Raw genomic sequence first — 72,089 nt, 5'->3', positions numbered from 1 at the left:
AGATGTATATTAACATTGTTATGTCCTTGATTGTAGATTTATACGACTGTATTTTACTGGAAACACTATGTAAACTTAATCTCTTATTGATCGTGCAACTGATTTTTGTATACCTAGATACATAGTTAGTATTAACTTTATTCTTAGAGTTTCTTATTTGTATTATCTGTATGAATTTAATTTCTTGTGTGTATTCTCTGTAAACCAGGAGCTTTTCTCGCTGGGCTTCTGCTGAAAAAGGACATGTGTCCAGACGGACTTTCCCGGTAAACAAATGTAAAATAATAAAATAATAAATAATAATGAAATAAATCTTGACGAGTGGATGGGTAACAGAAAGTTCACTACAAGGATCATTCCAGTTGCCCTACTGGATAGGGGTACTGCGAACTAACATTGATTGGCATGAAGCTTGGGCAATTTTTTTTGGCTAGGCTTGTAAAGGCTCCAGGGCCATTAGCATAGTGCACACTTATGAAAACTCCCAGAACATCGTCTTTCCTCTATGGGAAAATAACCTCTTGGCCACCATGGTGAACTTTGGTCTTTCTCCACTGTAGTGTAATGTCGAAGTTCATATATTTAAGTAGGGGGGGTGGGGGGTGATGGATGGGATTTCCTACCTATTGTTTATTTTTCATTGGTGGCCAAGTGGTTACTTTCCCCGGAGAGAAAATATGATGTTCTGGGAGTTTGTGATTCTGAACTTACAACATTTTGGTCTCACCATCTCCATCTTCAATGATGTGGGCTGCAAGGTTTTGAAGGTAAACCATATGTATGTATATATATATGGGATACGGACACATGCTCAACTAGCATATGTCTGAATCCCAAAACATCGAACACACATACATGAAAGCGCTTAACATCGACAAGCGCTTCTGTGTTGTGTGCCTGTTTCGTAGATCGGACTACAGTGCGGGTAAGGGAAAATTCCTTTTTCCCCACTGTAGTGCAATCTCGAAGTGAAAATAATAAAGTAGGGTTGTGGTAATGGGGTGCAAAAAAGTAGATTTTTTTTTGAATTACACATACATGGACGTGCTTTTTGATGTTAAGTGCTTTCGTGTATGTGTGTTTGATGTTTTGTGATTTGGACATATGCTAGTCGAGCATGTGTCCTAGACCCATGTATATATATATATATATATATATATATATATATATATATATATATATATATATATATATATGTATACACGCACACACACACACACACATACACACACACACACACACACACACACACACACATCTAAATGTTTATACATATATATATATATATATTTATATATATATATATATATATATATACATATACACACACACACACACACACCTATACATACACACACACACACACACACACACACACACATATCTAAATATGTATATATATATATATATATATATATATATATATATATATATATAGATATATATATATATATATATATATATATACACACACACACACACACACACACACACACACACACACACACACACACACACACACACACATATATATATATATATATATATATATATATATAGGTGTGTGTGTGTGTGTGTGTGTGTGTGTGTGTGTGTGTGTGTGTGTGTGTGTGTGTGTTGTCTAGAGGGACTGAGTGATTCTGCTGACTACCAAAGTCATCCACTTCTGAAAAAACAAAAATAAGCGTTAAGTTTTATTTGCACTTTGCTGACTGTGTTTTTTTAAGTACTGTGTTATTTCTGATTCTTTCACTACATTTCTACACTTTTTTAACCTAAAAACTGTACTTTTACTTTAAGGTCCTTAGCTACATTGTATCTGCTAGACTCGAGTTTGCTGAATCTAGACTGTGTGGTTTCTTACATTGGATGCTATACCAGCCATCTTAAATGAGGAGGGCTTTTTTCTGCACATTTGTGGCAGAAGTGTGCAGATCTAGATCTGTCTTAGTTGGGGATTGCTGGAGGAAGGCTAATTGTGTGCTTTCCCAATTGGCAGATAGTTTTATACTTGTTTATTCCAGCTTACTATTTAAGCCTCAGATTTGCACAGTGTTGTTCCCCTTGCATCAGTAGTTATCAATGCCCTGAATAGATGAAAATGCCTGGAAGATAAGTTTTTCCATAATAAAGATCATTGCAACCATTCTCAGCCCCCTGCTGCTTTAACAGCAACTCAGTTGCATGCCGCGCAGTATCGCTTTGTTTGTTAACTTTAGACTATGCAAAGTATAGTTCCCACTCATAGTCTCTGTACTACCAGCACAGTCCAGTCTATTTAACCCACTCTTTTTCCTAAAAAAATACAGTAAGAACCTACTATCATGGGTGGGCAGTTTCCCACCATACATCTGGCCAGCCTGAAGAACATGGGCATCCTTAAGTAATGTAGCAATTGTCTTATGTACACTGACAATCACATACTCGATACAAAATAATACTATATGAGAGATTTAGTTACGGTATGAACCTGGAAGCATGACTTTCACACAGAGATAAAATCAAATGCCAAACAGGTTGGCAGCAAGCACACATCACTTCCCACACTAGATTAGGACTTGGCACATAAACCCACATATGCGGAGGTACTCACTAGTAATTTACCAGAAGCTCATGAGCCTCCCAAATGCTGTCTTCAGAAACCACATATGCACACAACAAAGCAAACAACAGCCACAACAAATAATAATACACACACCATTGTCTCAGCGTACAAGCTCATAAGTTGTAATACCACAAAATGCATAATACTGATCATAGATAACTCCATAGTAAGGCACATGGATGTCCTCCTCATCAGGCTGGATAAGAAGAAGGTGACAGATAGCTGCTTGTAAGTTGCCAAGATCTGTCAGGTCACCAAAGAACTCAAGTCACTCAGCCACAAGTACAAGTATGACTCTGTCATAGTCCATGTGGGTGTGAATGACCTGAGACTTACATCCCTGGACTATATGAAGAAAGACACAATTGAGCTGTCAGATTATATGTCACAGGCAGTTATGAGATTAGCCTTGAGCAGCATTCCACCCTCACCAAGGCTGATGCCACAATGCAAACAAAAATGATTGAGTTTCACAATTGACTTACTTTCTGTTTCTCCAAAGGGATCCAATATCTGTTATCTTGGGAGGATGTGGTCAACAGGTCAGGATGCTTTGTTGAGATGGTCTACACCTATCTGCACTAGACTTTTAGATACTGGAAGAAGCATTAGCCACTCCTACTATGTCATTTTTAGGCAGTGTCACAATAACCAACCCCCAACATAACAAAATCTTATCTAGATAAACTCAAGGTACTACTGATCATTGCTAGAAGTCTAAACAATAAACTGCACTCCCTGGAAGCAGTCCTCACCTTGGAAGATGTTGATGTCTGTGCAGTCACTGAGACATGGTTCTTATCCATAGAAAGCACCCCAGCCATGTAGAACTACAATGCCTTCCATATATTCAGACCACAAACTGACCAGGATTAAACCAAAGGGGTCAGTGTATCCATCTTCATAAAGGATAAGTACACCTTGAGATTGGTCAGACAGTATGATTCTGTCAAGCTACTCCATGTCCAATTATCCATAGGCAAAATCTTCTGTCACATCATTGCTAGCTACAGGTTCCTTACTATGAACCAAGAAAAGCATACCAGATACCTGGACTTAATGGAGTCATGTGTAGTGCAGTCCAACATCTTATTCATAGGTGATTTTTAAGTATTCTACCATTGACTGGGGAACATATATGACCACAAATATTCACGCTCAGAGGTTCTTTGACTTTGTCAATGCTAATGTTCTGGAACAGCTAGCTAGTACACCCATGAGGGGCTCAAATATCCTAGACATAATACTCACTAATATGGGAGAGTATTGCACCCCTCACTTGGGATGTCCTTCTTGGCAAGATTGGACAATTAAGCAATCTCCTTTGAAATAAGTGTAAGACCAGATAACCTATCAAGCTCAAAAATGCTTAAAAATTATTCCAAGATAAATTATCTCCTATTAAGTGATGGCATTAAAAAATGTAAAGCTCCCACCAACCCAAAAATGATGGACTCCTACACAGAGGCATACACCAACACCATTTTGTTGGGAGTGACAGGAAATGAGTTTTTCAAATTGTCAGCATTGATTAATAGTGTTATGATGCTTTTGTTCTTAGTTGGAGTATTGCATAATGATAATGGAATACATACGTACACCCCCACACACACATCTTTCTCTCTCGCTCTCTTTCTGTATGTATATATATATATATATATATATATATATATATATATATATATATATATATATATATAGATAGATATATATAGGGCCTTTTCAGCATTTCTGGCAAAGTAATTAGTGACTATGCAGCCACAAAAAAAAAAAAAAAAAAACATTTGTAATTCCCTGAAGCTATTATGATAGTCATAATCAACCACTATTAATTAAAAAAATAAAGAAATAAACCTGTTCACTTGGATCACTTTATTAAACAGTCACTCTCATTTGCAGTGATTTATAAAGATCAGCCATGAGATAGGTAAAGCCATTCTCTAACCAAATGGGGTAGGTTTCTTTGTGCATAAAAAGGGAAATTAGTTAAGTCTGAAATGGTCCACATGGACAACTAGCCTAGCACTTACTTATGAATCTTTAAAATCATTATAAAGAGTTAGTGTGTTTATTCTCCTCAGAATACTTCATTGGACTTTATTTCTTTATTTTCCTTAGATAATACATTGCTGGTTTTCTATTAAACAATGTAAGAAATTAAAATCTAAGACCAACTTGATTTTCTGTATTTTTGGCAGGGTTATTTATTATTAAACAGTTTAACAGAAAGAGCTATAGGAATAACCTCATCACACCATGCTGCTATTTTCGAACCTTGTATTTAGAACAAGTAATCCTTGGTGATTTCAGATGCTATAACAATGCACCTAATACTGATAGAATATTCATAAAAAGCTTTTTTTATTTGTTATAGTGGGGTATGAATATAAAAAGAAAATATCTTTGGGAATACATTTGTTTGATTATTTGAAATGTATTGGCTGTGGACTTTTTTTTACCATTTTTTTATATCTATATTAATCTCATTCCATGTTGCACATTAAGTTCTTTCTTTGATTTTTTTTTTGTATTGTTCTAGATGAATTTAATAATTAAATAATATTATTATGTTATAGCTTTACTTCCACAAAACATATCAGAATTTAATAAGTTATAAACACTGTCAAACAGAAGAGTAATACATTTATCTGGGTGACTCATTAAGTTTATATTTATTGGAGGCAGAGCCTAAATACCTAACTGAAAGCAGCAAATTTTCTGAGCTCCACATATCCATACTAAAAATAACGGGAAAATCTTATTATTCTCAAATAATCCTTGAAAAATCTTATATGGGAACCTTTTAGTTATAGAACTACCAATTTTGAAGAAAAAATTCAGAAATTGTCCTGTCAAATAAACCTGAAGACTAATTAAGCTGTGTGGAAATGAGCAACTCCAAGAACTCTCACTCAGACTCTACTCTGAAAAGAGAAATCCAACTGATGTCAGCTACCCTTCAGGATCTATCTCTGAAGATGGATCGATTTACTGAAAACTTAGAAAACCTTAATTAAAGAAAATTGCCAAACGCAAACTGATGTCTTTAAGGAAATTCTACAGGAACAGCAATTAAAACTATCAGATATTGAAACATCTCTAAATGATATTGACAAAAGGCTAAAAGAAGAAGAACATCATAGTGAATTTCTACTACAACAGAATACTTGGCTAACAAATAAAATAGATGATATAGAAAATAGGGAAAGAAGAACAAACATAAGAATTTTTGGTATTCCAGGGAAATCTGAGGGAGAGGACATCATCTCATTCTTGAATTCTTGGTTACCTGAAATCTTAGAGCTGAAAGAAGGTTTATCCTATGGAATTGAGAGAGCACATAGGGCTATTGGAAAACCACTTCCTATTTCAACTAATTCTTCTCCAAGATCTGTAGTGGTTAAATTTCTGTCATTTATGGACAAATAACTGGTTCTGAGATCCACATGGAGGAAAAGTCCACTTACTTACAAGCAATCCCAAATAAGTTTTGATAATGACTTTTCATCAAGAGTATTGGAACAAAGAAAGAAAACTTGGCCCTTAGTGAAATTCCTAAAACAAAACAAAATACCCGGCCAAAATCAGAATTTACCATAACAATGACATGAGAACTTTTAATAACATTGAAGAAGCTACTTCCTTAATTAAAAATAACAATATAACCTCACTACCAGAAGAAATGGATTGGTCAAATACTACTTCCTTAAAGAGAACCTCGGGAAAGTATACTTGGACTGATGTGAGAAAGAAAAAACAAAACACTGATATTAAGAATATTGATACTACAAATTAACTCAAAGCATCAACTAAGGTATGACTCTCATAGATAGCCTTTATTTCATGAATTTCTTATTCTATTCACTTTAGACATATAAATAGTTTTTAAAAATATCATAATTTATATGTTAATATAATAACATAGTTGCGGAATTGATAGCGTTATGGTGTCTGAGTTATACATTTTTATTTGCTTGGATAGTTTATTCTGAGGTTTTCTCTAGTTAAACTCTCATTCATAGAGCATTAGTATCTTAAGAAATGTAAATGTTATCTCAAACTTACTAACATGACAATTGCTATTCACTGTGGTAAAATTCTAATAGTTTAAATTCAACTTTTTATAATGCGTCTTTAAAATAAACACTTCTTGAATTTTTTGCCATTTTCCCAGAAGTATGAGAGAAAACGTTAAAAAAATCTGCTTACTAGCGGTTTAAAATTCTAAAGAGCAGTTAGCAGCTAAAACTGCTTTAAAATATAATCTCAAGCTCTCTAGTCATGTTATTGCTTCTTAATCTTTACTAAAATGGTCTGGCATTCTATTTGTTATATCTGAAACATGTTGCAGGTTGAATTCATAGAACATCTTTTTAGTCCGTGAATTGTGTGCTTTGCCCACTCCCACAGTGGTTATCTTGACAGTCAAAATGAAAAAACGAACATTGATCTGAACTGCAGTCTTTTTGTAGATTAATTTCTTCTGCAGCAACAGGATCTCTGAATCATAGACTAGATGATAGTTAAAGAGTGGGATGGAAAATGTATTATATAGTGCAGAAAGCACAGATTGTTCCTGTTTCCTTTCTTCAAAATGTTATTCAGTGCTTGTCTTCTTTGTGAAAATGTTTCGTATCTGACAGCTGATTTTACATGAGGACAGTTTAGTCTCTTTTATGGTATCATGTTTTAGTGTAAGTTATTTTGTGGGAGCTGCTTTGCTTGTGGGATTGGCTGTTAATGTATGTGAAGACTAAATTTAGTTATACTTAAGATCCGTTCTACATACATTTATTAAAAACTCCCTCCTCACTGCCAAAGTAGCTCCATAAACATAAATGTTAACGTCATATGCGTTTATCATTAATCGCTGTTTGCTTTGAGAGGTAAGATTTAAAGAATACTCAGTCAGAAAATTTATATGAACACTAGGGAAATGACAGCTGAACACATGTCAAATACCATTAATAATTGTTACACTGCTGTCTTAATTGAGGAAGAGGCACTGTTCTAATTTAATCTAGCAACTGTGAACTGCTCTCTTATGAAAGGCACTTGATTAATGTTGTTAGTGATGTGCCTAAAAACTGTAATTACACTTCAATTCTACAAGGAAGGTAAAATAATTCTAGTCCTAAAAGAAAAACTATTATTCAACTACTGGTTATTTCTAATGTAAAGGTATGCTCACTCAAAAGCATCTTATCTTGATTATTTTGAAATGGCTAAACCTACAGAAATACATCTAATGGAGGCACTTGGTTCTCTGAAATAATTGCTAGTGCAAGGTATGTTAATATACAAATTCAGGTAGAAAAAAAATATATAAAGGGATTCTCAGAAGAATTCCATAGCTATGTATACAAAATAAATGTGAAGATAGGTAATGTCTAATAGACACAGTACTTCTGTTGTCAGCTGGCATGCAGTAAATATATCAATAACTGGGTCACAGGATGCCCTGTATGCAAGACATAGCTCACCTATTAGCAGTCTGTAGAACTCATAGTAAAGTTATATGGCTCTCAGTCGGTCCATGTAGAACATTTTGATTAGGCACTGCTTTCTTATAGCAAGGTATTTTTTGTGGGCATTTCAGTCTGGACAAATTCACATTAAAAGGGGCATTATAATCAATTACTGGCTAAATGAATGGCTAGGTAATAGTCAGGTCAACTCTTAGAGAGTGTATTGTTAATGTGGCAGCTACTAGGGATACAAACAAGTGTTTCAATACACACTAAAACTGCTGAGGAATGAATGAATTACATTGTAGGTACTTTTGCTTTATTTGGCTCAAAATCTAGATTCAGATCAGGAATGATTACGACCATAAGAGACACAAATGAGTTGCAGCCTTCTTTAAATAAGACTAGAACATAGAGACAAAACAGAGAAAGAACTAGAGAGTGGGAAGGAAATGCTGTCCCAAAAATTAAGACAGGTACTGTAGTACATATTCCATATGTTATCGCACTTGGTAAGAACAGAAATACACATGGTATTAATGTCAACCAAAGGAGTTGCCTTTCGAAAAAGGGAAACAATATTTATAACAGGGTAAACTTCTACTGTGTCAAATGTTTTGGAAGAGAGTAACTACTTACTTAAACCAATGATTAGAAGAATTAAGAGCCTATATTTGAGTGGAATGGCCAAGTAATCAATACTTGAGGCAAAATAACATACAGTTAGTTTATAGTCACACTTGCTTGTATAAATGATGAAAAAAAAAGGGAAAAGAAATGTAAAAGAATAAAATAAATAAAATAATTGATTTGGTCCGACATTACTTAGACTAATAATGCATGTTAGTAGTCTGATATAGGGTTAGAAAGATAGGGGTGGGAAAAAGAAGCAGTGCTCTTTCGTATGGGTTTAGTTTGGAAGTTTAGGTGGGAAAATTAGTAATTATTATTGCCAAGTGAAGGTACAGAAATTTTAATGCTATTGAAAAATGAGCAAACATAGAAAAATAAAAACTGTGCATATAAGTTAAAGCCACTGTCAGAGAAGCAGCAACAGACTGGTACACAGTAATCACATTCTGTTTATGGTGTTCACAGGCATATTTGTTTTTTCCTTAATCTAAATGGCAATAATTATAAGATGCTAACTAGATTCCTGCCATGTCAAATGTTAAGTGAATCGCAAAAAAAAGGGAGGAAAAAAAAATAAAAGAAAAAACACATAAGAGGTGAGAGGCTTTAAATGATTACTAAATCTTAAACATTTCAGAAAAAAATTGAGGACACTTTGGGAAGTTAAACTATATGTAGCAAAAGGTATAGTGATGGACCAACTTGCCTGGCCTATGATACATTCTAAATAGACAATGTAACCTATGGTTTGATAGCTGTGGAAGGGAAAGGTAGAAGACCTTAAACTATTAGATGGTCAAGACAGTCAGTTATTTCTCCTTCTCAATCTTCTAGAAACTTCTAGAATAATATTTATGAAGTGATTTCAATCAGTTTTATCCATTCTGACTTGTATTTCAAGATATAAAAAAGATTTTGTTAATCATAAGTAACCACAGAATCAACTGCTATTGAATATAAGGTATTAGTTAGCCTTTAAGTTGAATGGGTTACATACTTATATATACAATAAACCTGAATATGTTATCTACTAAAGAATAAGTCATGAATTATTTTCAACTGGAAAATGGATATTACTAAAAAAAAAAAAAAAAGAAGAATGTATTGCTATTGCTATCATAAATTTCAGATTATTATTACTTGGACATTTAATTATAACCAGATGATGAAGCAGAAATGTCCTCACAAACAGTGAACTAATCTATGTATCCTAAGTGAAATGTTTTGAATTTGAACATATAAATGTATTTATGTATATGAACTTTACAATTATACTAAATGAGTTTTAAATTGGTAATTTAAATGATATAAAGCTAGTCATTAATACATGAATATTTAAGATAAAGGTTTATGCTCTGCACTCATATTGTAAGATGGTAATAGAGCGAAGTATAAACAAAACATTAAATCATTACTTTTATTGTTTCTACCACAAGAAATGAATGACTCGTTCCTATGTGATTGTTAACATATTGAGCATGACTAAAATCTCTATTATAAATGAAAATAAGCATAAATGTGTTCAGAATTTTAATTCTAGATGTGATATATTAACTGTATAACTGAATTAGAAGATATAAAGGAATAATACATTAGAAAATGTAAGCTGAAACTCATTTTCAATAACAATTTATTCATTTCATTGAACACTCTCTCATCTGTTCAAATAGTAACTTATCTTTCTTTAAACAAATTTATTGTATTATTTATAGTATTATACATTTTCTAAAAATCTGGCTTATACTGTTCCTTATATTGACAAAATATACAAGTACTATGATAGATAAAAGGTTTTGTTAGTCTAAAGAACATTTGTAATAAAGAAACATACTTGAAGTTTGAAGGAAATAAGAACAAATATGATTAAAACTCTAATTTTAACACTTTTTTACTGAGTAAAAGTTGTTATAGATATTCATACCTATAAACATATAATAAGTTACAAATCTTCCCACATGCTTAATACTGTGAAATACTTCTATTATTGCCAACTCTTAAATTCATATAAAATAGAAAGTATTAGAATCTTATATTGGCTTTGAATATTTCATCCCCATAGAATCATTATTAAAAAAGTAATACTAATCCAAATATCACTTTAACTCTAAGTAAAAGATTAATTATTTTGATGAGCTGATTTCTTAAAGAATATATTTTCAGTGTTTGAAATGCTCTTTCGCTACATTTAAATATTTTTAGATAGTTTCAGGATTGCAACAAATGGAGCTCAACCTTGCATATCTTTTTCCATGCTGTTGGCAAACTAGAGGGATAATCTGATTGAACTCACTAGTTCACTCAGATTAGGAGTGCTAATCACTCCATGTTTGTGGAATAGTTTAGTAAAATTATTATTTTTCAAATAAAATGTGTTGTTACTTCATTATTCATTCTCTACTTTTTTATTTGGCCCAAATTGAAATATTTGTTAAATTATCAAAGAAAAAAGGTTGTTCAATTTGTAATACTCTTTAATAAAAGTATATTTTCACAAATCTACAACAATGAAAGAACTTTAGCAATGTCTCTTTCCAAACGTATAATATAATTATCTATAAAAATGACAGACATAACATTGCTTTCTTTAAATATCAATGGTTTAAATAGTCCAATGAAAAGATCAAATTTACTACGATATCTAAAATTATAAAAAGCACAAGTTATATTCCTACAAGAGTCTCATTTTAAAACTGATGATAATTTTACTTAGGTACCTAATAACTACTTAATTCTATCTCATTCTTCATTAAAAAAAAAAAAAAAAACTAGAGGAGTCTTAATTCTTTGGAGAAAAGTGTGGCTATTCCTCACATTATTCACAAATATGAAGATAAAGAGGGGCTATTATCAATTGTAATAATAAGATTTCAGAATAGAATTTGGACACTGGTACATGTATATTGGATTCCTGGAATAGGAATATCCACAGTTAAAAAGCAAATAGAACTAATTAATAAGGTAAATAAGGGTATATTAATAATAGGAGGCGACTTTAACTGTATTCTAGATAACTCAGAGACAACTAATAAAAGAAATCTTTGTCTCACTTCCACAAGAAAATATCTCAAGAAATGGACAGGAAACTTAAAATTAATTGATACATTTAATGTTAAAGAATCTAACTCATTATTGTACTCACATCGTGATTACAGATTTAACACTCAAACAAGAATAGATAAAATATTTATATCGCCAGATTTAAATAGGAAAATAATAAAATGTTCTATTATTCCATGTCCTCTCTCTGATTATAACTCTCTAATCCTTAAATTTCAAATAGATTTTAAAAGACTAAACTTCACTTCAAGAATACCAACTTACATTACTAAATTAAAACAATTTAAGCCATGGTTAGACTCAGAAATTCAATATTTTTTAGAAACAAATCGCACTGATGATACAAATAATATAATATTATGGGATACTTTAAAGGCCTTTTTATATGGTAAAATTATATCCTGGTTCAAAAACAAAACAAAAGAATGGGAATCAGACTTGCACAACATTCAAAAACAAATAACAGAAATTAATACAAACACCTCTGATGTAAGAAGTCCTCAGGCAAAAAATAAATAAATAAATAAATTGAGAAATTAAATAAACAATACAATTAAATCCTAACTAATAAGATGAATTTGGCACTGGAAAAAATAAAATTTAGTTCACACTCAGTATCTGCAAAACACTTACACAACTTAGCAATGAGAATTAAAAGGCAAAATATGGAAAATAATATTACAAATATTGTTCATGAAGGGAAAGGTAATAAAAAGTGTCAGACATAACTGATATTTTAGAAGTTTTTAAAGTTCATTATGCTAACCATTATGGAAATAATAAAAATAAATCTAATGTTGTAGGATTAAAAACAAACACTACCGTAATAAGATATCTGAAAAATTTAAAACTGATATTGAAAAACAAATCTCTCTCAAGGAAATAAATGACACAATTAGAGAGAGGAAAAATAACAAATCACCAGGAATAAATGGTATAATAATGGAATTATATAAGATATTTCCAAATTCAGCAATTTCTTTGCTTCATAGGACTCTAAACGAAGTATAAGTTCAAAACATAAATCCACCATCCTGGAGGTATTCATTAATTACTCCAATAAAAAAAAAGAGAACAAGGATTCTTCCCTCTGTAGTTCATATAGACCAATTTCCTTACTCAGTAATGATTACAAAATATTTATGACTATATCAGTTAATAGAATTAAAAAATCCTTGACTCAAGTCATAAATGAAGACCAAACAGGTTTTGTTTATGGTAGGCATACTTATGACAATATACAAAGAATTCTATCCATTATTGACATATTGAATAGGGATAATCTAGAAGCTTTCATAATTACATTAGATATAGAACAAGCCTTTGATTCAGTGAATTGGGATTATTTATTTCAGATCTTAGAACTTTTTGAGTTTCCTTTAACTTTTATTAATTTGATAAAGAATATATACAAAGATAATTTGTCCTATGTAACATTGGGTCTGTTCACATCAGAAGCCTTCAAAATAACTAAGGGTACTAAACAAGGTTGCCCTATGTCTCCCATCCTATTTGCCTTATCAATAGAATTATTTGCAATAACAATACATAGAGAAAATTAAAGGATTAAATATTTATAATCAATTTAATTCTAAGATTATGTTGTTTGCTGATGATATATTACTCACTTTATCTCCAAATGAAGAATCCATACAGGAGTTAGAAATACAAGTGGAATTTTTTTTTCTTAATTCTGGTCTTTGTTTTAATAAATCCAAATCAAAGCATATCCTACTAAACAGAAAGGGGGACTTTCACCTGAGAGAATGTCATATACTTGGAGAAAGAGTCTCTTTTTTAGAATATATAGGAATTATTATATCTGATAAAATAAATACTACTCTGACTCTAAATTATAATAAAATTTTATGCTCAACACAAACACATATAGAAAATTGGAATAAATTAAATTTAAAATGTGATGATAGATTACAGTTAATAAAAATGATATTACTTCCAAAAATATATATATATAGCTCACAAGCTATACCCATAATTCCAAATAAAAAAAATCTAAAAGAAATGCATAAAATTATTTTAAATTTTCTATGGTATCCAAAAAAAAACAGAATTGCTTTTTCTCATCATATTAGGCCATGGGAATTAGAAGGAATTAACTTACCAGATATAAAGACATACATCAAAGCCTCTATCTTTAAATTAGTTTTGAATTTGATAAAACAAACTTCTTTTCTGCCTGGAAAATTTTGCGTATGGTTATTTTCTTAAATGAAAACAAATTAACAAAAAATGTATCTTTGAATAATCAGAAGAATACATTTTGGCACATATTATGTATTAATTTTCAAAATAATACTTCAAAACCCACCAATCTAACATACTTAAATTATATCTATAATTTATTTAGAACTTTCATAAACTCCAATGTTGACATAAAACTATGGTTTGAATTATTAATTCCATTTAATATCTCAAAAAAAATTATAAATAAAATTAATGATAACACACTTATTAATTGTGAATCTAAAAACTTTATATGCTGGATCCAATGTACAAACAGCCTCAAAGTATTAAGTAGTCATCAAGTCATAAATGAATTTGATATAACAAATATAGATTGGATAAATCTCCCAAAAAATGTACTTTATTCTAAAGATCTATGCAGAATTATTAATGTTTCACCCTTTAAATCTAAACCAAAATTCATAAACTACGTATATGAATTGCTCTATAACAATTATAACGGGTCAAATTCAGTTTCTAAATTATATAAAATTCTAATAGTCTATAAGATTAAAACTGATCAAAACATTTGAAATTTTATGACTAAAGGTTTATCAACAAATCTTTCAAATGATTGTAAAAATAACTTATTATATTCCATCAAACTAACTTCTAATGTTCAAACTTGGAGAATTTTTACTTGGAAATTTTTGCATAGAGCCTTTTACACTCCTATCAAAATAGCTAAATTCAATTCTACACAAAATGTTATTTGTTAGAGATTTTCTTTACGATGTGAAGCAGATTGGTTACATATTTTCTATGACTGCATTAAAAAATATTGGGATGAAATTGGTAAATTTCTCCAAGCCATTTTTACCGATTCATTTGTCTTGACAAAATCTCAAATTTTCCTGAATGTTGATGAAACAGTAATAATGAATAAAAAAAGATCAATATATTTTATGGACTATTTTGGCTGTAGCGAGAAAGTGTATCACAAGGAAATGGAAATCCACTACCTTTCCATGCTTTGAAGACTTTTTGTTCTTGCTAAAAGAGACTGCGCAAAAGGAGATAAAAGTCAAAGAAGAAATAATTTTTCCAGGAAGGTAGACAAATAACCCTTGGAACAAAATACTTTCACTTATTGAAATGACACAGATGGATACAGTCTCCATCATATGAGATCAAAGAGACATAGTATGTTGTTGATTTGTGAAAAAAAAAATTTCTTTTCATCTATTGACTGTCCTTTTTTCTTTTTTTCTTTTTCTCATTGGGCCACTTGTAAATATTGCAAATAATGTCATTGTTCTATTCATTATTATTGAATTGTAATCTAAATTTACTGTTTTTCTTCATAAACAAAATAAAAATTATTTGAGTAAAAAAAGTTTATATTTATTATTTGAGACATCTGTAATTACTATAGAGCTGTAGTAATTTTTGAAACATATCAGAATGCAAATCACTCATGATATCACTTACAAAAACATTTTTTCAGTATTAAATATAGGGGGATGGGAATTGAAATAGACTTTACTAATAATACACATGCAAGAAAAGAGTTCAATGTACAGCATAAAAGCTGTCATGGAACATTAGATGCAGAAGCCTTTGAGTATGGGAAAGGATCTTGGGTAAAGAATTAGGTACCATTGATTAGAAAACTCTTTACTGCCCACCATATTTTAGTAAGGGGCTTATCTTCTTGTAAGATTTTATGGCCATCTGCCATTATACTTTTCCTTCTTTTTCAGCAATGTATTGGGTATAGACATACCTTATCTGTACTACTTTAGTAATGCTTCTAATTAAGAGTTTTGTATGGAAAGTAAAGTAGATAAAACTTTAAAGCTTTTTTATTTTTTTAAGCTACCAAGCTTTAAGACCTTCAACATGTTCATGTTTGACAGAAGAAATACCAAGGGACATATATCTCTATAAGTCAGAATATTTTTATTTAATATTGCCTCTCATTAGACCCCACCAGAAATTAGCAGAGCATGCCATCAAGCATGCAATTATTAGACCCTGGATGGTCTGAGATATTTACTCCTATAAAGTAGCTTTCTAATATTTCAGAATTACCCTTTACAATGTTTAAAAGTATATATTTTTGAGAAGCTACACCCTGTATAATAAAAAGGAGTAATATAAACTCTTCTTCATATTGCTGAAGCAATAGCAATAGCAATATGAGGCAGACTATCTGCTTATAATTTTGTAATGTGAAAACGTTAAAATGATTCAAAAAGCCTTTCCACGTGCCCATGCATATTCTCTTGATATTATTTAACTTCATTAAACATTTCTTCCTTATGACTACTGGGAGTAGATGATTTATAACCCCCCTTTACAAATAATTAAAAATGGTTAGGAATTGTTATATTAATAAATGGAGGGGGTTTATTTTATTTTATTTTATCTTTTTTTATTTTTGGAAATAAAGTCCTAATGAGATTTTTAAACAAGTTCACATTGATGAGGATAAAATATGTGAATGTTTTAAAGATACTTTCAATGGAAAGATCTTAGTCATTTCAGGAATAGAGTTCTTGAATTATTTAAGTAAGAATGAGCAATGAACTTTCTTTAATAAACACTAATGAATATTGACAATACTTGCCCTTGAAATTAATTTGTAGATATTTTGCTCAAGTTCTCTTTTTATTTTCATGTTTGTTTTTTATTGCATCTTACAGTTAGAATCTTACAGTTTAAACATATAGTTGAATGGATGTAAGTATTACTTTTATAACTATTTTTCATGTTTATAAAAATAAAGTTATGAATTCAAAAATATAAACAGATATAAGCTTAATAAGCAAAACAAGAAAAAATAATTGGCAGAAAACTGGTCATGATGTTACAATCAATAAAAGTAATGGGAACTATAAATTCTAGCACATGATGATCTGTGGAATGTGAAAAAATGTATCCAGAGCTAACTGATACATAACTAGAAATGAATGGCATATCTATTTCAATGAAATTTATTTTTTTTTTTTAGAGAAAGTAGCTGCCATAAACCTCAAAGTTCCAAAAAGTTGAGAAGAAAATGTATTTATATTTAACATTTGCTTACTGGGAAAGTCCGACTTGGAAAAAAAGATAAATTTCAGTGGAGGCCCAGAGAGAAATGCTCTAGTCGCATGTTTTTGCAACATGGGAGAAAATTGGAGTACTCCGAGAAAACCCACACAAACACAAGGAGGACATGCAGAGTCCACACAGAAGGCACTCCAGCCAAGAATCGAACTGGAGAACCGCTTGCTGCAGCACCACTGTACTGTTCACAAAAGAATGAAAAGAAGACAACAGTTGAAACAGAATTTTTATAACAAAAAATTAAAAGCTGTGTAAGTTAAGTAAAATGATAGCCTCCTAAGCCTGATCGAATTAATAATAGAACGTTGGCAACTAGCATGAACAATGGGTTATAATTTTCCAAAAAAAATAAATATCAGAAATCTGTATTCTCTAAATCTTTGAAGAAAGTTATGCATTACTATTAGCTCTTACAATATATATGTTATACTACTCCTTCGGCTCTTACATTTGCGTAATACTGAATTTGCATATTGTATAGAACTATAGCTGTGTACTAACTCACACATTACAGTCCAATATGTAATTACTTCCCCCTAGATTTAAGTACTTGTTGCAACACTTGCAACACATTTCCATCTTACTTAGAATATCTACTTATCACATTTTCTCTGCCTACTTACTAAATAGCTAAAATAAGTAATTCCCATTTTCCATAATTTGCTACCACTGGTTAACAAGGACGTCATGTCTACCTCTGTTCCTTCTGTTGTAAGCCTAACTGTACTTAGTATTCTGTGATAATGAAGGAACTCCCCTGTGCTTACTGACAATAAATTAGTACTGCTGATTTATAAGATGTATAATTATCTATATAACTTATATACATGCAGTAAGTGACACATAAACTCACCAGTACTTCCACAAGATCACACAATGCCAATATCCACTGGGGTTTGAAAATCCTCCAAGAATCAGAAATAAACAGCCTCATCAGAAATTGATCATTACAGCTCCATTATACGCAAATAACTCTCTAACTCATCAGGCTGACAGCGCCAAACCTTTCACTTCTACTAAGTCTGCAAATTCAACTAGAAATATGATAGTAATTGGTGAATGCCAAATCCGTCATCCTGACTTGATCCTCCAGTTAGCTGCCTTTTCTTATATCAATATCTGTGATGTCAGGATAGCCCTACAGTCACTTAAAAAGGAGAAATATAGCTATGACATGGAGGTGGGTCATGTATGTGTGAATGTCCCAAGTATTAAATGATGCTGAGACAGTTTTTGATACATTCAATAGAAATGAAGTGTAGGAGATAATACAGGCAAAGATATATAAAACAGTTTTTGCACATATTAACTGCTCTTTATAACAACAGATGGGCGACAGTGTCGAAAACTCCAAATAGCAAGTTAACAAAAAGCTTTCGTCAACAAAAGGGATCAAATCAACTTTTTATTGTCCATCTAAATGAAATGATGAAGAGATATTCCTGTATCAAAATGTAAAGACATAGGCAGTGATGCTGGGGGTTAGAAAAATGAGGTGCAATTACAACAATGAAATATAGACCCAAATCTGTTACTTTTGTTTACTAAAGACATCTTAGCAGGACAAGTGACTACATCCTATGTGGAATTAAAATCATGTTTTACACAGTTTTGTGCTTAAAATGTTGCTAATGTCTATCTTTAACCAAATAATTTTCATGTTGGGGTACAGCACTATAGGCTTGATGAAACCTAACTAGTCAACAAAGTAAACTAATTAATTACTTGATAATTGCATGATACACCCTCTTATAGTCATATGTAAGTCTTTTGGAAGATATAAAGAGAAGTTGCAAAAGCAGCAACTAGTAAGTAGAAATAAGGGTGTCATAAGTAACAGGTTGGTGATAAGTTATATATAAGAAACCAATATATATATATATATATATATATATATATATATATATATATTTTTTTTTTTTTTAAATATCAGTAACTGGAAGCCATGGCAAGAGGTGTTTGGGTAGAGAAGCAAGACACAAAGACTTTACAAGTAAGTCTGTGGTAGCTTGGGTTATGCACCCTGACCAGTAAAGCTTTTTTTTTTTAAACAAGAAACATCTTTACTAATTATAACATATGACATAGGCAATCTTACATTTATATAAATGAAAACAAACCACATTGACATAATTCTAGTTGCAAATATTATACACCACTTATAATCTGTCCAGTTATTGTCAGTCAAGCATTACATAGCTCATTCAAATCCTGCTTTCTTCTCATCACCCCTTTCCACTTTGAATTATAGTTTTCTGCTTATGCTATGTATAGGAGCTTTAACTGCATTGCTCTGAATTACCCCTTCAAATTGGGTAATCCCAATATACCCTGACCAGAAAATCTTAGTTAGAGCAGGCTAGGTGACACCAACAAGCTCAATGGTAATAGGTTTTGGCTGTTTTATGTGATGGTTATATGTGGGTATACTATGGCATCTTTAATGTTGTCTATAGTATTCAATAAATGGTCACAATGTCATTATGGTGACTCAGCTTAGAGGACAAGGATGGCTTACCTGTAAGCTGATTGATCCAGGATCCACTATGGTTAAAATGCTAAGAAGCAATCTAATAAATATAAAATAATAAGCAATCTAATAAATATGAAGAAACAATGTGTCACTATCTAAAAACATATATGAATAAATAGGATAATAATATAAATAAATAACTCTATAACATATAGAACTATCTAAAACCTAGATAAAAAAACAAAACACATGAAACTCTAAAGATAGTAAGTAAAGTAAGGAAGTAACCTGATAACTCAGCATAGCCAGGAGTAGCATAACAACATGAACTGATGAGCATAAAAACAATATAAAGCAGTATACAAAACAGTGGGGATGGAACATATGAGAGGAAGGGAGGGGAAGGAGAAGAAGGGTAAGGGAAAAAATCTATATCTAGCTCTGAGAAATAAAGGGGGAAAATTTGAAATAGTGGATACTAACGATATATTGATTTTCTCTATTATATATTTAGATGTTGCTATCCTAGTTACGTTGGAAGCATGGTATAGCTTTTAGTATTGATTGGATAGTAATTAATTAATGAGTCATGTGATGAATATCATCTCTATTTATTTGAATTTTGAATTTGAACTTTGTACAGTCTGAAGAAGCGTTCTGTGTTACACGAAAGCGCTTACTGTTTTTCCTTGTTTTTATTATATAAAGTGTGCTGTTTGTCAGTTCAGCCAGTGGTGTGCCTTGGAGTTATTATTTTTATTGACTGATTTTCTACTACAAGGCACTTTACCCTTAGGACTATGTTCATTGATTCTATTAGTTTATTTGCTGCTGTAGCTTGAAGGGACATGGCTGAAGACAGAGGAGCTGACATTGATTTACCTTACCTACCTGGAGCAGTTGGCTCAGTGAATGTAAACGAGAAGAGAGAAGTCTCTTTTAAAAGATTGTTAATGGCAGAGAGAAACCCTCTGCTATCTTTCACTAGAAGCGACCTATACAATCGACATATGGAGACATCGGATCGAGAGATGAATATCGTGGTTCTACAACTTAAGAGGAAGCTGGATAATAAGTTGGTGAAGTTAAAAACAACTCAGTGGCAAAGGAGACATATGGAGGCATGTGCCACCTTCCAAGTTATACCTAGGGGATTGAGAATATTGAAAATGCCAACATTTGGCACCACATACCTAGAGCTTTTGTCCAAATGGCAAAAACTTAACCTTGATACCACCTTTGGTTATATTAAATTACTTATAGAACAGTACATGTTGATTGAAATTGAACTGATGGCTGAAATAGTCACTATTCGAGATGAATTAGAGAAACTAACTTCAAACAATGATTTGGCAAAATTTGATATGGAACTTAATACAAAAATTTTGCTCCTTGAATATAAACTACTTCAAACTAAAAGAAAGAAGTTAGAGCAAGACGTCTTGGATTTTCACCAAGGCAACGTCTTCAGTTGGCCGAGAGAACCAACCAGGAGGGAGAATCCATCACCCTATCATGAGTAACACCTTTAACTCCAGCCCTCCTCCCGGAAGCTCATCTTGGTATAGTGACACCCATAGCAGTGAAGGTAAGCCAAGGTACGGAGAGAGTAGCAATGGATGGCCCTGGTATTTATGCAAATGATACAACAGTCGACACTTTAGTGAGTACAGCACATATAAAGCAGCCTGGATTGAATGTAGATGTGAGAAAGAAGTATCAGTGAGCAGGAGAGGGGCCAGCATCTTCGACCATTTCGAATAAGTCCCTCCCTTTTCCATTGCCCATTCGAGAGCAACAGAGACCTGTATGGACAGCCGCACATCGAGCGAGGAAACAGAAAACCTCAAAGGAACAGCACAAGTTCCAGAGGAAGGTATTGAGCCATGTAAGCCAGACTTAACTATCACTATCTCCAGTTATGCCTTGAAGAGAGCAGAACACTCTTTACTGAACAAGGGATTATCTTTTATTCCTTCAATGCCAGTTAATGTTGTGGATTTGATTATTGACATTAAAATGTTTATTAGAAATGTTAATTTAAAATTGTTGTTGAGAAATCAAAGCGACAATGTGAATATGGCACACAGGAAACCATCCACTTTTATACCACCAGTTAATTCAATGTTAGAGGCCTTTGAGAAGGCCTGTGAGAGAGAGTTATTGAATGTATTTGAAGTAGACAAAGCAAATGTGATGAGTGAGTTTTTTAAAATGATGACTAATGAACTGGAAGCCCTTAAAACCTTACAAGCTAATACTAACATAGTTATTAGACCAGCTGATAAGGGAGGGGCAGTCGAGCTTTTAGATAAAGAATATTATGATGAGAGAATAAGTGAAATGCTTGGTGATGCAGCCACATATAAGGAATTGAATGTTAGCCAACTTAATAAGCTCATTAGAGATGTCAATGGAGAACTATATGATCTGTTGATGTCCAATATGATCAATAATGTACTTTATAATTATTTTTTTAATAGAAAAGCCTTTGATACCAATGTTTAGAGGATTGTCTAAGGTACACAAAGATTTATCGACTTCACCTCTGAGACCTAATGTGTCTAGCAGAGGTTGGTTAACAGAGACGTTTTTGATATTTGTTGAGAAGACCCTAAGACCAGTAGTGAATACCTCCAATACTATTATAAGAGACACACAACATTTCTTAGAAACTTTTTCTGATAATGCTCATAATGATCCCAATGTTTTTGAATGTTATTTAGCGACACTAGATGTTACCTCTCTTTTTACAAGTATCCCTAACAATACTGGCTTGGAATATGTCAGGTTGTTTTTAATTAGAAAGAATATCCCCAGAGAAGTAATCATGAGAACATTGACACTGTTGGAGATGGTACTCAGCAATAATGTGTTCATGTGTAGTAATAACTACTACCTTCAGGTTAATGGGGTGGCAATGGGGACCCCCTGTGCCAATTTGTATGCAAATATAGTAATGGCATATTGGGAGTACTCCTATGTAATAGATAACATGTTGAATAAGGAAAACGTGAGATATTACAGACGTTTTGTTGATGACGTTTTCCAAGTTTGGAAAGGGAGTTTAGAAAGCTTGCAAAATATTATTGATTATATAAATGGTACCACCAGTTTTCTCAACTTTACAGCTAAGTGGTCAATGACAGAAATAGATTTTCTAGACGTTACTATAACTGTGGATATGAACGGAATACAAACACAATTATTTAGAAAGAGCTGCAGGAAAAATACATTATTACATAGGCATAGTATGCATCCTCTTCATGTATATCAAAACATAATAAAAGGGCAAGGGTTGAGAATTTCTAGGCTGACTAGCCAAGATACTACTTTTGATAGGACAGTGAGTCAGTTTAAGAATGAATTGAAAGAAAGAGGCTATAAGGATAGAGACTGTGGAGAGATACTTGACACACTTTCTACAGTGAGACATGATAGAGGTAGGCCTTTTTTCAAGCAAGGGAGACATCAGTCTTGTAGAGATGAAGCCTATAATCAGGTATGCAGACTTACAATTCTGTTTACTAATAACAATAGGAAAATTAACGAGATAATCAGTAAACATTGGAATATCTTGACAACTGATGAGAATATAGCAAAACTAGTAGGGGAGCAACCCAAATACTCCTACAAGAATACCAAGTCTCTTAACAGGATGCTTTGTTATGAGAAGACTGTTAAAGATATTATACGTTCTGATAGGCAAGGCACGTTTGCATATAGGAGTTGCAATCAGTGCATGTTTATGAAAAATATTAATACCTTCAGACATCCTGACACAGGGAAGATATATACTTTTAAGCATTATGCAGGCTGTGAATCGAGGAATTTGGTCTACGTAGCACACTGTATTAAGTGTGAATCGTTTTACGTAGGGATGACTAATAGATCTCTAAGAGAGAGAGAAAACGCGAGAACATTTTTACACCATTAGGAGGGAAGATGAACATAATGCTTTTTTTTTTCAAAACAGGTTTATTGTTTTAACATATAAGAGAAATATCATAACAATTTTATACAAGTAATTAAAAATAGGTATTATTATAATATTCAACAAAACAACTAAAGTATTTACAAAGACATCCACTACAATCAGATCAATTAATTAAACTAAAATACCATGCTACTGAAATTAAAATTTTTTTAACAAATTTTGTAAATTATCCCATACAATAAAATAAGATGTTTTTCTGTTTGTTCTAGTCCTAATTGTGTTTATTTCCATATGGCACACTATATTCATAACATTTTTAAATTCATTGAACGAAGGAGGTGTATCTGAAATCCAATTTCTAGTTATTATTTTCCTAGCCACTGCTAGAATAGACCATAACAAGGGAAGCTTAACCTTTTAACACTTTGAGGTACAGGTGTGTTGAATAATATAAGAGATTTAGAAATAATGAAATTATCTGTAAAAGAGCCTGCAAAAATTCATTAATTGACTTCCAGTATTCTTTCAATTTTATACAGTCATAAAACATATGAGCCCAGTCAGCATTAATTTCTACATTACATCTCTTACATAGATTATCTTTATTATTTATTTTATTCATCATCAAAGGTGTATAAAAAGATCTATGTAAAATTTCCATGTATAAAGTCTCCAGACAATGGAAGACGTAGTTCTATAAGCAGATTCCAATATATATTGTTTATCTTGTTGATTTGGTGGGTCCCCATTAATAGAAGTGAAATAATTCCAGTATGAATCTACACTGTAAAAGTTTCTTGTCTGATAACTTTATGTATGTATGAAAGTTTACCTTTATCAGAAACTTTATGTTGTAAATTTAATATCAAGTAATCAATCAGTGTTGGAATAGATTCTTTAACAGTTATAGACATTAAATCTATTTTATTAATGAGACGTTGTCTAAAGGTCTGAACCTCTAACCAGCAAGTTTCTCTTAGATCAAATTCTTGTTTTAAGAAATCTAGATTTTTAACTTTATTATCAGATATCAACTGATACCAGTACTTTAGATCATTATCTATAGCTAAATGAGTTCCTTCAGAAGTAGATGACAAAAGCATACCCTGAGTATACATTATAGGAAATATAATAAAATTCCATTCCCTATACTTAGGGTGCATGAATATAAAGTTACGATAACTAATAATAATATTTAATGGGTAACAAACCATATGTTTAGGTGTAATAGGTGAAGTACAAAATTCCTTTAGTAACCATAACATGGAGTTATTTACAATCATATTTTTATGTGTTAAGGAGATTTTCATGAAGTGTATACTAATTAGCTCCCAATAATCTTTCCATTTTGTGACATATGACTGATCTATTAATAAAGTAATAACTTTTACAATAGAAGAGATAGTATATAAATTAAAGTCTGGAAAAGAAATACCCCATTGAGACCAGCTATTAGTATGTTTCTTTAATGCAATCCTAGGTCTATTAGGTGCCCATAAGAAATTTAACATTAGTGTGTTCAGTTTCTTGATAATTATTTTTGTAGGTGGAAGTATTATTGATTGTATTAAGTATAAAATCTTGGGGAATATTATCATTTTAATAATTGTAAGTCTCTCCTCCATAGTAAAAACATATTATTCCAGGTATTAAAAAGATTTTGTATATTAAGAAAACAGGTATTATAATTATTATATATAATAGATTTAATATCTTTAGATAGTATTATACCTAAATAAGTTATCTGACCTGAATTGGGTACATATTTAGTAAAATCACTAATGAGAATATGTTTTCGTGTATATATAGGTAGTATTTTAGTTTTTCTTCATTGAATATTAAACCAGAAATACTTTTAAAATTCATCATGTTATCAAATAGAGACTGTATAGAAGAATTAGATCCTGCTGATGTAATTAGAACATCATCTGCAAAAGTTGAATTTTGGATGTTGTATTTTCATCTATTTCAAAACCCTCTATGTCAGTACTGTTTCTGATCAAATTAGCCCAAGGCTCCATTACTAAAGTGAATAATAGTGGAGAAAGTGGACATCCTTGTTTTGTACCTTTAAGAATGGGTATTTTTGTGAAACATATGTTCCTACCTTAATATAAGCCAACGTTCCTTTGTATAAATGTTCAATTAGATTTACAAATGCATCCGAGAAGTTTGTGCACTTCATTAAGGTAAACAGATAGTCCCAACTTACTGAATCAAATGCTGAACTTATATCAAGACTAATAAGTGTTAAATCTTTCTTTTCCTATTTGCAAAATCTATTAATGTTAAAGTTCTTCTTATATTATCAAAAGTATTTTTATTTACAATGAAGCCTGTCTGATCTATATCTATAATGCCGGGAATGATTGTCTTCAATCTATCAGCAAAGATATTCATAAACATTTTATAATCAACATTAAGTAATGAGATGGGCCGATATGAAGAACATCTAGTTGGATCTTTATTAGGTTTTAAAATTGGCAAAATAAATGTATATTGCCAAGATGGGGGGGTTATTAACTCAGTTTGGGCCAAAATAAAAACCTTATGTATTAATGAATATGTATTTTTAGAAAGGCTTTTATATATCTCTGGTATAATACCATCATTACCCGGTGCTTTGTTTGATTTAAGCTTATTTATTTGTGTAATAACTTCTGTATATGAAATACTCTTGTCCAATAGTTTAATCTGTTGTTTATTAAGCTGTTTATTCATATTTGTGGTTATAAACTCCTTTATTTTATCTTTAGGTTCCATGTTAATATTATTATGGTTAATTTTGTGAAAGTGATTTCTAAATTCATCTAGTATTTCTGGTATACTAGAAACATTCTTCTTTTTCCTTAGAGAAAAGATTTCTTTGATATGGTTTTGTTTATTCAACCTTTTGTTTTATTTTTAAGTCTATGTAAGTATTTGGGGCTTATTGAATAAGACAAAAACTTGTATTTCTCTAAAGTTATTTTAACTTTATGAGCTAAAATTTCTTTGTATTTCTCATTTAGTTTGTTTATTTCTTCAATAACTTTCTTGTCCATAATATTTTCTTTATTATTATGTTTATAAGAGTCTAATTTACTTTGAATATCTAACAATTCCTTATCCCAAGATTTCCTTTTATTATTATACCATCTGATACTTTGTCCATATAGATATGATTTTAAGGCATCCCAAACATAAACAATGGAGACTTCAGGAGTGTTATTTATGTCTAAAAATGTTTTACTTCTGAAAGTATATATTCTTTATAGTCTTTTAGTTGAGTTAAGTATGCTGGTATCCTTTTGATCTGAACATTATGAGTATTTTTATCATGAATTCAAAAACAATTGAATTATGATCAGATATAGGACATGAAATGATTTTGGAATTAATTAAATATGTTACCATCTGGTTAGAAATAAAGACCCTATCTATTTTTGAATAAGTTTTGTATCTGTTAGAAAAAAAGGTGTATGTTAATGATTTTGAATCTATCTGATTATTAATATCATTCAAATGATAAGAATTAGCAAAATCCTTTAAATGTTTTGCATTAAATGTAATTCTTCTCTTTCCTATAGTGGTAGTATCACTTTCATGTAGTATACAATTAAAGTCACCAGCTAAAATAATATCTCCTATAGAGAATGATATGATCTTATCAAGATGATGTTTCACTGTATTAATACCAATTCCAGGTATCCAATATACATTAATTAAAGTGTAAGTCTTCCCATTAATTTGTATTGTAACCATACAAAACATTCCTTTGTCATCCTGATAAGACTTAATTGTTTTAGGAATGGGCATACTTTTATTCCATAAAATAGCCACTCCTCTTTTTTTCTGAGTGTGCTTTGAAATAACCAATACTGTATATTTGTTTGTGGCTAGTTTATCAATATCTTTTTTCAAGAGATGGGTTTCTTGTAGGAAGACTAAGTTGGCCTTATGTACATTAATGTATCTTATTAGGCTTGCCCTTTTACATGGATTATTCAATCCATTAATGTTTAAAGAAATTCCTTTTAAAGATGTCATTTGGCATTTTTAAAACTTAAGAATCTTATGATCAAAATAACAAATAACAAGATAAGTAATGTTACATCTCCTCCTTTAGGTGTACCTTTAAATATAGCTGTATTTATTGAATCTCTTATGGGATTTCGTATAGGATTCAATTTTGTTTGTAGTGACAATGAATGTACAAAATATATTGTGGATGTCAAAACTATATACAAATAACAATGAACAAGTGAAAATAATGTAAGGATTAAACCTTGTATCCAGCCTGGAGTTGTAAACTCCAACTTAGAGTAGTATTTACCACTCAAGTTAACCCCCTACCCTAAGCAGCAGTATGTCAGCTACCACCTTATCAATTTAATACTAGTTATATTTAACTGAAGTTAACAGTTTTCAATTCAATTATCTAGCAAGACAAGACTACACATTTGGTAAAACAGCATCATATAAACTAAAATAAACCTTTTTTATTTTTTTTATTTTTTTTTTTTTTAAACTGTCCATACTACTATATACATCCATGTAATATAAAACACTTGTATGCAAATAGCATTCAAATAATCTTGATGTTAGAAATCAAGAGGAGAGAAAAATAAGTTCTAACATTCATTTAAATCAAAAACTTTGGCTAATATGATTCAGACATTACATATATTAGGATGCATCTATTTTCTGTCATGTAAATACAGTTAACAGCTTCCAAAAAACCCTTGAATTGCTTGTATATGAGCATTTACTCAAACTCATTATTGCCAATAGAATAAAATATTGTATTCATAGAAATTGTTATAAATCATACTTCATAGTTAAGCAGATTCTCAGAAACATTTATATACATATCTACATACACACACATACACACACACACACACACACACACACACACACACACACACATATATATATATATATATATATATATATATATATATATATATATATACATACACACATACACACACATATACACATATACATATATATATATATATATATATATATATATATATATATATATATATATATATACACATGCATACACACACACACACACACACACACACACACACACATACACAAGCACATACACACACACACAAACACACACACATACAAACATACACACAAACACACACACACATGCACACACACACACACACACACACACACACACACACATACATATATATATATATATATATATATATATCTGATCTCACTGAGTTGTATCTTTACTGAGCACCATCTTACATTGCTGTCCCTTCAATAAATCTGTCTGCTTTATACAAAATAATGCACAGCAAACACATTTTAGTAACCAGATTTTACAAACATGCTATACTACTGCTTTAAAATATATCACATGACAATTTCTTCCAGTATAGAGTTATAAAATGATTTATGCTTGTCAATCAGATGAATTAAATGAGTTATAGTAATGTATATGTTTGGGACATAGGTTTTTAACACATATTATTAATCTGCTATTCCTGTATCTGTGATGTGTCAGTGTGATATCTAGGTCAAAGGTGAGACCAGCTGCTTTCAGCTTCTCTGTGAGAATTCTAAGAGTTGAAGCTTTTGAAGTAGCTCATGGACACTGTGCATGAGACAGCCCACATCCCAGATTGTCTCTCTTAACATTTTGGTGGGAAACTTATTAAAAACTAGTGACAAACTTTCATTTAGTAGTGTAAATGCATCTAAACATGACAAAACCTTCACAATGCATTCTACAGGTTATTACAGACTCTATGTAAGTGAAATCAAGCCCAAAATTATTAATAAGTAACAAAACTCAACATTTTTGTCCCATGTCAACTCCTATGCGAATCTTATTATTTACTGTGTCTATATGATCAAAAGTATTTCTATATATTAATAAAGAAAAGAAAAAGAGAGTAGAAAGTAAAAGGGTGTAAGGCAGAAATAAAAAAATGTAAGAGAAAGCTATAAGAAGTATATACAATAGAATGTTACTTACTGTTTATATTAATAAAGTTAAAATAAAACATATTATTTACTATTATTTAGTTCTAATTATTATTAGTTAAAGCATGACAGATTATTTACAAACAAGCATAAGCAGTGTAATCAAGAAAGTATAATTAGGTAGTGTCATTCCTGTATCTGTGATGTGTCAGTGTGATATCTAGGTCAAAGGTGAGACTAGCTGCTTTCAGCTTTTCTGTGAGAATTCTGAGAGTTGAAGCTTTTGAAGTAGCTCATGGACACTGTGCATGAGACAGCCCACATCCCAGATTGTCTCTCTTAACATTTTGGCGGGAAACTTATTAAAACTAGTGACAAACATTCATTTAGCAGTGTAAATGCATCTAAACATGACAAAACCTTCACAATGCATTCTACAGGTTATTACAGACTCTATGTAAGTGAAATCAAGCCCAAAATTATTAATAAGTAACAAAACTCAACATTTTTGTCCCAACTCAACTCCTATGCAAATCTTATTATTTACTGTGTCTATATGATCAAAAGCATTTCTATATATTAATAAAGAAAAGAAAAGAGAGTAGAAAGTAAAAGGGTGTAAGGCAGAAATAAAAAAAAATGTAAGAGAAAGCTATAAGAAGTATATACAATAGAATGTTACTTACTCCCCCGGATTCATGAACCTTGCGCCAGGCGCCAGCATAGCGTCGGCGTTATAACGCCAAATATGGCTGCTGAGCGATTCAGGTATGAATGAATTCCACGTGCACTACCGGGCGGACCGCTCCGGCGTAGGTATGCAAAACACACTGTGTGCGGTATTGCACCATGCAAATGAGGGCAAATAGCGATCCACGAAGCGGCGAGGCGAAGCGTAAGAACGCGGCAATGTAAACCAAAAACGGTTTACATTTACCCAAACATGACCGAGGAGTAACGGAAGGCTGTCAAAGTCAGGTATCATATAGGTGCAATATGCCAATGTGGAAAGGCACCGAGAATGTCCAAAGAAAATATGCACAAAATGTAAAAATGACATAAATGGCACGTGTAGAGAGAACAGCAGACCCCAGGATATGTGCACAGAAGTTGCAAAGCAATGAAATAATATGACAATGTCCTAAAAGAGCAGTATAACACACATCAGCTGCACAGCCACCACACACCATAGTATGTATGTAAAGCTTCAACCCCAGCGCAATGGTTGTCAAGGAGTGGTGGCGGTGTTCGGTGCCGTAACCATGTATTAGTAGTCAATTCCATGCAAATGAGGCAGATAATAGTGAATCGCAAAAACGGCGCCAGTGTAAGGATGGAGCAAACGGCGTAGCGGTACTACACCGAGGAGTGGCCTACATGAGATACATGTCAACCACAGAGGGGTGTGCCACATTTGGAGGAAGGATATTGGAGGTCAGCAAATCTGGGCTGTACAATGCACATCACAGCATCAGGACTGGCGTGTTAGGAAATAGATGCGCTGAGAGTACATAATGCGCGTACAGATGCATGTGCACGAGGATGACTACGTTCCCTAAACCAGTCATGTGACGGCCTCCCCGTCAACAACCACGGATATAGGAAGGTAATGCGGAGAATACGAGGAAATGCGGAAGCAGTGTAAATGGAGCCGTAATGAGCAATCAACACCAATCAATCCAGGAAGGGCAAACGGCAGCTGATAACTCTGCATGCAGACTCCTGCATAACGGGAAAGCGGAGGCATATGAATGCAAAGATAGTAGGGGATGTAGCAGAAATGCAAAGAGCAAATAACCGAAATAGCACAGCCAAGTACAGAGGTAGCATAACTGCGGCTGCAGATAAAATGCATCATATGCCATGTGCCTGCAGGATGCAGTAATGTAAGATGCAAAGCCAAGGCAATGCAGGCAACTGTAATGTAACACTACAGGCAGTACCGTTGCAGTTGCAACCGTAAAACCACGGAAATAAGCCATGGATACGGCTGCACAGACACACCCAATGACATCACCGGGTATACAGCACAACAGTATTAAGTGTGAATGCACACAACACACAGCGATTTCCCAAACGCCGCACCGTAGGGTGTAAACAGACGGGAACTTTTAATATGTATATGCTGGGTGCCGTGGCGTGATGCATAGGTATGTGGCAGAGACAGACGGAGTTGCGGAGGGTGGTGCCGACAACCACCGTGAGGCCTCACAGGAGAAGGAGAGTGTTCAGACCAAGGGTGACCTACCAGGGGCTGCGAGACCTGGAGATAGTAGAGCGCTACAGGGTGGACAGGGACACGTTACAGCAAATAGTGGAGCTGTGCCGGCCGCCGCGCCTGAGAACAAGAGACAACAGAGGGAGCCCATCCCAGTGGACACAAAGGTATGTGTGAGCTTGCGAATACTGGCTACAGGTACCTTTCAAAGGCCAACCGGGGACATAATGGGCATCTCACAGGCATCAGCATCCAGGGTACTACACCAGTTCCTGGATGCCATGTTACCACATGCCCATGAGCACATAAATTTCCCCACATCTCAGGAGGAGTTGGCTAGCAATATCGCCGCTTCCACCGTGTGGCACAATACCCGGATATCCTGGGTGCCATAGGCTGTACGCACATAGGAATTAAGTCACCACCGGGAGCAGGGTAGACGCTACATAAACCGCAAGGGATACCCTCCATCAATTGCCAGGTCGTGTGCAATGCGCAGGGCATTATCATGGATGTGTGTGCTGGCAGCCCTGGAAGCTACCACGACTCCCATATCTGGCATGCCTCACAGCTGTATCAGGTATTCGCCAGGGGACATCACACAAGGTCACCTTGTGGGGATGCTGGCTACGCACTGGAGCCGTGGTTGATGACACCCATCAGAAATGCACACACACACATGCAAGAACGCCATAATGAGGCACACGCACAAACAAGAATAATCATAGAGCGTGTGTTCGGATGTTGAAATCACGGTTCCGGTGCTTGGATACATCCGTGGAGCCTTGCAGTACTCTCCAGGCACAAGTGCCCACATATTCATAGTATGTTGTATGCTACACAATATGATTCTGCGGAAACAGCTGCTGCAGGGACATAATGCCGGAGGGCCACCAAGCCCGCCACAACTGCCAGGGCAAGCACAGGCACAGAGCGTTCAGCGCCATGGACACACTGAGCCAGCCCCAGTAGGTAGACAGAGGCGTACCCGATGTGCCTATGCCCTGGCAAAGAGGGAACGATAGCACATACTTTGACAGTGTAGGCCCCATGGACTGACACCTCCTGACCTGCACACACAGTAAAATGGACGCCACACAAACATGTCCGCCCGTAATGTGTACCGTATGTGCGGACGTATGTGTGACTCCAACAAAGGCACCGCCCAAACACTGCACACCCAATAGCCAGCAGAGCATGGAACGCCAACACCTCACCGCACGCCGGTTCTACAGCACACGGCGTAGCCATATGCTGCCACTATCGCCGCAAGTCGACCACATATGTACTCATGTGCATACACAGATACGGAAATAGATATCAGTACACATGTAGAAATATATGTACGCATACACAGATATAAAGTACAACAGGGTAATATGGAACCCAGGGATGCAAGTTCACAGATAAGTAAGACGCAAAATCACCACATAGTAAACATAGTGACCGACAACCCGATCATCCGGGAGGGTGGGCAGAGCAGGTAACGCCAGCCATGGAAATGTCAACCTGCATCAATACATATCCGCGTGTCGGGATGGTCACCAGTCCACGGTACAGTAACTGGATATGTGCGTGTCATATCCATAGGATATGAGTGCGGAGATACACGCCGCCACGGCGCGCCAACGAGGTATTGTGTTCAACCCGTGCGAAGCGGCAAGCATACCAGTGAAGTGTATGACATTATGAGGAACGTACCTCATTTGGGGTGTAAAACAGTTCATGTTCCTCGCAGTTCCTCAAAGTTCCACATTGAAAATGTCTGTCAAACATCCATTGTTAGGAATGTATATAAATGACATCCTGGTAAATAGAATGTAATCATAGTAATTCATTAAAGGTTCTTCACTGTAAGTAAATCAGCATATTATAATCAACCTATGACCTACTTAGCTGAAGTTGTCACTATGCCATTACTATGTGTTCCACATTATGCCCATTTGTTTCACATTACTAATGTGTGTGTTCCTCACTCTGGAAATAGAAGGTTGAGAGCCATGGCGGCAATATGTGTATGTGTGAGGTGAGGTTGTCGTGTGTTCCGCTGTGTGTGTGTAATGTGTGTGCCACTGTAAAATGTGTATGTAGATGACATGTCACAGGCGGAGTGTAATAACATGCGGAGGCATACAGTACAGGAACCATAGGCGTATGTACAGCAGTACCCACAAAGTAGTACTGACATCTCCTCAGTGGCTATGCACGTGGCGACGTAAAATGATGCAAAGCGGAAATGTCCCAGAATGTACCACAGGGCCATAGCCAACAGGAGATGCAAAGGACGCATGTACAAACCATGACCGTATGTATGGCGGCCATAAGGTACACTCAACACGGTCCGTCGGCAACGTTACACAGCATCAGGCATGTACGGCGAAAATACGAATGTGCTATCCCGGCACCGATCGGGAACACTTACGGTCCCATAAATACCGCTGTGTGTTCCACAACCATGAAGTAAGCAAGCGGCACACGAATAGGAGGCTACCGGTAGCATACAGGCCGTCCCAAGTATAGGACCACATTCACCGTAACTATCAGCAACAAAATGCCAATGGATAGTAGGCACGGACGAACATCCGCAGATATATAACCCATGTGAAGGAGGAATACGTGCAGGAAGCACACATGCAGGCGATACCGACAGCACACGACATCAACAAAACAAACATTCCCGGAACAACAGACAGGTAACCTGCAGCCCCCCAAGCAGGGATGGAGCACACACACAAGCATATCCCGTATGTATAAATGCAAGACTCACACCCGCACCCACCCACATCCGCAGGTATGCCCCTGTGCATATATCAAAGGGATAACAGCTAAAAGCATAGCAATAACATACAGGCAGTCAATGACAGCGGCATACCCACAACAAGCTCGTGGGAAACACTAGCAGCGGCTGATGCATCCTTGCATCCGCTGTGTACAGGAATATAACAGCTATGTTACACATCTGAATGCACAACGCCATCGACAGCCGCCGCCAGGACACGGACACCCACATGTCGAACAGAATACCATACCCAACACACACAATCCACGGCTAACACCACAGCGAAATGTACCCGACACCACACATAGCGGATGCAGTCACACAAACATGATACAATACATACCATCCTCACGAAGGTATTGCAAATAACCAACGGCCACACGAGGAAAGAACCATGTCCCAGTGCCGACGTAGAAACGAAAGGAGGGGGATCACCGGTGATATGCGCATAAGTACACACCGAGGAACAGCTATTGGCCTGATTAATCCACATGCCTCAGGTGACGACGAATATAAGGAAGACTCCCTGGATATTCAAACCGTATGTTCATACCGAACAAAGAAGGAATACTAAAGGACTAACAAGTAAATACAGAAGAACGCAGAACCAAAGGCCGGAAAGGTATGTCGAACCAACGACATGTACTGGTGTGTAACGCACGATAGGTATGACGAATCTGTACAGTATGTGAACGGTGTGTGTAGGTAAAGATACCTGTCCATCAGGCAGAGAGAGGTGAAGGTTGGTTATGTAATGCTAAGCCGCGCAGCATACCAACGACTGTGGACAACGTGTGCAGAGCAGTGGGACAACATGTACACACCCGGGATAACCCCAGGTTAGGCTTGCCACCTTTTCAAATGGCCAAAGTGGGACATCTTGGGACACACATCAGATGTTACAGGTGGACACATACCCATGGTCAGTACAAAGGGTAGAACTGTACTCATTTGCCTAAATAAAAGCGTAGTCTTGTAGCAGTTAAGTTGCTTATTGTGTGTCTTGTAACATTTAGGAATGTACATACATAAATAACTATGTTATGCAACTCTTACATAAAAATGGGACATAATTATGTCCTACAATCTCAGGACATTTGCCATTTGTAATATGTTTTGTCAGGACACAACTGCCCAAAGAGGGACTGTCCCTTGCAAAGTGGCACAGGTGGTAACCCTACCCCAGGTCTGCCATAGGGGTTGCAAACACAGAACAATGCCACCACCCACGCTGATGCTGGCAGTGGATATCCAACAATGAAGTGCCACAGCAGGGGATAGGACATGTATGTATAGTGTCACAGCACACATGTGCATGGGCATATACCGTCGATGTCATACGGAATGCGCACGACGCACGTATCCCACGCAGTAGGGTGACTATGTCAATTATGTGTAATGCAAAGCTGTCATGATGGATATGTTCAGAAATCATAGACAGTATCACAGGCACAGCATGCATGATGGAGGGATGGCCTAATGTTATGTACATACACAAGATATGTATGGCCTGCACATATGGGACAATGTAGTAGCAGAATAGGTACCCGAAATGGAGGGAACAGCAAGTAACCATGTCCAAACGTTCCGTAGCAGGTGCAATGTGTGCCACAATGATGTCCAGCAGGGCCGTGTGTAAACACATGTGCAATGTACACAGTAGTGACACCCATGGTAGTGTCCACTGAACGGCAGAAGTGGATGTCAACTGTCATGTCTATACAGTACGTCTGCTGTGGTGGTACCATGGGTCTGTGTCACCCTACCAGCAAGGGAGCTATCACATGACTAGTGACACAGTGTGCCCCTGTGGGATGTGCACAGGACCTATGTCCCACAGCACGGTGTGTGTCCAGTCTGTGGATGTCACACAGACGCACGGGCTGAGAAATGTGGCATGTGTGCACACATGCAGGACTGCTCCTCCCACCCTGCCCACTGCAAACGCCATGTAGGAGTACTACATGCATCAGTACTGTGGAGAACATGGCCCATGGCAGAGTAGATTACACCCCTGTGTTAGTGGCATGCAGGTGAGTACAGATGTGTTACATGACTGTCATTTGCATATGTAAACTGTCTGAGCCGGGTAGAGATCACAGCATGACTATACTGAGACATGTAACGTTGTATCCATTGTGTAAGGTACACCACACATGTGTTATTGTAACATGGCCTGCGTGTACATGTGTGTATGGCACAGGTACAAGGGCACCCAAGGTATCAGCTAGACATACGGTCCAGAAATGTGTGGTCCTGCACATGTGTACCCACGCCATGGTGGAATATGGCAACCACAGCACCATGTGGGGCATGTGTGTGTACATCAACCATGTACAACGTGATATGCCTGTATAGGGACAGTATCCATGTGATACACACCGCATGACTGTCAGTATGCAAAGGTGATGTGTATGCACTATGTGTGATGTAACTGATGCAATGATATCTACATGATATATCTGCCACAGTGACACCTGTATGGGTGTCAGCAACATGAGTAGGATGAGCTAGAATGCTGCCAGGTATGTAGAAGTGGTATATGTAGGCATGTATAGTACTGTGTGACAGCAGGTAGTGTACATATGCAAATACTGAGCATGAGGGGCCACATGTCTGTGGACTGTGCAATGTCACACGTCCCTGACTTGTTGTAGTTAGCATGATATGCCTGCACCACTGTGTGAACTGTACAGAAGGCACATGGCGTAATATCCCGAGACATAGGGTACGATGTGATGCAGGATGTGTACATTGGCAATAGCATAAAGTGGAATGGTGCTGAAGGGCAAAGAGCGGAGCATGTCTGATGTGATACCCTCTGTACCACCCCAACCACCCATGCAATAGTATGACAGGTGGCCAGCATGGGATGTGGTGTGCTGTTGCGCAGAAGCCCAACAAGGGTGCCAGTAAAGGCATGCAGGTAGTCAATGAGTGTGTGAAGCATGTATGTCAAGATGTGGCCCAGTGCCATACTGAATGGCCCAGTCATGGGTGTAGAGATGCAGCCCCATACGTGCAATGCAGTACCATCCATGTGTAGTGTGATAGATGTGGTAGTGTGGTGGTCAGGGTACACAACGTACATGAATGGGCTAGCAGTCACTGCAGTGTGCTGCTGCAGAGACATGTAACAGCCAGGTTGGCGGGATACAACAACTATGGCAGTTTGAGGTGACATTGGGACTGTGTTCCCAGACATAACATGTGCATGGCAGTACTATGTATGTGTCCACAGGGTTAATACAATGTCCAGCCAAGGATTGGAACCCTGTACTGAGTGAGAGTGTGTATTGTTGGTAGGTACCCCACTGGCAGGCACGATGCCAGCAACATCTGTGTTAGCAATGCCTGCATGACTGTGGTATGCTGCATTGAATGTGGATGTAGTCAAACAGCAGAGACATACCACCACACTGTGTGAGGGCCCACACTGCAATGTCTGGCAGTCATGTGTAGGTAGCTAGCTGTGGAGTATGTCATGCACCATGAGGACACACCATGACTGTCAAGTGACACACAACACACAGGTGAACATAACTACCGTGCAACAGCCTGCACATGTGCCCATACAGCACGTGTGCATGGAACAGGAATACCACTGTGGCGTCTGTGAAAAGGCCAGTACCACCATGTCTCAGTGTGGAATAGCATGGTCCCTACCAGTGTGTAAATGTAGCAGAAGTGCACTGTGATCAGTGTTGGCATAGGCACGTAGACTGTCCATCGTACGGGGTGCCATGCCATCAACTACCTCTGTCAGTGGATGTCAGTAATACCGGCTGTAGTGTGTATGTACCATGCATGCTGCTATGGTTGTGTGTTTAGGGTGTGGCTAGCAGGGATGAGAAGCATGGATGTTCAGCAAACAGAGGGGGGAGGTGTGTAGGCCTAGCACACAGACACATGGAGGTTTGGTGCATGCCGAGGGCAGTGTAGGTATGGTATGTGTCGTGTAATGTGTCACCTCTATATATTTTACGAACAACATCCATCCGCCATATGCATGTTGTTCCGTCCTTTACCTTGACCGTGTGTATTTGTCCATCCAGCTACGCTAATCTCCACATGTGATGTCCCAGCTTCCCCTTCTTTGCCTGTAGCACCCTGTTAGGACGTCCTGTTTGGTAGGCACCTGTTCCGCTATATGTGATCGACTTCACTGCATAGATAATCATCAATGCGGTGGTCCAACGACCCGACTTGTCCACATGTGTACAGTTATGTGCACCGTGTCGTATGCAAACCTAGATGGTTTGGACGGGTACATACTACATGCGGGATGTACACATTATGCTGACACATTCACATGCAGCCATTTACATATCTGTACCTGCGGTGGGTTGGTGACATGTGGGGTACGTATTTGCCCGCGTGGCATTGCCTAACACAAACATCTTACCACAGTTCAGGTATGCACATTGTGTGTGGTTGTATAGCTGCACACGGATGCTAGCAGGTTTGGGTGCAGAGGTATACATGGGTGGGACTGACATGTACAATGAGGCTATTGTGTAGTACATCCGAATGCATGGGTTCTGCTTCTGGATATTACACTTCATCATACGCCATCCAGTGTATGCAACAGAGACGTTGCTGGGTGTGGGATATGTTGCTATGCACATGTTTGCCTGTGTTTGAGGTATCTTGCTTCCTTACTGTTGTTATGTCAACACAGCTACCCGGCTATGTACTGTCACTACTGCTTGTGACCATTATGGTTGGCACCTTTTCCAATGCCCATAGTGGGGCATGTTATGTGGAAACTTCGAATTTGCAGGACTACACATACCCACGGCTAGTGCAGTTGACAGAACTTCACTTGTTTGCCATACTATAAGCTTATTCTGTAAGCATTTGGGTTCCTCATTTATGTTCTTATGCCATGTCTGTGTTTCATATAGTAATGTATATGTTTTATGCTACTATTACATGTATATTGCGGGAATTTTCTTGACGGGGATCGGAGGTCATTTTCCATTTTACGATTGTTGCAGGGACACAACTGTCCAATCAGGGACTGTCCATGGCACATTGGGACAGCAGGTAACCCTGGTGACCATGGCCATGTCGCTACTGGGGTTTCCACCTTTTCCAGTTTCCGATCTGGGATATTTCCGGGACTCACATCTGACTTTACAGGCCGACACATACAAACGGTCACTATATAGCATAGAACTTCACTTGTTTGCCTAAATATAAGCTTATTGTTGTGGCAATTTGCTTGCTTATTCTGTTTCTTGTGTCATTTAGGTATTTCTGTTACAGAAATAACCAATTCATGCTACCATTACATTAAATACGGGATATCATTGTGTCCTACAATCGTAGCACATCAGCCATTTCTAATACGTTTTTTCGGGACACAACTGGCCATGGAGAGACTGCCCCAACCAAAGTGGGACAGGTGGTGACCTTAATCGCTGCTCCTATGTCGGTGCGGCGCGCTGACATGCGGCTGTACACCTTCTCTGAGTGTAAACACTGACGGTGCATTGCGGGACAAACGCGGTCTTATGCGTATCCTTTGCTCCTTGGACGGGTACACTTATGCCTTCGTGGCTTGTATTTGCTTCTCCGTTAATTTGGGACGGGTACTATGTTGCATACTGTACGTGCGTTTCATTCTGCACGGGACCTGGCTGCTGCCATTACTATTGTGGGCGGACCGTGGCTGTCAGCACATTAGGTTGCTCACCTCATGCCGGCTTAGACACGCCTCCAGACGCATCCTACCTGGGCTCGCTCACGTACACTACGCACGTGTCTGTGATTCCGGTGCACTCTCATTAATATGTATATGGCGCTACTGCGCCGGCTATTCACTGCACCGCCAGCGCAGGCCTTACGCCGGCCTTGCGCCGAGCTTCATGAATCCCGGGGACTGTTTATATTAATAGAGTTAAAAATAAAACATATTATTTACTATTATTTAGTTCTAATTATTATTGGTTAAAGCATGACAGATTATTTACAAACAAGCATAAGCAGTGTAATCAAGAAAGTATAATTAGGAATAGCATTTGAAGAACATATAAACTTTTAAAGGAAAAAAATGTATCAAATTACTGACCTTATTTTTCCTCTTCAGAAAGAGAAACAAGTTAAATCACAGCTTGCCATTAAATCTCCAGATATTTTGACTAGTTATGAAACAAAACATTTCTTTGCACACAGAGAATAACTTTGATTAAATCTTTTTCAAAATATTTGTTGCTTCTTGGAAATGCAGGAACTATATTTAAAAAGATTAATAATAAAATAAAATGATGAGAGAGAAAAAAAAACAGTACAAATCATTTGTTTTTTAGTCTTTTCTTCTTCTCTGAAGCCTTCCACGAAGTTTCAGTTGCCAGTCTCTTTAACGAAGGACTAGCCCATTCCATTTCTTCTATTTTTTCCAAAATCTTATTTTTTTTGATAAACAGTAAAGCAGAGTCTAAGTCATCGAAAATTTTAGGACCATCAGGAAGGAAGATTTTAAGCTTGGCAGGAAACAGAAGGTATGTTTTAAACTGTGCTTTTTTAAGCTCCCTTATTAGTGGCAGAAAAACTTTTCTTTTAGCTAATACCATGGAAGAATAGTCATTGTCAAAACGCACAGTTGTTTCATTAATCTTAACAGGAGCTTTACCCCAAGCAGATTTAAGAACCATCTCTTTATCAAAAGATGATAGAAATCTAACTATAACTGATCTAGTATAGTTTTTGTTAGAGTTAGTATTAGCTATAGATCTATGTGCTCTTTCGATACCAAAAGAGAATGCTTCTGGTAAATCTAAAGTTTTAGGGAGCCATGTTGTTAAAAAAGAAGTAATATTGTTACCTTCAATATTTTCTGGCAGTCCAAAAATCCTAATGTTATTGCGCCTAGATCTATTTTACAGGTCATCCAGCTTTGTTTGTAAATGTGTATTTTGCTTCAGCAGAAACTCAATGTTGATTTCCTCTTCTTGTATTCTATTTTCCATGTCATTCACAGCTTCTTCTATGCCTGTCATTTGGATCTTCTGTTGGTGCAGGTCCATATGTAACAAGTCTATTTGTTTTGTAGTTTTTTCTATGAAAGTGTCTATTTTAGTATCCATTTTATCCATCTTAGCAGTAAGTTGCTGGACTATAATTATCAGAGACTGAAGTTCTTTCTTGATGCTGGAGTCTTGAGAATTTGTCTTACTGGAACTCATTTCAGACTGATAAACTGACAGGAAAATTTCCAAAGTAATTTCTGACAGGAATATTATTAAGATTTCCTTTCTTTTTTAGATATAGTTCAAGAACTATATAAAACAAACATATTTAGAAAGAAAATTACTTCAAGAATTAATTTTTTAAGTAATTAATTCCTGTCAATGTAATGAAATTGGTGGAGCTGAAGAAATCTGCTGCTATCCTGTGTTCATCCTTGGCCACGCCCCTCAACATAATGCTTTTTTGAGACATACCATTAATAATGATACAAGCCATAAATTCAGTTTTTTGGTGCTAGAACTTGTTAACACTAGTGTTAGATTAGGGGACACTAAGAATCGCACAGAAAAAGAAGAAAATAAGTAGATACTTAGATTCCAAGCTGTTAGGGGCCATGGGCTTAATGAGAAAGTAGGCCTGAAAACTTTCTTAAAGGATAGACTAGTGAATCAATGAATATGTTACCCTCAGGGGGATATTCAGGTTTGAGTTTTTCACATTTTACTGACACCTTGTTAGTAGGTTTAATTTTGATTTTTCCCTCTTTCTTTCTCAGAGCTAGATATAGATTTTTTATCTTACCCTTCTTCTCCTTCCCCTCCCTTACTCTCATATGTTCCATCCCCACTGTTTTGTATACTGTTTTATACTGTTTTTATGCTCCTCAGTTCATGTTGTTATGTTACTCCTGGCTATGCTGAGTTATCAGGTCACTTAGGACATCTTTAGAGTTTCGTGTGTTTTGTTTTTTATCTAAGTTTTAGATAGTTCTATATGTTATAGAGTTGTTTATTCATATTATTATCCAATTTATCCATATATGTTTTTAGATAGTGACACAGTGTTTCTTCATATTTATTAGATTGCTTATTATTTTATATTTATTAAATTGCTTCTTAGAATTTTAACCATAGTAGACACTAATGATATATTGATTTGCTCTATTATATATTTAGATGTTGTTATCCTAGTTAAGTTGGAAGCATGGTATAGCTTTTAGGATTGATTGAATAGTAATTAATTAATGAGTCATGTGATGTATCATCTCTATTTATTTGTATTTTAAATTTGAACTTTGTACTGTCTGAAGAAGTGTTCTGTGTAATGTGAAAGCGCTTACTGTTTTTTTTTTTTGTTTTCATTTTATAATTAAAGTGTGCCGTTTGTCAGTTCAACCAGTGGTGTGTCTTGGAGTTATTATTTTTATTAACCTATGCAATTAGCACAAGTTGTAACTTATAGTATAACAAACTATAAGATGGTCAAGGTGCTGGGTATTGCAGTTCTCAATTTCCCACATTTTTGAGAACTATATGCACACTTTTTGATCAACTTTTCTGAAAGCGTTAATTTTATATATATATATATATATATATATATATATATATATATACACACACACACACACACACACACACACACACACACACACACACACAAACACACTGTGTGACACACATATATGTAGCTAGATGTCAATAACTATCTATCTATAAAACACTGGTTTTGTATGTGGTTAGATTTTGTAATTGTTTTGTGTTAGATGTTTTGCAGTTCAGATATTTTGGTGTCAGTATTTTGAATGCCAATCATATGTTGATTTAGGGAATGGAGAGAGAGAGAGAGAGACAATTAGGTCACTGATCAGCATTCTATTAGTGGTCAATTCATCACAAAAATGTTTCTACAATTCTTTTTACATGAATTGGAAGTATAAGTCAGAAGTGAGATGTTATGATTTCCATCAATAAGGGTTCCTAGTCCCGTCTTCAAACAGTAAGAGGACATGGTTATTCAAATAATGCCCAGCTATAATATGATAGAATAACTTGATCTCAGTTACTTTGACTAAAAATGTTCATTCCTGGCTGGAATCTCTTTAATAATAGAAGTAAACAGGAACAGACCATCAAATCGTCAGGATCAGTTCTTTACAGCAGATATATTCATTCTAATAATTACTGTCAGGAGGTCAGATATAGTTTTATATCAGGCATTCTTTAGACAGTGGTTAAAACATTGGCTGCCCACAGTAGTGATCCATTACTACTTTTTCAATACAATGTAGTAATCTAGGTTTGAGACTGAGAATGACAGCAGCAAGTTGAAAGGCATTAGATTGGCCATTATTTATTTCCTGTTATTCTCAGTTGTATAGATTGCATATAATAGGACCAAACACAATTGACATTCTTTGGGGAGCAGTCTACTTGTGAAATCAAATAACAGCAATGTTACCACTGTTTGCTGTTTATATTCTACTTTGTGGAGGAGGCAGTGTATAAGTGTTTCAGAGAAATGAAAGAAAAAATCAAATGCATTACTTTATAACAATGTAAAAATAGATGCCATTATATTGTGGGATAAAATTATTTCTTTCACTTTCATCATAACCATACATCAGAAATGAACTCAGAATGTAGGTATTATTGCCTAGAGGCAGATTATCTCTGAAAGCAAAAGGAGATTACATGATCTATGTTAATAAGTATTTTTTGTGCTTGATGGGTGTTATGGTATGTCTGTTGAGTCCTAATCAACTAGTACACTGTTTTGACTAAAATCATTTAATTAAGAAAAATATATGTATTATCCTAAGATGAAGGCTGTCTGCAAGCCTTCCACATCTGACAATGCAAGGAGGTTCATCCCTGTAATCTATTATTTAATGTGATATCCACCACATTGCATAACTAGCCACAAAGTTTGGGATTTTTTTTTAAAAAGTTTGCCATTCAAGTGGCACTCAACTAATTATACATATTTCCTTTTTTGTTATGACAGTATATATGTCTGAAACCAATGAAATTAAATATATTATTATGAAATTATTTCTTTCATATTTTTTGTCAAACGTAAAAAATTAGAGCTGCGTGCAAAAAATGGCTGCATTTCAGAGAGGCAGGTTAGGTGCTAAAACAAGGGGAGCATACATGATCATTGTTAAATAATAACAGAAATGACTTATATGGGGGCAGCTTATGTTTCTGATTGCAAAATGAATTATTTTGCCAGTTATGCCTTTCTTTTCCTTTTTTTGCCTGGCCATCAGAGACATAAACAGAAAGTGGCTGTATTGTTAGAGGGCAGTTTGTGTCTGGATTAAAAAGAAGTTACACAATAATTGCCACATTTTCATTAATGTGAACTATCTGTTAGGAGAGCATATGTGTTTGAACAAGCATTAGTTTTGACTCCCTTTACTGATGCATTACTTCTAGAAAAATGTGCCTCTTTTCACAGAGCATACCTTTGACTGTAAATGAATCATTCATGTTATCCACATATGTAATGTGTTACTGAGTTAATTATAACTTTCACTTTGATCATAATCACATGTCAAAGTTGTATACAGAAAATGCCTATGTTTTTGCTATGGAGGAGTAAGCGATGTGGGAAATCTGTAGGCATTCATATAATTATTGTCATCAGTGGCTGATATGGGCTACCTGTGAGGGTAGTGGATGTGTACAAAAACTGAAATATATTATTGTAGTCAATATTTGTTTCACTTTTATCACAGTTACACACACATCAGAGGTATACAACAAAAGTAACTTTGGGGAGTGTCAGGCTATGTAGGAAAGCAAAGGACAGTTGTATGATCTCTGTAAGGTCAGTATACACAGGTACCTGTGAAATCTTCGAATGCTCAAAATTTCGAACATTACATGGTCGAGACCAAACGTTCAAAATTCTGAGTGCTCATAGATAGACTTTCAATGGCACCATATGGTGCAGATAGGGAGAATTTCCTTTTTCTGCTCTGAAGTGCGGTCTTGGAGTTGGTATATTAAATACCATTAAAATGTTTTTTTCTGTGCTTTCTTTTTTTTTTTTTTTTTATGTTCGAATATCCAAATGTCAAACATTTGGTCTCAACCATGTAATGTTTGACATTTTGGATGTTCGAACATTTAACATAGACCCAGTATACACGTATATGAAAAAAAGATGAAATGCATTATGATAGCCATTAACTCTCAATTTTATCAGTAGAAAATATCAGAGCTTTATACAGAAAGTGGCTGTCTTCTGGGTCAACAAAGAAAGGCTGTGAGTGAAAATGACTGACCACTTATGTGGCTTGATTTGGAGTTAATTTTTGATCAGGTTTGTTCAATGTAGAGAGCATGACTTTTTGGGGGATCTGTCAATTAAAAACAAATCATGGCAGATTTTATTTGTGGATAATTTGAATGACTCATTTACTGTCAAAGGTGGTATGATCTGTGAAAAGAGGCACATTTTCCTGAAATAGCACATGAGTAAATGTAGTCAAAACTAATGCTTGTTATAATTGTCAAGCACAGTGATGACACAGCACACCACATTTTGGCTTTCAGATTTCTACTTTATCAGTATAATTTTAGAACATCCCTAGCACATTTCCATTCACCTCTTGACAATCTTGTTTTTGTTATAGTGAAGAATACTCAGTACGAACAAATATAATTCTTTTTTTACATAAAATCATATGAACTAAACCTGCAACTTTTATCACTAAAATTCATATTTTCGGCATACAAAATGTTACTTTCACTTCCACGTGACCAGCATATCAATCTGTTTTGCTAGGAGCTAGGAGTTTATCACCAGAGCTCCGCAAAATCTTTGTCCAACTAGCTCCCTCACACCCAGGATAACAAGCCCATGCTCCCTCTCCTGTCAAACATTTGAGCTGGACTAAGGTAGAGTTCATGAAAAATCCCTTTACTGTAATGTAATACTGCCATAAGTGGTATAAGTGCAGAATGTATTGCATAGTCACCTCTCCAAGTGTGATGGTTCAATACATTTCTTAACAGTGTTAAATTGTGTACTGCATTGATGTCATGGCATGAAATGCGTCTAATATCACTGACTGGTCTTGTAGTAAGTAAACACAACTGCACAGTATAGCTGTGGATGAGTGAGCAAATACTGTATAGAGTGTGTGAATATGGATAGCCTCACTCCTGGACCACAAGCCAAAAAAAAAAAAAAAAAACTGATAGGAGATGCTCTGCTTGCTAACTAGTGTACATTTGCCATAATGTGGCATGAAGCTGGCCCCAGTCCTATGAGTTCCCTTCATACAGTGAACTGGCGATTATGAAGCACAGCATAGTGATAATTAGAACGTTACTGTATTACTTATGCACCACTGCAGAGTACAAATTATAGTTAATCTATTAAATCAATTTGTACCATGCCACATTGTAGCCATAATTTTATTTATGTATCACACTGAAACTTCACAACCAGGGCAGCATGTTATATTTAGGAAAATAAGCTTTTTTCCAGTTTGTACTATGCAATTAATTCAGCTAGATTTTTTTCAAACACATTTATCTCACAAATTGTATTTTTCCTTTAATGATAATGTTGTCAAAAATGCATGATATATGGCAGTACCTGTGTCATGTCTGAAGTATATTTTCACAAAATTTGCAGCATATCACACTCAATAAGATCTGCATGTAAGATGTAGGGCATAGATGCTATAAAATATTTCCTAACTTCCTATAGAAAATGTTCAGCTAGCTAGTTCTTATTTGCCAGTCCAGATTATCACAAAATTGTAGGGGACTGAGAATGAAACTTGTCTGTTTATACCACTAGCAGCTCTGCACTGGTAGTACATACTCACTTATAACAGCTCTGCACTGGTAGTACATACTCACTTATTGGAAGACTGTGAATACAGGTGTTGCTTAGTGGGGTGAAAAAGACCATTCTTTGTAGTCTGACCTGAGTTACCTATAATGGTACTAGTGTGTACATTGTCTCCCTATAACCCTGCAAGCCCCTCGGAGTTAAAAATACCACTCTCAGAATCCTAGAGGACATCAGATTCTGCTCAGTGTGGTTAAATGCTGAATGCAATAGTTTGTAAATATTTTACACACACACACACACACACACACACACACACACACACACACACACACACACACACACATACACACATGCACACACAAATATCCTTCCATCCATCTATCTTCAACTCCTTTCCCACATAGGACTGGTATGTCACTTCAACACTGGCAATCATCTAAAACCAAAATTTATACTACCAGGTGGCTAACTCTGTCACAGTTGTTGCTCCATATCACAAATTCACATGCGCAATCCCACCTACAGCTAATTTAGAGTGCCCAATCCTTCTAATGCATGTGGAAGAAAACTGGAGTAAATGTGAAGACCCACCCAAACACAGAGAGGATATACAGACTGCAAACATAAGAAACTTCAGCCAAGAATCAAAGTAGAGTATTCTTGTTGTTAAGTTTCAGTGCTAACTACTGCTCCACTGTGCCTTCCCATAGATAGATAGATAGGTATAGAGATAACTAAGGTACATAGATACATACATGCATACATACATACATACACAGAGGTTCCAGTTTGCCTTTAATTTGCATTCAGATATAAACAAAATATTGCTAATCAGGTAGTTTAAATAAAAAAAATTGCAAAGCCATATAACTCACACAGAAAAGCAAATAATTCAAAGGACTAATATAAAATGGCCTGTTTCATGTTACAGTGGGAGCTGGAAAAGAATACATCTCTTTTTGCAATTGATGTAGTTTTGGGGAAGATAATCCCATCCTGCAGTAATCTGCTAAACAGAAAACACTGTCCCAGACAGACTAGCAAATTTAGAAATAAGAACCAAAGCATGAAAACATCATGCCTCCAAAATCGATTTTTGAACTGTTTGGTAGCCAGGTTAATGACTGAGGTTCAAGAAACATAGCTAATACTGGCACGCTTGAAGGATTTAAGCCCAAAGATTAAGCTTTAGATTTTGTAGGACTGCCAAACGGGTGAAGGTTGAATTTTATCAGCATGCTTAAAGAATTTATAAGTGGGCATTTTAATACTGAAGATCTATAGCTATATCGCACTGAATGTGTGCAATGGTGCAGCTGAAGGAATGCAGATTATGTTGAAGTTTCATAATATGTGACAGCTTGCTTTTCCAAATACTCAGAGAAATAAAAAGAGAAAAAAAAAGAAGTTCAGTCTGAATAGCTTGGTAAAAATAACACGTTTAACTAGCAGGAAAAAAATCTTAATTCATCACTGCATTGCAAGATGAAAGTTCAGTGCAAGAATTGTGTTTTTTTTCCAATTTACACCTGTTTCAAAATGGAAGGAATTCAATTAACATTCAAGTTGAGATGAAAATACTGTACAGTATTGTGCCTCCTGTCTCATGGCTGAGCCTAAGGTAGACATTGTTTGACTTAAGGCAGTGATATGTCATTGTTATGAATGCCAGAACTGTAGACAATAGTAGGACAGAGAGGGGATTACTGTAAACCTTAGGAGTGGTAAAGTATACTTCTTATTTATAAATGGAGAAGGCTCAACGATTTAACTGAACAAAATTCAGTGTGTTTGATGGATTTAGGCAGTATGGTTAGATGCATTCTGATAGAGTATGGAAGTAACACGGTCTTTTGACATTATGCCTGTAAGACTGTTTCATGTTGTGTTCTTGAGCTAAGAAAAGCTACTAGTAGAACACTGAGATTTTCCTCTGCTAGAATGAACTCATGTATAATGCATCACACACCTTACCTGACTGTTGTGATGTATATGTTCTAGTGTGAAATTAATCCATGATAATCTCTACCATTAATACACTATGCTAAGTACAGTTTTGTCAACTGTGTCTTCAATATTGTGCTCTTAATACTGCTATTTTACCTTTCATTTGCAGCATCATTTTGTCTATTTACTCTATGTTTACTCTACCTCATATATCAGGTTATTAGTTGGGTTAGATATAGAAGTACAAAGATGTTAAAAATGAGTGATCACAACACTGAAGACTACTTTATGTATCTTTCATATATTAATAGTAGAAAACATGGGAAACATGTAGCCTAAGTTAATAGCTTAATGATAATGTTCAGCCATGCCTGAAGAATCTAGACTGTAGACCATATTTCATAATATGATGATGGTCAGTTAACAGGAGGACTATTTAATGACTCATGCTTCAAAGCAGTGGATCACATCCTGCTTAAAGCTTGGATAACTTCATTTTGGTAGTAACACCTTATATTGGTTTGAAAGGTACCTCACAAATTGAACATTCCACTTATATAACAACTGTCATTAGGTAGTAGCTACTGTGATTTCTGGTGTTCTGCAGGGATCATCGATAAACCCTTATTTTCACTCTTGCATAACAAGAAATGACTTAGTACATCTTATGTTAACAGTGGATGCCTACTATTTATTTCTCATAAAATTCAATAAAAACTCATTAGAATAAAGAAGTACTGCAGTCTACATTTCTGATCTTTGCAACTAGACCTATACCAACAGACTTTTAGTAAATTCACCAGAATCCAACATTGTGTTTTTTGCCACAAATCAGAAGGTGCACAGCTTCTTCCCACTGATAATACTAGATAACAGTGGTAATGATCTATCCAACATAACTGAGCAAAAGCATCATGGGTTTAACACTTGACCCTTTGCTAACCTTTAATGATATAGCAATTAGTAGGACACTAATACAGCTAAACCTATGTTACAGATTAGCCCATTTGTTTTCACCTAAAACATGTCACTCTAGCTAGGAATATTCATATCCCCAATATGGAATAATGCCCTCCACTCCTTACATTTCATTCCTCTGCTATCACACATAAATTAAAGATTACTATGAACAAGTTGTGCCGGTTTGCATCACTTGCAGATACCCCAATATTATACCTATATTGAACTATCAAAAAATATAAGTGCCAGAATGGATTTCTTATAGCAGAATAATTTCAGACTTTATAATGGTCAAAATGGATTTCTATATTTTAGATCATAAATGTTTACAACTACTGTATGTTGCAAGATAGATATGGCTCATAGTACTGCTTTGTTCTGAAACAAAAGAATGGCCTTGGTCTGCTCTCCGTTCCATGATGGGTGCAATTTGTTTGTGTAATTATGCAAATGAATTCTTAATAAAGTACAGAGCATGTGAAAGTATACAAAAACTAGAAATTTTGTATAGACATTGAATAATTATTGAATAGTTCTACTGTCAAACATGATCATGTAGATAAACGTTTGTAGTGGTCTTGTCATGTTTTCAGTCTCTTTTAGACTAGGAGAAATCATGCTAGTCTAAGCATGTTGTTAGTCTAGATGTGCTGTTAATTTATTCAAAAAATAAATGCTTTTGCTCATACTTCTTTCAGTGTTTTAGTGGTTATAGACTAATGACAGACAGTGATAAAAAGAAGAACACACTTATTAACTTTGGCATGCTCTACCTGTTTTTCTAAAATAGCCTATCATGCTCTCTTATCTGCCTGTCTTAAAAATGCAGATGAGGGGGCAAAACAGTAGTAAAGACAGAAAAATGTTCAAGCTAGTCAAAACAAATTGTCCATGAAGCATCTTTGGTGAAGGAAGATGGGGGTGGCCTAGGGTAGCAGGACAAAAGCACTTGAAAGAATGCAAGTACTTGTTATTACATGGAGGAACAATTAGTTTAAGTTCTCAAAAGGAATTTCTCTTTATGGTTAAAAGCTTGTAAGTCACGGATTTTGGTCCTAGAGAGCATTATTGACGTCATACTGTTTAGTAAAGTAAATAGTAAAATGTGGTCTATGGTCAATGTTATGCAGAATGAACAATGAAAGAAAAAGGCATACAATGTAATCTTTAACTGTCATGTAAACAGGAGCTTATAAGGTACAAGCAGATTAATGAATGTAAATTCTCAGGATACTCAGAAGCTGTCATGTTAAAGAATGGACTCTTTTCCATTGCAGCTACTATGTCAAAATAAAAGTTTCAAAGTTTGATGTTTTTGCAGTACAGAATTTAGCCATGGCCAGGTTTAAAGTCTCTGAGCAGCAGAGCAAGTGTGAGTTTGTCGCATGATCTTTGTGAGTCTATGGTTAATCATCAAAAGGATTAGCCATCAAATGGCACATCATCGAATGCAAATTATCAATACTCCAACCATTGGACGTGCACTTCATCGAACATGTTAGACAGGGAAAGTAACTAGTTGACCAACCCTTCCCTGTCTCACTTTTCCTCACTGTAGTGTGATCTCTTTGTTGGTATATATATATATAGTTAGAAGGGTGTAGGGGGCAAAGTCCCCAACATGGATGGGTTTGAAATACTGCCATTTGTGAGATGGGGAAGTATTGGCCAAGTAGTTACTTTCTCAGGCTCACAGGTTCGATGAAGTACACATTCAATGGATCGAGTATTGATGCTTTGCATTCAATGACGGGCCATTTGATGGTTAGTCTTTTCAATGATAAACCATAGACCTGATCTTTGTTGCTCTGAGTTGCCCAAAGAAGAAAATATATCATAAGTTAAAATAGTATTCTGCCTGGCAATGTTTTCCAGTGCTTCTACTCCCAGATAAAGACTGACCTGTGTCTGGACAGTTTAAAAAGAAAATAATTTATAAAAGGATACCTGCAGAGAGAACTGCCCTGTTGATAAACTAAGAAATTAATTTAGCATGCATATAAATATAAAACAAGGAAGGCACCACAGGGTCAATCAAAATGTATTAATTTTGTAGCCAGGATACGATTTTGATAAAAATTATTGTTTGATTGAAATTGATTGACATTTAAGCTATAGAAGATCTCAGCTTGTATATATTTTTAGTTAGCAATGTCACACCCTTCTCCAAGAGCTGTGACTGATGGTTATCCTACTGTTGGACGTATCTTGATCTTTTGAAGCTAGACTACTCGAGCTTCAACTTAACGATGATCAGACTTCATCCATAGAAAATCATTGTCAGTGAATCGCTCAAGACATGTTTCCCTTTTGTGGGAAATTCACCCTTCTCTGTGTAAGAGTGACTTTGAAGTTATTATATATATAAGTTTGGGGGGTATAGGGGCTTTTATTCCTACATAGGGTGTCCTTCTGAAAAAACATTTAAAAGCATTTTTCTGCAAGTTTTTTTTTTTTTTTTTGGAGAATGCAGTTCTGGGATTCTGATCATTTGTGCATTTGGTTTCATCCACTCATAGTGGAAGTATTACTGATAACATTTATTCTGATTGTGAAGGGATACAGTGTGTTGGAATTTTTGTTTATAGTTATTTTCATGATGACTTTGCAATTTCTCCTGGTAGCAAAGGACGTTGTCCTTCTGACTTTCAGGCAGGATTTATAATATCAAAACAAACTCTTAAATATAATAGGGTACATATCATACTGTGTAGATTTCGGCACTACAAATCTGTCTTAGAGTTCACATTGCTATGATTTTACACAAGCTACAGTATAAACCAGACTGTATAGTAATTGTATACTCTAAAATAATAAAAATAAAAGTTTTGCATGCCTTATATCAATGCTGCTGTTTGAATAGTTTTCATGTTTTTATAAAACTGGTCCCTCTCACATTATTGAGTTTAATGCAGTATAAAATAAAACTTTTTAATATGGTTTTATGCCTAGTGACACTAATGTGATTTATCCAAATTATACATAAAACTACATGCAAGAAGACAGAAATGAAATTGATACAGCAGATCAAGGGTTTTAAATTTTCAGGCCACAATATATCAACAACTGTCTAAATTAGTGCCCAAACAACTGGCACATAGCTTTCAAACCAATACGTTTATTAAAAGGAACAGCTGAAAATTACATATATTTTAAGCGATTGGGGCAACATATTGAACAACTCTGTCCATCTTTCTAAATGTCAAATGGGTGTGGGACAGAAAAATAAGAGCTTGTAAGTACAGAATAGAACGTTCTAGCTACTTCCTTGTAGCAGATGTTCCATCCTGTCAGCAGGACCCTGTGATACTGTACAGGTCTGTTTTAAGTACCCCTATCTGTACTTTGAAATGTACAAAATTAGACTGAGAAAAAATGGAGATTTTAATGGAGGAAATCATAAATACTGCAACGCAAAAGTAAAGTAAAAGTATACGTATTCTATATTTCTGCAAATTAAAATGTGAGGTTAAGATGACCTGGTCATAAACTCACTCATAACTTGTTCAGGTAATTAGACATTTCTCTGCATTGTGAGCTTAGTACTAACATTTTCATAACAGGAAAAAATGTTTTAGGTTGCTTACAGTACACAAGAAACACCTGTTGTTGTAAGTTAACATTAAACAAACATCTCAATATTCTTGTGTTTACAGTACATGAGAAATACCTATGCCTTAAGTTAACATTGACAGACATTCAGGCCCATTTTGTTTGCTGTGCTCAATACTTTTGCTTACAGTACACATTAGACACTTCAATGTAAATATCAGCAAAAAAATGAGTTTTAAACTGCCCTTCTGAGCAAACTCATTGTGATCATAGTACATCTTAGAAAAAGAGGAAGGGATGAGCATATTTTAATTTAATATATATATATATATATATATATATATATATATATATATATATATATATATATATATATCAAATATATAAAATCATCCAAGCTTGAGTACTGTTCTGGCCATATGAGCGAAAACCATGTGTGAGTGAGTGAGTGTGTGTGTGTGTGTGTGTGTGTGTGTGTGTGTGTGTGTGTGTGTGTGTGTGTGTGTGTGTCTGTGTGTGTGATTGGTTCACATCCTTAGATCATCAACCTCAAATGCACCTAGCTAGAACATTGCTTGACTGTGTTTTGTTTCAACAGTTACTTCCTCTGTAATGTTCAAAACTGTAACAAAATCCATTCAACATTCCTTTTTGCAAGAGGTAGTCATTGTGCTATAATTCATAAAGTTATAAACAAAAGCTGAAGACCGTTGCAGAATGTAACGAGAGAGAGCTTTCCATTAGTTTCCAGCAAAAAATCCTACAGTTCTGGAGAGGAAAAGTCTGTTGTGAAATGCAAGCACAGATATGTTCATATTTCCTAGAAAAAAATTACATTTTGAAGCAGGAAGAGAAGAGAAGAGAAGAGAAGAGAAGAGAAGAGAAGAGAAGAGAAGAGAAGAGAAGTGTTGTACAAAAGGGAAGTTTAATTTTAATAACCTTTTCTTTCTTTTCGCAGGTTCTACATGAAGTGACATTTTAATACAGTTATATTAGACATATCTTAATTCTACAAAATAAATATTTAAGCTAACAAAAATGTTCCCTTCTAGACTCCCCAGTTATTTGCTGAAATTAAATCAAAAGGTGCTTCAACAAAGTATTAGTTTAAGGGTGTGCACACTTATGTAACCAGCTTATTGTACATTTTTTATTTTTTATATTTTTTCCCCTAACAGATTTGTTTGTTTTTCAATTGAATTGTACAGATTATAGGTCACATTAAAGGTGGGAAAAGTCTTGAAATGATTTATTGTGGTCTAATTATTTTATATCACAATAGGGTGTGAGAGGTGCAGGGGGCGTGTAATATGGTTTGTTTTTTATTTGTTCATATATGTAGTTGTGCTGGCATATATTAAATGTTGGTTTCCTATGTTTTTTCAATGTTATAGGATTCAATGTTTTTTGAGTTTTCAGTGTTTTGAATTTTCAAGATTTTGGTCTTAATGTTTTGAATTTCAATGTCATGGGCTTTCAAAGTTCTAAAGTGAATCCGTCTAGGCACATGCAACAACTAGAAGTCAAATGGCATCAGAAATACTCAATATAGGGTCTTAATGTTTTGAATTTCAATGTTATGGGCTTTCAGAGTTCTAAAGTGAATCCGTCTAGGCACATACAACAACTGGAAGTCAAATGGCATCAGAAATACTCAGTATAGGGATTTAAAACCCTTCTGCAACATCAACAGAATGGTTTGGAGGGAAAGGTATAGCTCATGTAGAATAGCTCTGTTGTGGAATAGACTCCCCATCCTCATAAAATAAAGTTCATCAATGTCCATATTGTAGCGCATCATAGATTTATAGATGGGACACAGAAAATTTACCCCAGGGTTGCCCCCTGTACTACTGATAGGCAGAGGCAGCTCCTAAATGCTTTATCCCTTGCATGGGTCCCCTCAAATTATCCATGTTATGATTACAGTTATTCTCATTAGGGGTAATAAATAATTACCAACCATGGGATGGGTAAGGCCAATCTATAACCAAATGGGGTAGGTTATTCCAAGCACAAAAAAGGGACTTTTGCTAGGCTTAAAATGGCCTGCAAAGACAGCTAGCCTAGTGCTTATTTATGAACCTATGACGTCCTTGTGCATATATAGTCAAACTACTGAAGTGATGACTGGGAACATTGTTGTAATTAAGTAATTGTGCATACACGGTCTGACTACTGAAGTGACTGCTGGTGATATCGGGTACGAAGTGCTTGTGCATACATGATTAAACTATTGTAGGGATCACTGGGGACATTGGTGTTATTAAGTGCTTGAAATACATTGGGCCGGATTCATGAAGGTTTGCACAGAGTCTAAGAGTAGAGTAAGAATCCATGCAGCCAACATGTCTGCCGAGCGATCCAGGAACAGCCGGTAGGGGCGTGTAAGAGAGCCCCTAAAATGACTCTTACACGGACAGGGCTAGGATATGCAAATTACCTTAATTGCTGTTGAAAGCTATGCAAATGAGGTAAATTTGCAATGCAGGAAACCTGAACCTGTCCGAGTAAGAGTAGTGTTATTTGCAGAAATGTACTCCGTTGACAACTGAGTACCATTTTGCAAATAGCAAAATGGAGACAGCTCCAAAAAAAGGATGCATCCAGTTGAGGAAGCATGCCAATGGCCCAAAATACAGCCAGTGGCAATGTTCACTGATGCAAAATTAAAATAAAATATTTTTTTTTATCCCGATCTCAGAAGTTTAAGCATAGCGCAGCACCGCGCAAACGTGCTGCACTGTAAAAACCAGAAAACCAATAATTAAAATCCACAAATATGGATTTTATTGTAATTCTTAATTTACAATGCAAGGGAATGGCAGGCTGAAGACAACATGGCTACCGAGTAGAGGTTGCTAAGGGGGGAAGCTCAGTCTAAGAGATGTAACCAAACATTAGTAGGCAATCCTATGCAAATGAGGGTAAGGATAGTGAATCCCAAGTTTACATAGCAAATGAGCACAGTCAGTGGAGTGTAGAAGTAGGATAAGGGGAGTATCAGAGTAGAAGATAGGTGGCATCACGAGGGGGGTATGTATGAAAGAAGTGAAGCTCATTGGAGCAGAGTGGCATGTGTTTGTTGTCAGTTACTCATCATTGTAAGAGGTGTGTCTACAGGTACCCTAGCTAAAGGCAAGAGATTGAAGGTGTATGCCGTGGATAACACTAAAGTTTCTTGTTGACATACTTGCAGCGTGTTTGCATGCGGGTGCGCGCCTGTATATCTGAGTAAGATTGTGTGCGCGCGTGAGCACCTGTGTGCGCGGGTTTAAGCCAGAGTAAGCATGTCTAAGGTTGCTGAAATTTGTGTAAGCGCTCATGCGCGGGTGTGCATGCGTTTTAGCAAGAATAAGCAAGCTTTAGTCCGTGTAAGCATGTGTGCATGCATGTGAGCTGGTGTGAGCGTGTTTGCACTTGTGTGTGTGGTGCTTCCCCCCTGATGAAACAGAAAGGGAAAAGGAAGCACAAGAAATAGTAGGAAGTTAACCAGGGAGTACTAGCAGAGCTGGCAGGTGAAAACAATCTGAATCAGGCAATTACACAGGCAGTACATTAGCCCAGCCCAGCCCAGCACTTAAAACTCTGCAAACAACTTTCCACCATGTTTTCCTGAGAGACACTGCAATACTGCAGTAAACTAGAAGTGAAAACTTAAAAAGCTTTACTGAGACAAAAAATGTTAGGGGCTGCCATTGCTGTTATAAGGCGACATATGCAACATGCTGAGGGTGGTGACAATGCGAATGCTGCTGGACAACCCACAGTGAGGAGACAGAGAAGAGTATACAGGCCCAAGGTAACCTATCAGGGGCTACATGAGCTGGAGATAGTGGAGCACTATAGAGTGGACAGACACCTCATGCAGCAAATTGTTGAGCTGTGCAGGCCATGCCTCACACACAGAACCAACAGCGGGGAACCCATCCCAGTGGAAACCAAGGTGTGTGTTGGCCTAAGAATATTAGCAACAGGTACCTTCCAGAGACCAACTGGTGATATGATGGAGATATCACAGGCATCAGCATCCAGGGTACTGCACCAGTTCCTGGATGCCATGTCAGCACATGTTGGTGATCATGTATATTTTCCCAATTCCTGTGAGGTATTGGCCAGCAATATGCATCTCTTCCATCAAATAGTGGAATACCCTGAGGTAGTGGGTGCAATAGACTGCACGCACATATGCATCAAAGCACCAGCCAGTGAGTGGGGTAGGGTCTACTTTAACCGCAACGGCTTCCCCTCCATCAACTGCCAGGTCATGTGTGATGCCCAGGACATAATACTGAATGTGTGTGCTGGCTGCCCTGGAAGCTACCATGATTCCCATATCTGGCATCTGACACAGCTGTACCAGACATTTGCCAATGGGGACATCCCTCATGGTTACCTAGTGGGGGATGCTGGCTATGCACTGGAGCTGTGGCTGATGACACCCATCAGAAACGCACACACACCTGAACAGGAATGCCATAATGAGGCACACACACAAACACAAAATGTAATTGCGCATGTGTTTGGGCTGCTCAAGTCATGGTTCGGGTGCCTGGACACATCTGGTGGAGCCTTGCAGTACTCAACAACTACATGTACCCAAATTGTCATGGTATTTGCTATGCTACATAATATGATCCTGCAAAAACAGCTACAGCAGGAGCAGCATAGGCCCGGGCCAAACAGCCCCCCGCCATTGCCAAGGCTATCACAGGCAGAGCGTGACACGGAGGAGGAACAACCTGAGCCTGTTCCAGTAGACAGAAGGAGGTGTGCCCAGTATGCTTTGGCCTTGGCAAAGAGGCAATGGATAGCACATACACTGGCTCAGTAGGAACCCTGGAAATTATACCTCTCTCTGACTCGCACATATAGTAAAAGGGATGCCTAACTTGACACTACCTGTTTACAAACATGTATAGGGAGTGTACTATGTGCATCCGACATAGACAGCCCTGCAGCACCACCTGAGGCATGATTGCCATGTGTTAAGCAATATAAAGCAGTGCTAAGCAGCTTATACCACTATTTAGTATATGTAAACAAAATTGCACACACTAACTAGCACAACTTTGGTCAATGTTGAGCAACGTTCAGCAATGTTGGTTAATGTTGAGCAATGTTGGACAAGCTTGGTCAAAGTTGGGCATAAGCAGGTAAACATGCTCATATTTGCTCTACTGGCCCTTAAGCAGTCTGTTCTGCTCAGTATGAAAATATGAAGCAGTGACAGGCCTCGAACCCAGGATACTGTGCACTACAGTCATAGTACTGAACCACTAAACCATGACAGTATATCACTGATCAGCTTGTATGAAGAAGTGTTGATAAGTCTATGCAAAGTATCTCATGGAAACCCTGCAGGCACAGCATAATCCCTGTCGAGTTATGACACAAAGGTGAGCCCTGCAGTAAAAATAGAACCTGATTTTCAACACACATTTAGTATAAATGTTAATATTGGTCATGTTCACACACATTAACAAATGTAGTGGACTTCAGACAGCAACATACTGAAAGGTCACACTGGGCATGCTCACACACTTAGGCCATGTCTGAGTACAGCAGTGGGCCACACATATCCGGCAGTTGCATGTGTTAACCCAGGAACCTCTCACTATTCACCAATCTGCCTTGTGCACACAGTTATATGACAACAGACACATATATAATATATCGGAACCCTGTCATAATCAAATATGTACTACAGATACTTAGGTTGTTCATAGAAAGTGGGAAAGCAAAGAAGATAAAAAACCTGCAATCAGTATCATCAATAAACAATGTGCACTCCAAACATTATCATAGGTTCATAGGTTGATACTAGGCTATCTGCCCTAGGGCATTTATAAGCCTAGCCAGAGTGTGTTTGGCTTTTGCAACCCTGTTAGATCAGTAGACTGTGCCTGTGAATAGTAGGTCACACAAGATAGCCCTTTTATGGTTAGTTTATTGTGCCTCTGTCTAGCAGGGACCCAGAAGAGATCCCAGGGGTAAACATACGATCACCCATCCACTCATCAAGATTTCACCTGTAGAAGGTCAGTGAGGGGCTCTGCCTATGCGTGACTGGGATCTCATTCCAGAGTGAGGGGAGCCTCTGGGATATGAATCTTTCCCTCCAGCATGTCCTATTACTATCTGTACTGAGGTTTAAGTCCCTGGAACATGTAGCTCTAAGGGATTTGGATATCCTGAGGTGGAGCATGTCCATTAATTCTGGGTTGGACATGGCTTTAAACATCAGGCACAGATTGCATCCGAGTAGGCGGTAAGCAACTGAGTAGAGCTGGAGTTACTTTAGCCAAACTGTGCAGGGCATATGTGTGAGTCCCTAGATCCACTTGGTGAGGCACTTTTGTGGCCATTACAGTTGCTGCAGGTGTTGGGTAAGGTACATCCCAAATGGGGCATTGTATCCAATCATGGGCCTGATGAGTATAGGGGCACAATGACCTCACTTGATCTAGATGTGAAACCTTTTGGGATAAGTTGGGCTATATAGAAGGTCTGTCTAACCACTTTGGCAATGTGATTGTCAAAGGCGGGATTACTATCTACTCGGGTCCCCAAATCCCTAAAAACTTCTTCCTTACTTAATGGATTACCACCTATGTGGTAATGTGTGGGCACTTTGTTATTCCCAAAGGGGATGACTATGCATTTAATGGCATTTAGCTGTAGGCCATGGCTCTGGCACCAGTTATCCATCTCTGTGAGACCCTTTTGGGGGATGCTTGTGCCAGCTGGAGAGTTGATTATGGCACCCAATTTGCAGTCATCTGCAAACTTGGTCAGCCATAGTCCTCCTGTGTTAGCCTGTATGTCAGAGAAATATATACTGAACAAGAGAGGTCCCAGGATTCAGCCGTGTGGGATGTCACTTGTAAATGGTGTAGAGTCAGACATGATACCTGCAATACTGACCATGTGGGTGCTATCCCTGATCCAGTTTGCAATACATCTTGTGACATATGTGTTGATAGCTAAGCTGGTGAGCTTATTTATGATGCCCAAGTGGGGTATTGTATCAAAGGGTTTTGCGAGGTCCAGGTAGGCTGTGTGGACTACCTTCCCTATGTCTATGGACCTGGCAACTGTTTAAAGAAGTCAACCAGGTTCAAGAGGCAAGATCTGCCCTCAACAAAGCCGAATTGGGTCGGATCCAGTGTCTGTAGGTTCCCGATGTCTATTTGTATGAGTTCCATGATAATACACTCCATAGCTTTGCAGACTTGGCTAGTTAGGCTTATAGGGTGATAGTGTCTGTGGTCCATTGTGGCACCACCTTTGTGGAGCAGGACCACTGTTGCTGTATGCCATTCTTTGGGTACATATCCTGTAGTAAGTCTGATATTGAACAGTGACTTAATGTGAGGGATAAGTTCTTCATGAAGCTCGTGTAAGACGCAGGCTGGGACACCGTCCGGTCCCATTGATGCTGTGTTGTTTGCTTTGGAGAGCGCAGCTCTCAGCTGTTCATCTGTGATGTCAGGGAGGCTACACTCTGTTGGGATAGACATTTTCTCTTTAGGGGGAATGGGGGGGAGACATTTGCACTGAACCTGTTTGCCAGGATGTTGGCAATGTCTGTGGGTTCAGTGTATTTTTTGTCATTTTGCACTAACTCACAGCATATCTGGGAGTTGCCACCCAGGTTCCTGACATAACTAAAGAAGGCCTTGTGATTGTCCTTAGTGTCTGGTGCAATTTTCCTTTCGAAGCAGCCCCTTAGATTAATTCATGAGTGATCATAGCTTCTTGCTAGTACTGATCAGTGATGCCTACCCTTTTTGGGATTGTGCTCTATCATGTAGTAGTTTCCTCTTTTCATTGTATAGCTTATTTATGGCCGGGATCCACCAGACAGGTCCCCTGCCTTTGGAGGAGTGAGTCTTGTTTTTATTTGGGATAGCATGATCCATGCATTCCAGTAGGTGTCCATAAAATGCGTTTGTAAAGTATTCTGCGGTCTGAGCCATATATATCACTGTCCCAGGGTCTTTGAAGTGTGACATTTGCTTTTGAGAAGTTCTTCAACGAGATTACCTAGGATGGGGGTGGGGACAGGATATGGATGTCCAGTGAGATAAATGTATGGTCTGACCTTACCAATGAGGGGTATACCTGTGGTGTGGAACATAGAGCCCCATGTTGGTGATGATCAGGTCCAATATGTTTTCCCCTCTTGTGGGTGTGGTGACCAGTTGTGCCATAGCATTTGAGTTTACAAATTCAAGCAACCATTGGGCAAGGGTGTTGGGGCTTGAGTAGTATTCTCAGTCAATGTTTGAGTAGTTGAAGTCACCCAATATAATGATGTTTGGAGAGACCTTCATATTCTCCAGTGTTCTCAGGAAAGCTGAGTGGGGTTCCTGAGTTTGGGAGGGTGGTCTGTAGCAGGCTACAAACTGAAAGGCAGTTTTGCCCACTGTTAATTGCACATGTATGGTCTCCGATGCTTTGTGCAGTGCTACTAACCTGGAGGTGTGTGTATCTGTGATGTATATGGATACTCCCCCTATTTATGTTAGTCGGTCCGAGTTTTGTGGCCGAAAAGCATGGTATGAAGTATGACCTGGTAGCGCTGGGGTGCTTTCGGGAGCCTTAACCAGGTGTCTGTTACTGCACAGATATCGACATTCTCCATACTGAGGAGAGCCTTGAGTGCATGCATTTTGAGGTTTAGACATCTGGTGTTGAGCAGCATTACCCTTAGTTTCTTTTACCTTGTATTGTCTATGGAGGTGGGTTTGTCTTTTGAGCCTTGCCTAAAAAAGGCACTATGGGGGTGGCAAGAGCCTTAGCCAGTATTCGAAAGTCGAGGGGTGACAGGTGCAAGCCATCCCTAGCAAAGCAACATGGCATGTCGAGCATGTCATCCCAGGCTGACAGACACTGGATCCCCTTTGAATGACAGCAATACGTTAGCCAACTGTTAAAATTGATCATTTTGTCTGTATACTGTGCCATCATTCTTGGTGAGAGTAAGATGTTACACAAGGTCAGGGTCATACTGGCGTGGGCTACATGATCAGAGAGCTCCTCTATGTCTCTTGTCATGTAGTCCAGGGAGGAAAGTCTGAGGTCATTCACACCAGCATGGACAATGATGGAGCCATAGTTGTACTTGCTTTGGAGTGACATGAGTGCATGTGTTATGTGGTGGATCCTGGCACCCGACAGACAGCTCAAAGTGACCTTCTCCCTGTTCAGCCTGGTGAGTGGGACGTCAATGTGTCTGACAATAGAGTCACCTATTACAAGTTTATTAGGTAAGTTGTTTAGCCCTAAGGGCAGTGACTGTGTGGCACACTGACTGTGTTAACTATGTGATATGTGGGTATTGTTGTGGGGTAGCAGTTGTTTGGGTGTCTGCTTTGGAGGTCTCTGCTGCTTAGGCAGATTTTATTTAGAGCCTCTGAGTATGTTTTTGTGTGTTAATGTGTTTTGTTTGCTGTTGCTATAGGTCTATGTGAGACTGGATTTGTGGTGTGTGTGGTTACCTTCACCACCTGATACACTGTGCCAGTCATGGGTCAAGAGAGCTCAGCCTCCTGTTTGTCTATATAGTTGCATCTCTCACATATATCTGAGTTTGTTGGGAGGAGGAGAGGGTTGTCTGTGCACATAAGGCAATTGTAACATTGTCTCAAAATTCCCATATTCACCAGCTGGACTGGAGAGTACACACGAAACCGACCTTTGGACAAGCCAGGATATTATGATGAAATACTCTGTTGACTGATCAAAAAGGATCAGTAGGGTGTTAAGTGTGTAAAAGAGTATAACAAGAGTTTAGTGCACAGGTTTGCCGGTGTTTTGGAAAGATTCTCTGTGAAGGAGTCCAGACAGAACCATGAAACTTCCTTCAGCTATGTCATAAATAGCAATGTACACTCATATATGTCCTGAGTCAGGGCCAACTGTACCTGACTGACAATGCCAACATCCTGTCAGACAGGCCCATACATACATACCCACCTCCCACTAACAAAAGGCTCTATCATCATACCAGGAGATATCACATGTAGAATGGGTAAACAGCTCCTTCCAAAGCCGAAAACATGACATCAATTGGATTACATTCTTTCCCTATATGTGTCATAAGTGAACTGCAGAACAAACAGACCCTGCACCTGAACAGTCTGTTGAGCCTCATCCTCTCTACAGGATCTGAAACTGTTGAATGGGTTACAGCAACATATGGCACACCCCACAAGTGTTGGTGCACAACAGACCATGGGAACTATAGTCCTATAAGCCTATGAAGTCTGATCTGCAAGACCATGGAGTCCATCATGATTGAAGTCATAAACAGAGCTATTGGAAGCCGACAAACACACAACCCTACCAACTTTGGTTTGTTCATGGGCAGATCATGGTTCCCAAACCTGCTAGACTGTTTGCAAGGCAGCAACCCAGGACATACATCACTGAAAGGAGCTACACACGTCCCACATAGACTTTGAATAGCCCTTTATCAACATCCCAGACATATGTCGTATCCACAAAATCAACAATCTGTGCATAAATATGTATTGTCATATGATGGAATGGCAATTGGTCCACAGATAGATCACACAAGCTAAGAACTGTGGAGTCCTGTTCAAGCTGTTAACACCTGCTGCCTCACATGGTTCATTCCTGGGATTGCATAAAACAAAGTGCACACACATTACCATGCCCAGTCTGATGATGTCAGCATCCTACAAATATAGCAGGAGAAACGAAGCCACCCACTACATTATATAGCGCGTCATGTTAATGCGTATCTCTCTAGTATCATAACATGGTTAGGTAGGGGTTTGAATACTGTAATTGCTAAGTGTGTGTGTGTGTGTGTGTGTGTGTGTGTGTGCGTGATTTCCTTTGAGGAGTGCCCTTTTTGGAGACTAGGAAAACACATGAAAAGAGGTAAATTCCTCTTTGGCAAGTATAATGATGTCAGTATCCCACAAATACAGCAGTGGAAAGGAAAACTCCCAGTAAAGCATGTAGCATGTCATGTAAATGCGTACTTCTCTAGAATCATAACATAGTTAGGTAGGGGTTTGAATCCTGCAATTGCTGAGGGTGTCTGTATGTGATTTCCTTTGAGAGCAGTGCCCTTTTTGGAGACTAGGAAAACACATGAAAAGAGGTAAATTCCTCTTTGGCAAGTCTGATAATGTTAGTATCCCACAAATACAGCAGTGGAAAAGAAAACTCCCCATAAAGCATGTAGCACATCTTGTTAATGCGTATCTCTCTAGTATCATAACATAGTTAGATGGGGGTTTGAATCCTGCAATTGCTGACTGTGTGTGTTTGTCACCCTGTTGTTCAATGTGTTGTGGGTTTTGCTTTTACTACTGTATGACATATCAGTAAAACAACAGTATGTGCATTGCACACTTCAGGTATCTGTGTGGCAAATATGTGTGTGTGTGATTTCCTTTAAGAGCAGTGCCCTTTTTGGAGACTAGGAAATCACATGAAAAGAGGTAAATTCCTCTTTGGCAAATCTGATTATGTCAGTATCCCACAAATACAGCAGTGGAAAGAAAAACTCCCAGAAAAAGCATATAGCGCGTTGTATTAATGTGTATTTCTCTACTATCATAACATAGTTAGGTAGGGGTTTGATCCTGCAATTGCTGAGTTTGTGTGTGTGACACTGTTGGGCAATGTGTTGTGGGTTTTGCTTTTGCTACTGTATGACATATCAGTAAAACAACAGTATGTGCATTGCACACTTCAGGTATCTGTGTGGCAAATGTGTGTGTGTAATTTCCTTTGAGAGCAGTGCCCTTTTTGGAGACTAGGAAAACACATGAAAAGAGGTAAATTCCTCTTTGGCAAGTCTGATGATGTCAGTATCCAACAAATACAGCAGTGGAAAGGAAAACCCCCAATAAAGCTTATAGTGTGTTGTGTTAATGCGTATCTTTCTAGTATCATAACATATTTAGGTAGGCGTTTGAATCCTGCAATTGCTGAGTGTGTGTGTGTGTGACACTGTTGGTCAATGTGTTGTGGGTTTTGCTTTTACTACTGTGTGACATATCAGTAAAACAACAGTATGTGCATTGCACACTTCAGGTATCTGTGTGGCAAATACATATATGTACATGTGACCTCAATTAGTTCATAGGTGTGAAGCCTGCTTTCTACATGAATACATCTGTTACCATTGACAGTTTGTGCTGCTGCTTCTCAGACCTTAGGTCACATATGTATGTATGTGACAAGGCCAGCCACTGTAGTGATCTGTGGCCTAGGTCATCTGTATCACACACACCCATGACAGTTTCTATAGAATAGTGTGAGTGAGGGTTCATGCCTGGGGTATATTTCAGACATGTTCAAACACAACACAGTCTGTCAATAATGGGCATTCATTATAGGTGTACAACAACTTCATGGATATGCATACAGACTCCTTATTGCTTATGTGATACACCGAGGGACATCAAAATACCTTTGGAAATGTGAATACCAAAGGACAGATGACATAACATGTGGCTGTATGTACACATCGGTACCCCTGCTACATGTTGTGGGCTACTACCTATGTGGTATTGTCAGGATACTATGTTTAGTAAATGTGGATGACTATGCTATAGTTGGCTTATAGATGGGTTGGTCAACAGGTATCTGTCTGTATGATACCCTTGTGGAGGATAAGTGTCTCATCCGGAGAATGCATTGTAGGCCACTGTATGCATTACCAGATGTGGACGGACATATCCCTAGTGTGTTTGCTTGTACCTAGGATGGCTACATGCCAAACAGGAGTGGTTCCAGGAATGGGTGGCAGTCAATACCACTGGTTAATGGTATAGTATAGTACCAGAAGGATTCAAATGCTACTGTGCATCCTACATCTGTGTGTCAGTTGTCAAGACATCATCTAACGACTGGTTATAGTCAGGCTGTTGAGGTTGTGTATACTACCAGAATGCAAACCAATGACCAATATTAACAGTATCATCCACAGCATAGTGTCAAACCATGTCATACACACATGTGCACCCATGTTAAAACATATCTGTCGTACAATGCATACTGGCCACCAATAGGAAATATGAAGTGTTAACACTGTGTAATACAGGGCATGTTACCCTTCCCATGTGTCCACTATGCACGTACATGCAGACAGTGCACCTCCACCATGTTCACAGATGTATACCTGCAAATCTGTACTGCACACATCACACACGTACCGTCCACTCACCAACACATGCTGCCAGTACCACCCACATCAGCCAAGTGGCACATGGGCGGACAATACATTTTTGGAATTAACACTGGTGTAAACAATACTACATTGATAATCTTAGCTTTAATGCATCATGCCTGCTCAGATATACCTACAAGGATATCATTACACTTTACTGTTGACAACATGCTAACATTGCTACACTGCTATTAGGTCACCCTGTGCATCAGCACCATGTTAGCCTGTTTCTGCATCAATTTCACAGATGACAGGAGGTGGCACAGTTTCATCATATGCACAGGGTGTGTTGTTGGTTTGCCAGAGCCCGACAATGACACATCCAATCGACATGTATGTGTGTGTGTGTGTGTGTGTGTGTGTGTGTGTGTGTGTGTGTGTGTGTTAGCCCTAGGTGTTTGGTTTATGTGTGTGTGTGACTGCATGCACACAGTTCCACCATGTGGCTGCCAAATACGGGAGGTTGTAGAACAGCCACAGACTTTACCTGCCAGGCTGAACAGATCACCGTCTCCAGCCACGGACACAGTACCTGTGCCTGGCAGGGGTGTCACGGACAGTATTGGGTACTAAGCCAGACTGGGAACTATCGTCAGAGGCAGAGGGATGTCAACTGGGCCCATGTCCCTGCTGGGAATGGCCAGAGCCACGTGCATGTGGTCATCTAGGACTGTCTATTGACAGCCCAGCCCCATCATTGCTGGGGCTGGTACTGCCACTACGGGAGCGGCTGGGACTTGTGTGTCATCTGCAATGACTGCCAGCTGATGATGTTGCTGGCATATGTCCACGTCCACGTCTTATCTGTCCTGCACTGTCCTGGCACATGGGCCTTACATTATGGAAGACATCTAGTGTCTCCCCCAACGTCTATCAATGACCTCAGTTTAATTACGGATGGCACCGGCAAGGTCATGGATACTGTCATTGATAGCGGTGCTATGGGCCCTCTGCACCCTTAGTCCCTGCCTGGTGTACCGTTCCATATGTGCCTGTGCCTGCATTACAGCCTGGAACATACCTGAGGTTGTGAGACCTGTGGGGGCACATCTGCCAGGGGCATTACGACCAGCAGTGCTCCCACGAGAACCCCTGGACATATGCCTATGTGGTACCATTCCAGGTGTCTGGGTATGGCTGCTGTGAGGGGTTGCATGTGCCATGTCTATATATATAAACTCATAAGTGACCCTAAGTATCTCTCTGTCTATCTATCTATATATCTTAAATGTATATTTGTTGTGTTGAGATTTGTCCTGAACAAATGATAAGCATTATACCTGAGTGAAGAGCAAGTGCTGTACTGTACTGGAACCAAGCTTTCAGGCCTGAAGGTTGTCAAAAGGCATTTTTGCAATGGCTAGAATCCCTTATTGTGTTTAAGAGAAAAATATGTGGTTTGTAATATTGATTATCAAACCTTACGGTGAGAAGAATTTCTTTGTGTTTTTTCTGAAGAAAGTTCACCAACTATATGCATTCATCTGTGTACCAACTAGTCAATAAGAGTTTAATACAACCTTATTGAAAAGCCAAATTTATGTCCATTTTGCTGAATACATGATGTAAACCTCAGCCCCAATAGGTAATGGTGATAACAAAAAATATTAAAAAATTCTTGACCCCCCCAAACACACACACACACACATACGCTCAGAAAAATTGTAATGGCTCCATTAAAAATGATGTCAGTTAGAATTGGTAACAGACAACTGGACTCATGAAGCATCACACCATGTCTGAATTTTCTGTTGTTGCACACAAGATGCTCCCTTTATGCTATTTAATTGCCTTGCAAGTCAATACATTGCTCTTCCACTTGTTCCTTAATATTTTGCACTTGTTGGCAAGCCTTTAGTCATAACCTTACCAGATCAGGCCCTCCAAATCTACCTTTTCAAAAAACATGCTGATTAGGTTGTAATAATGTAGGCAAAAATGCTTCCAAATGTCTGGCAGGGACACTGGCCAACATATTAACATCTAACATGAGCAATGATATGTACTTGTGGCTACTCCGGTTATCAGCTCTTCTCCCCTCTTTGTTACAGAATATATCGGGTGCTAGTCTGAAAAAGATGGATGTCACATACGATCTCAGATCTGACAACACATTTTTAGAAACATTAATTTCCTTATAAAACTCTATTGGTAGTCTTTCAGGACCTGAGGACTTTTCCATTGTCTGTTTATTGCAGATGTTTCCTAGTTAATAACTTTCCTATATAAGACATCCAGGAAAAGCATCAGAAGATGCCAGACGTGTAGATTTCCCCCCACTCTGCCACTTATAATTTTGACTACAGCATGTGAAATGCTTGCTTTACTTTGGTAATCTTTTTTTCCCTCATCTTTAAAAAAAATATTTGCTAGTATCTTCTGTGAAGATAAACATTTCGCATTTGGGCCATTTTCTATAATTTCTTCTTATATTGCAAACCTTTTGTAAGCTAATTTAGCATATTTTTTATGAATTTAATATCCTGTCTCATTTCTTCCCTCCTGCAGTCTGAAGCTTGCAATCTAGCTCCAGCTTTTTAACCGAACTAACATCTTCCAATTGTGTTTCTACCATCCTATTCTTGAAATCAGTGTCATGCCCCAGACTTTAATTGCACCTTGAAAGCTTCAAGTAATATACCAAGGGAATCTCGCTACCTTCCATCTCTTCCTAATAGTTAACAGTCCAGTCTCATAACCAACCTAGAGCATCCTGTGCATCGGTAACAATGGGTGAAGTCTCCAGGTCTGAGACAAAAAAGCATGAACTGCACCAGATACATCCAGTGTCACTGCACTGTGGCTTGAAATTAGGATTAGGTTATCCACTTTCCTCACTATTGCTCCTCCTTGGGACAACTTTGATACTCAGATAGCTAAATAATTAGCTTTGTAAGGCATCCGCTAAAAATAAAACCAAAACACACTGGTTTGCCATTGCAAATTTTTTATTAATTCCAACCATATTAAACCAAATGGATTGAAAAAATATGCAATGACAATAAATGAGAACGCATATAAAATGGCCTTGCATATGGTGACATAAAGAAATCCATCCACTCTGGCATCCTAGTCCACCAAACATCTTCTGGACACATTTCTCACAGAAGTGCAGCTTTAATACCTGCTCATACTCTGAAATTCCACCAATAAAGCCCTAGAGACCTAGGAATGCAGGGGCGAAGAGGGGATGGATAAATCCCACCTCACTTTGGTCGATCAGATGCTAGCCTTTCCCAACCATCTTGAAAAAGTAAAGCAGTTATAGCTCCTAAACAAACACTACAAAATCATTTTTTAACAAAACAACAGTATAACCAACTCGCAACAATTCCTGCATCCCAAATGCAGTCAAGATTAAATAATTCAAGCTTTACTTTTGAAAAATGCACACCATCTAGGCTAAACCATATGCGATCCTTGTCCTACATGTCCCAGTGTTCAATAATGTGGAAACGCAAAGCAGATGCTTTGGAAAGCAACCAGCGCAATTGCCTTCTATGTGCAGGACAATCACATAAGTAATTCCCATTTGCTGAACCAAATCCTACAGTAAAGGTACAAGTTTAGAGTACAGCAATCCTGGGTGACTTCTCCAGATCACTTCACCTAAAGCTGGATCTAAATCTTGGATTGCTGCTCTTTTGGCTGCCAAAGAAATATAAGAATTATCAAGTAGCACCACTAACAAAAAAAAAAAAAACCTACAAAAGAAACATAAATTAAAACCAGTTCACCTGATATAACTCAAAAAGGCATCAGAAGACCAGAGCCCAACCCTCTTAATGACTGCAACAAGCTTCCCATATTTAGCTAATTTAGGGGCTCTTCCAATATGAAAAAATGAGGGGAGATACCCACACTAAACATCTTCTGGACCAGGATACCCTTATGCAAAAAAGCACCAAACATACTGGAAGTGATAAACCTGTTGGAGTGTTCCTGAAACACAAAACTTGAGTGAGAAATATTGGTAAATAAATTAAGCAGGATCCTCCTGCACCAAACCAGACTCAAAAAGGCAGTAGATCATTGGCATAAATTAATCAAGCATCTCCAAGATTACTGGTCCATCGTGAATCTAGGAAGCCACACAGAAATATAATCATGAAAATGTACACATCCTCCCACTTTAATCTAAGCAAGATCTTGCTTACCCTAAAATGCTCCCAATACATCCAGGAGGCTAGCAAACCATACCTGGCATAAAGTATATAGCTGGGCATGATTTTATGAATATCCCTCACAATAATGACCTGTAACAAACTTAAGTCAATGGACCTGTGTCAATCAGAAACAATGCCTAAAGTCTTCCCCCAAACAATGACCAATCTAGACACAAGCCATCCTTGAAGTCAGGCAACCCAATCACATTGGACCAAAAACCAAGTGCTGAAAAAGGAATTTGAACAGTGTTGACTACTTCCCTGCAGATACACCTGGAAACAAACTGACAAATGATACTGTAAAACTATACACTGCCAGCTGGAGGTAACTTTTCCAAAAATTGATAGAAAGATGCTACAAAGGAATGGTAAGCCCTCTTGATGTTAGCTACCCAAGACTGTAAGATCAATTGAACTGTTGCTGCTCAGGACTATATCACCCTGTCAAATAGTCTATTCAGCGAATGACTATTCATCTAACCCACTTAAGTAAAAACTCATTTAGTGAATAATCATTGCAGCAAATTTTTTCAGAGGGAAAAAACTGTCGGGCCACCTACCAACCATAACAAACACTACTCAATTTAAATTTCAGCAAAGTGGAGGGCTTTGCCCCCCACCTCTACCCAATTAAATATATCAACTCTGAGATCACACAACAATGGGGAAAGGAGCAAATTCCCAATGATGGCCAACTATTTTCATCATACTTCCTATTAAATCCACAAAGAATTAAGCACTTTTATCCTTATATAATCCAGGACATAAGTACCAGCTGTGCCTTAACACAGTGCAAAAAAGAATATGCATATCAACATATTGATCAAGGGCAAAACCTATTACTGAATCCCCAACATGATTTAAACTTTCTTTCAGAGCCCCTAATGATGAAGGCTGCTGCTTGTCTACCATAACACCCAATCAGATGGCCACATGCTTGTATTACCACTTGAGGAAGGGGTCAGTGGCTTTAAGATTCCTAAACTTCTGATATCCCATCATCATGCTAGCCCCCCTCCCCTAAACTACAGTG

Source organism: Protopterus annectens, chromosome 5.part1, assembly GCF_019279795.1.
Source record: "Protopterus annectens isolate FY-2018-M chromosome 5.part1, PAN1.0, whole genome shotgun sequence".
In the NCBI taxonomy this organism is placed as follows: domain Eukaryota; kingdom Metazoa; phylum Chordata; order Ceratodontiformes; family Protopteridae; genus Protopterus; species Protopterus annectens.
This window is presented reverse-complemented; position numbering follows the sequence as displayed.